Consider the following 55,878-nt stretch of genomic DNA (forward strand, 5'->3'; position numbering starts at 1 on the left):
GGTCGACAGTGACTAGGTCGACAGGGTGTCTAGGTCAACAGGGTCTTTAGGTCGACAGGTCAAAAGGTCGACATGAGTTTTTCACAATTTTTTTCTTTTTTTTAACCTTTTCATACTTAACGATCCTTGTGGACTACGATTGGAACGGTAATCTGTGCCGAGCGAAGCGGTAGCGGAGCGAAGGCACCATGCCCGAAGCATGGTGAGCGAAGAGAGCCATGCGAGGGGACGCGGTGCACTAATTGGGGTTCCCGGTCACTCTACGAACAAAACGACACCAAAATAACATTAAAAACTCATGTCGACCTTTTGGCCTGTCGACCTAGAACATGTCGACCTTCTGTCCCTGTCGACCAAGTGACTGTCAATCTATAGTGGTCGACCTAAACATTGTCGACCTAGACACTGTCGATCTTCAGACCGGATCCCAAATTTCTCACCCCTTTTAACCCCTATGTGGGTGGATTTTTGAAAAATCCCTTCTTAGTGGGCGCCTGCGTCACAAAGGCAAGCTACTGTCCAAATGTCCTTGCTTTAGTGATCTGAGCTGTGTCTTAGGACAAAACATCAGGATCATCTGCGACACAAGTGGCATGGGGGTCACATAAGTCATCCACCACAGATCCAGCAAAGACTCCTGGAAATCTCCATCTTCCTACGGAAATCCTGGCCTTGCCACTCCTCCACAACAGCGGCGACTCTCCTCCATTTAGGGGAACGGATGGTGTCACCAACCTCCCCACCCCCAAACAGTAGCAATTACTGTCAATCACTGAGCACATGAGCACAATTACATGTGAGCACATGAATAAACCCTGAATTTCAGAATTCACCTGCCGGAGAACAGAAGAATTAAATATATAGATGGTGATGAGTTTGCCAGTAAGATATTCAAAGGGAGACTGCTTTAGTATACATACTTTTGTAGAAATGTGGATGTGAAACATACCGTAGGGGGTTGATATATCAAGCGGTGGAAAGAGTGGAGAAATGGACCAGTGGAGAAGTTCCCCACCGCAACCAACCAGCTTTGAGGATTAATCATGTATTGGTCCACTTCTCTACTGTTTTCACTGCTTTAAACATCAACCCTGTTATGTTGGTTGGTAGGTGGCTTAGGTAGAGGCAACTACAAAAGGTGCTGTAGCCCAGAGCAACCAGATACTAGATACCTGCTGCCATCTTCTAAACCAATGGCACATATTTTGCTGCTTGCTATGCCACTTCTACTGTGTCAATAGGGCAGGACAGATACTGGGAGCCCAGGATGCTAGATGACCAGGATAAAGACGCCACAGTGGTTATGACTTATGGTATGCCCCTCTCACCTCTCTCTGCCACACGTTATACGCCTTAATCCTCCCTTTGCCAAACAATATACCCTCACAGGGGGTAATAGTGCTTCCAGAGCAGTCCAGGCCCATGAATTTTTAAATGCCCCACTCTGGACAACCCTGTTTGGGAGGAATCAATACCATACCTCCAACTTTGGTGTATGGTAATTCGGAACCTCTGCTCATTCCTGACAAGGGGGTGTAGCCTTGCAGCCCACCTCATTAGCCTCCCTGTGGGGGCGTGCCCAGCACTCTCCAAGATGCTGTGCCTCCCCATTACTGTCCCTGCTCTATGAATAGATGCTGGGCACTGCTCCCCTCAATTTCCCATAACTACAGCAAACTGCGGCTCACGGGTGATACAGCAGGACATTTGGGAGGTATGAAGTACGGGTTTTCCACATTTCTTATTATAGTATTGCAACATTCTCTAAGGGGTATATTCAATAAGAGTGGGGTCCATTCCGACATGCAGTTGTCGGAATGGACCCGACAACCCCTATTCAAAAGAGCGGCCAAATCCGACTGTCGGATTTGGCCGCTCCCGGTGTCTTGTCCTGATGCTGCTGTCAGCAGCTACCGAGTGCACTCACAGCAGCGGCGGGGGAGCTGTCTGCGGCACCGGTGGGGGTGGGGTGCTGTCAGCGGCTGCCGTGGGAGAGATGTCTGCGGCTGTGAGGGCAGCAGTGGGAGAGCAAGACGGCAGCTTCCGACAGTTATTAAATATACCCCTAAGACTCATTTATTTACTAGAACCTATCCTGCTCCCACATATACTAGCCACACTGTATAGATGGATACACACTTTAAGATTATCTGTAGAATATTTCTGGTTGAAGCAAATATCTGGTAATGGATGGGAGCAAATGACAATCAACCATTTGCTCTCAAAAGCCGGAAAATTGGCAAAAATAGTTGTTTGGATAAATTAAATAAATTTAACCAATTTGTATGAATGTCCATTTGTGTCTGTTTTCCAGTGTTTGAGAGCAAATGGTCAATTGCTGAATTTAATCAGCCTCAGAACCTGTGTAATCCATGAACATCCTAGTTTAAAGGGGATCCGGACTGAAAGTCGACAGTAACTAGGTCGACAATATCTAGGTCGACCACTATTGGTCGACAGTAACTAGGTCGACAGGGTGTCTAGGTCAACAGGGTCTTTAGGTCGACATGTTCTAGGTCGACAGGTCAAAAGGTCGACATGAGTTTTTCACAATTTTTTTCTTTTTTTTTAACCTTTTCATACTTAACGATCCTCGTGGACTACGATTGGAACGGTAATCTGTGCCGAGCGAAGCGGTAGCGGAGCGAAGGCACCATGCCCGAAGCATGGTGAGCGAAGCGAGCCATGCGAGGGGACGCGGTGCACTAATTGGGATTCCCAGTCACTCTACGAACAAAACAACACCAAAATAACATTAAAAACTCATGTCACCTTTTGGCCTGTCGACCTAGAACATGTCGACCTTCTGTCCCTGTCGACCAAGTGACTGTCAATCTATAGTGGTCGACCTAAACATTGTCGACCTAGACACTGTCGATCTTCAGACCGGATCCCAAATTTCTCACCCCTTTTAACCCCTATGTGGGTGGATTTTTGAAAAATCCCTTCTTAGTGGGCGCCTGCGTCACAAAGGCAAGCTACTGTCCAAATGTCCTTGCTTTAGTGATCTGAGCTGTGTCTTAGGACAAAACATCAGGATCATCTGCGACACAAGTGGCATGGGGGTCACATAAGTCATCCACCACAGATCCAGCAAAGACTCCAGAAAATCTCCATCTTCCGACGGAAATCCTGGCCTTGCCACTCCTCCACAACAGCGGCGACTCTCCTCCATTTAGGGGAATGGATGGTGTCACCAACCTCCCCACCCCCAAACAGTAGCAATTACTGTCAATCACTGAGCACATGAGCACAATTACATGTGAGCACATGAATAAACCCTGAATTTCAGAATTCACCTGCCGGAGAACAGGAGAATTAAATATATAGATGGTGATGAGTTTGCCAGTAAGATATTCAAAGGGAGACTGCTTTAGTATACATACTTTTGTAGAAATGTGGATGTGAAACATACCGTAGGGGGTTGATATATCAAGCGGTGGAAAGAGTGGAGAAATGGACCAGTGGAGAAGTTCCCCACCGCAACCAACCAGCTTTGAGGATTAATCATGTATTGGTCCACTTCTCTACTGTTTTCACTGCTTTAAACATCAACCCCATAACCTGTTATGTTGGTTGGTAGGTGGCTTAGGTAAAGGCAACTACAAAAGGTGCTGTAGCCCAGAGCAACCAGATACTAGATACCTGCTGCCATCTTCTAAACCAATGGCACATATTTTGCTGCTTGCTATGCCACTTCTACTGTGTCAATAGGGCAGGACAGATACTGGGAGCTCAGGATGCTAGATGACCAGGATAAAGACGCCACAGTGGTTATGACTTATGGTATGCCCCTCTCACCTCTCTCTGCCACACGTTATACGCCTTAATCCTCCCTTTGCCAAACAATATACCCTCACAGGGGGTAATAGTGCTTCCAGAGCAGTCCAGGCCCATGAATTTTTAAATGCCCCACTCTGGACAACCCTGTTTGGGAGGAATCAATACCATACCTCCAACTTTGGTGTATGGTAATTCGGAACCTCTGCTCATTCCTGACATGGGGGTGTAGCCTTGCAGCCCACCTCATTAGCCTCCCTGTGGGGGCGTGCCCAGCACTCTCCAAGATGCTGTGCCTCCCCATTAGTGTCCCTGCTCTATGAATAGATGCTGGGCACTGCTCCCCTCAATTTCCCATAACTACAGCAAACTGCGGCTCACGGGTGATACAGCAGGACATTTGGGAGGTATGAAGTACGGGTTTTCCACATTTCTTATTATAGTATTGCAACATTCTCTAAGGGGTATATTCAATAAGAGTGGGGTCCATTCCGAAATGCAGTTGTCGGAATGGACCCGACAACTCCTATTCAAAAGAGCGGCCAAATCCGACTGTCGGATTTGGCCGCTCCCGGTGTCTTGTCCTGATGCTGCTGTCAGCAGCTGCCGAGTGCACTCACAGCAGCGGCGGGGGAGCTGTCTGCGGCACCGGTGGGGGTGGGGTGCTGTCAGCGGCTGCCGTGGGAGAGATGTCTGCGGCTGTGGGGGCAGCAGCTGGAGAGCAAGACGGCAGCTTCCGACAGTTATTAAATATACCCCTAAGACTCATTTATTTACTAGAACCTATCCTGCTCCCACATATACTAGCCACACTGTATAGATGGATACACACTTTAAGATTATCTGTAGAATATTTCTGGTTGAAGCAAATATCTGGTAATGGATGGGAGCAAATGACAATCAACCATTTGCTCTCAAAAGCCGGAAAATTGGCAAAAATAGTTGTTTGGATAAATTAAATTAATTTAACCAATTTGTATGAATATCCATTTGTGTCTGTTTTCCAGTGTTTGAGAGCAAATGGTCAATTGCTGAATTTAATCAGCCTCAGAACCTGTGTAATCCATGAACATCCTAGTTTAAAGGGGATCCAGACTGAAAGTCGACAGTAACTAGGTCGACAATGTCTAGGTCGACCACTATTGGTCAACAGTGACTAGGTCGACAGGGTGTCTAGGTCAACAGGGTCTTTAGGTCGACATGTTCTAGGTCGACAGGTCAAAAGGTCGACATGAGAGTTTTTCACAATTTTTTTCTTTTTTTTAACCTTTTCATACTTAACGATCCTCGTGGACTACGATTGGAACGGTAATCTGTGCCGAGCGAAGCGGTAGCGGAGCGAAGGCACCATGCCCGAAGCATGGTGAGCGAAGCGAGCCATGCGAGGGGACGCGGTGCACTAATTGGGGTTCCCGGTCACTCTACGAACAAAACTACACCAAAATAACATTAAAAACTCATGTCAACCTTTTGACCTGTTGACCTAGAACATGTCGACCTAAATACCCTGTCGACCTAGTTACTGTCGACCAATAGTGGTCGACCTAGACATTGTTGACCTAGTTACTGTCGACTTTCAATACCACACCCGTTTAAAGAGCTGGTATGGTAAGCCTAGGTCTGAACGGGTCTCTCCATATATTAATATACCAATGATAATAATGACCAATTGCTGGCTGATATATTGTATGCTACAAGGGATATATTGCAGCAAAGATACACGTGAGGGGAGGAATGGGTCAGCTCAGCCCCCCTTGCTTTGACATGGCCCACGCATATTTAAAGTAAATATATCCAATTTGGTCAACTTTGTCCCTTTTCTCTTCCCAGCTCCCACGAGAATTTGTAACCTATTCTCTTTGACCCTGATGCAGCTTACTTGCAGTTATCTTTGTCTCTGGGTCCTTGGGATATTCTGTACTCATAGGGATCTATTTACTATTTAAGCCATAGGGACCCATTTATCATTGATCACATTTGAAATGCAATCTGGGCGTGATATTAGCGCCCAAGATCACATTGCAGAATGTGATCACATCAGTGGGATGTAACATCCTGCACCCGCAGGGACAGGGGCTCCGAAAAGGATCCCGTCCCTATGATATGCTGAGTGTGGTGCCGGGGCTTCTGCGCATGCACGGTCCCGCTGACCGCATATGCACAGTGGCCATTCCTGGGGAACCATCTGCTGGCTGTAAATACGAAGTTTAACCTGTAGGCTACTGTGACCGGACGGTCCCGTACGAAAGCCCTCACCGCTTTTGCGTCTCGTCCCCAGTACACAGAATAGATGTTTAGGTCTTACGAGACCTGGCCACATAGGGGATCCCCGCCTACCGTCAGTAACCGCCTCTTACTGACTACACCCACTGCACCGTCGGCGGGTTTATGCTGCCACCACTAAACTCCTAACCTGCCGTGGCGTTTGGAAGCATGGTTGTGCTCTGTATGTGCCGACACGCTGCCTTACCACGTCTGTGTGGGGTTGACGAATCCCCACTAGTCGCTTGACTAGGCCTCTACCGGTAGCTGGCGGAAGGCAGAACTCGGAGACGCTGGTTCACCCTGGACTGCCGGTGAACGGAGCTAGGTTTCGCATAGCCCTGCAGGTCACAAGATGAAGCAATCTTCTTGAGGCAGTTGATGTTTAATACCAAATACAGCCTTCAAAAGGGCTCAGCAATACAGCAAGATGTTACAGCAGAATGAAACTGGTATAATACACTCTGGATGCTCGCTGTCCTCCTTTTTATGCCAATTTTCCACACAGTACAACAGGGGGTCATGTCCCCCCTGAGTCCTTTCCATCCAATCAGGATATCTTACAAAATACAAATAAATAAATTACATTTCAAAAGGATATAGGTGCAAAAAAAAGCATTTTCCTTCTTCCTGTCACACACAAAGTTCTTGTAATTTAACCAAATCTGCATCCTAGATAATGCAGCCTAGGAAATGTTAGATCAAACTGTTGTTAACTGAAACCCACTAGTTTGCATTCATAAAACACAATATGATTGACATGTTCCTGTCCCATTCACATCTCCATGCAAACATAGCCAAATTAAGGGGGGGTCGCAGGGCATACAGTACCCCGGGCCCCCCTTTGTTAGGGGGCCCCCAATACAGAGCCCACCGACATCGCTAGCTTTCCCGCTCACGCAGTAGCAGAACCAGATAGCCAGAATGCGAGGAGGGCAGTATGCATTGCAGGCAGAGTATCAGGTCTTATGAGCTACCGATTGAGCTTTCCGACTAGAGGAGAGATAGGAGGGTGGAGAGAGCTGTAAGTGACATAGGAATACCATCTTCTCCTTCTCCCTGCCTGGGTGTCTGGGTCCTATGTAACCCGGCATTATTCAACTATTAGTTTATATCTAATATACCCCATTGGATTAAATTTAATATACACAATACATACATCCTAACATCACTCCGTCCTGGAGGGATAACATGCTACTGTATATTAAGTTATGATTGCAATCACGTGTGTTGAAACACCTTTCATATCTATGAAATAGTTCAACACAGGTGACATCAATCATATATTAAAAAGGAAGTCCAGGTAAACAGCATTTTATCCCTACTGGAATGGGTCATGTTGGGGGGTATGTACAATCTAAAATACACTCCCCTGCCTTCCACTGGGGGCCCCCTTGTCTTAAGTGCCCCGGGCACCCTCAAGGCTTAATCCGGCCCTGCATGCAAACCCAGTGTTTGGGATTACAACAGGAAAGACTGGAAACACATCCAGTCTTCTTTTCACACCCAGCCTTTACCTGCTGTGCACTGTCCAACATCAAAAGGTATTGTCATACACACCTCTCTGCTAGCAGAGGCGATTAGCATGCCACTTCCTATTCCCATAGGATAGGAGATGCTTATTCAAATACTGGTGACCACATCTTGAATATAAATACATTTAAACATGCAATCCTATAATTGTGCACAGAGCACTACATATGACGTTAAAACACATCATTAAACATATTTTTAAACAGTCCGCGCCCAGCGCCGTAAGTACGTTTAACAGTGACGCCAAGCGCCTATTGTCCAAATAGTGCCTGGCAGCTGAGGATTAACCCCTTCAGTGCAGCGGCCACCATTACACGTGTGGCTGGTGGGTCTCTCCGGCCACAGCTACAATGGGCTACTGCCATCTTCACATGGCGGTAGCTGCGGAGGCCATCTCCAGACATTGGTAAATCTGGTAGCATTGCATCCCCCATAGAAACCTATAGGGGATGCAGCTGTCTGCGGGAATGGAGGGATCACAGCAGGTATCAGAGATATCTGTGTGGTCCCTCCTACATACATTCAGGAGATACTTATTATTTGCAGCTAACCCCCGAAAACGGGTGTTTTCAGGGAAATAGCTGCATATGTTGTTTGATAAATGGGTCCCTTGAAGAGAGATAAAGTGGACAGAGATAAAGTACCAACCAAACAGCTCCTGTCATTTTTCAGACACAGCATTTAACATGGCAGTCAGGAGCTGATTGGCTGGTACATTCTCCACTTTATCACTATCCATTGGTTAGTAAATAGACCGCTTTGAAGTTACCAGATTGTAAAATTGTGATATAAATGGGGTTACATTATTATACAAACACATTTTTATGAAGTACTTTTTTATTATATATTTTTTTTTTTTTGCTATTTTCCCCTTTAATTATATGTCCTATGAGATAAGAAGCTACAACAGGCCCATACACATCACCCCTGGCTTCTATTGTTCTGTCCAGATAATCATAAAACAGAACCATAAAAGAGGGGGCGGGACTACTGACTGTATCCAGGAAGTGACGTCACACGCGTCCTTAGAGCACCAAGATGGCGTCCAGAGGTGAGTATATAATAGTATTATACCGCGCTCGGAAAGCGGCGGTGTAGTAATAATGACCCGGTGACCGCTATCAGCCTCATACAGCATCCCGACCCCTCTCTGTCCGTGTACTCCCTGTAACCTCCCCGTCTCACTGTGCTTTGTTTATCAGGGAGAAGACGCGGAGTTGTATCCTTCTCCATCTGCTGGGACGCGGAGTGCAGAGGGATTATCAGCTGAGCATCACTGATCTGCACCAGGCGTAGGCAGTCTGTGTCTCTCTACATGGTGTGCATACTGTCACTGTGAGCTGGGACTTGTGGTTACCCAGCAGATAGGGGGAGATGTATCCATCCTTCTAAAGAGGACAAGTGGAGGTGTTGCCTATAGCAACCAAGCAGTGTCTGGCTATCATTTATCAAGTGCATGCTATAAACTGGTAGCTAGAGGCTGATTGGCTGCTAGGAGTATCTTCTCCCCTTTCCCCTTTATAAGAATAGGTTCAGCTCCCCCATAAAGGCCTATTTATTAACAAGACCCCACCATCCCTCCTATTAATTTTGTATCTTGTACAACTTGTGGAGGTGGATACAAAAATTTGGTGAAAATTCAGCATTGCTCCGACCGCACCTGTCACGCATTACCTACCACTGCACCCTTCCACGCTAATAAGTAGCGGCACATGTTTACACAAACTGGCAGTGTAAGTGCACATGCGTGACCTGATTACACACACAGAGAGGGGCGGAGGGATCCCTCTCTGCACTCTGGAACTCCTTCCAATAGATAGGAGCTGGCTCTGAGATCTAACATCATCTGAAGATGGCCTCCCTTCCCGCAATCAGACTCAGAAAACTGATGAATGTGACCGTTACTTAATACATGTGGAAATTCTGTTTCAGCATGTATAATCAAACTGTTCATGTTAATGAATAGGCCCCCATAGAGAGACATGGGTTACTGACTACTTGCCATCATTGTGTTCTCATGGTGCTTATTGATTGTAGAAAAGAGGGCTCCTGAGTGGCTGTAGCAGTGTTAACTGTTTAGTGCCTTTTGAGTATGTGTCTGCTTGTCGTTTTTCCTTTGGCTATTCTACAAGCCATTATATTCTTTTTCAGTTCTCTGTAGTTAGCAACACACAAATGACTGCCAGACCGTGTGTCTACTAGCCATAGGCTTGCCATGATATCCTTTTAATTCGGGACACCTATGATTTACCCAGGGTGTGTGGCTAATTAAAACCAGATGAAATGTGGCATTGAATTTGTTTAAATCATGGGTATCCCAGATTTAAGGGATATTATGGCACGCCTAACTATACAGACACAGGCTCGCTAGTCACAGCATGTATTGCGATGGGAGAAAAAGGGGGATCCGTTCGATTTGCCGGCTGTTGGGATTCCGGCAGTCAGGATACCGACGCCGGGATCCTGACAGCCGACAATGACGCCAGCCGGAATCCCGGCTAAACAAGACTATTCCCACTTGTGGGTGTCCACGACACCCATAGAGTGGGAATAGATTCTGTGGCGAGCAACCAAGCCTGCAAGGACACTCTTTGCACTCACCCCGCTGCCGGTATTCTGGCAGGCGGGATGCCGCTGTCGTGATATGGACAGCCGGCCTCCCACCCACCAGTAAATACTGATTCTGAAAAAGGATGTTACAGTGCAGGCAGAGCTCAGTGGGGTATTCCGAAGCTTCACTGCTTGCTTACAGTATGTGTCATGGTACTGTGGTTACCATGGTAGCCCAGAATCATACATAATTAATGAGGGATTTTGTTTCATGGAATTATTGCTGTAACATATACTTATTGACCAGGAGGTGTTGACAGCTGGTATATCTCATAGCTATCCGTTTCACACTGCGATCCAGTATTGCAGGCCTGGCCAACCTGTGGCTCTCCAGCTGCTGTGAAACTACAAGTCCCAGCATGCCCTGCCACAGTTTTGCTCTTAATGTATGCTAGAACTGTTGCAGGGCATGTTGGGATGTGTAGTTTCACAACATCTGGAGAGCCACAGGTTAGCCAGGCTTGCAGTATTGGTTGTGGTCCCAACAAGCTGGTGCATGAGTATGTGGGAAGGCCCTTTAAAATACGTCAAGAACATGAAATTGAAATTATACAGTATGTGAACTTTACCTCAAAAGAAGATGGAACCTGTAACTTATAATTTGTTTGATTTTCAGTATTATTGTGGTATATGCAGTTTAAATTCTATTTCTTTTAATATTTCTCTGACGTCCTAGTGGATGCTGGGAACTCCGTAAGGACCATGGGGAATAGCGGCTCCGCAGGAGACTGGGCACAAAAAGTAAAAGCTTTAGACTAGCTGGTGTGCACTGGCTCCTCCCCCTATGACCCTCCTCCAAGCCTCGGTTAGATTTTTGTGCCCGAACGAGAAGGGTGCAAGCTAGGTGGCTCTCCTGAGCTGCTTAGAAGTAAAAGTTTAAATAGGTTTTTTATTTTCAGTGAGTCCTGCTGGCAACAGGCTCACTGCATCGTGGGACTAAGGGGAGAAGAAGCGAACTCACCTGACTGCAGAGTGGATTGGGCTTCTTGGCTACTGGACATTAGCTCCAGAGGGACGATCACAGGTTCAGCCTGGATGGGTCCCGGAGCCGCGCCGCCGGCCCCCTTACAGAGCCAGAAGAGCGAAGAGGTCCGGAGAAAGCGGCGGCAGAAGACGTTCCTGTCTTCAAATAAGGTAGCGCACAGCACTGCAGCTGTGCGCCATTGCTCTCAGCACACTTCACACTCCGGTCACTGAGGGTGCAGGGCGCTGGGGGGGAGCGCCCTGAGACGCAATAAAAATGAGATAAAAACCTTATATGGCTAAATAAAATGCATCACATATAGCTCCTGGGCTATATGGATGCATTTATCCCCTGCCAGTTTCCTGAAAAAAGCGGGAGAAAAGGCCGCCGTGAAGGGGGCGGAGCCTTTCTCCTCAGCACACAAGCGCCATTTTCTCTGACGTCCTAGTGGATGCTGGGGACTCCGTCAGGACCATGGGGATATAGCGGCTCCGCAGGAGACAGGGCACAATAATAAAAGCTTTAGGATCAGGTGGTGTGCACTGGCTCCTCCCCCTATGACCCTCCTCCAAGCCTCAGTTAGATTTTTGTGCCCGACGAGAAGGGTGCAATCTAGGTGGCTCTCCTGAGCTGCTTAGAATAAAAGTTTAAGTTAGGTTTTTTATTTTCAGTGAGTCCTGCTGGCAACAGGCTCACTGCTACGAGGGACTTAGGGGAGAGAAGAAAACTCACCTGCGTGCAGGATGGATTTGCTTCTTAGGCTACTGGACACCATTAGCTCCAGAGGGAGTCGGAACACAGGTCTCACCCTGGGGTTCGTCCCGGAGCCGTGCCGCCGACCCCCCTTACAGATGCCGAAGTTGAAGAGGTCCAGAAACAGGCGGCAGAAGACTTTCAGTCTTCATAAGGTAGCGCACAGCACTGCAGCTGTGCGCCATTGTTGTCAGCACACTTCACCAACAGTCACCAACTGTCACTGAGGGTGCAGGGCGCTGGGGGGGGCGCCCTGGGCAGCAATGTATAATACCTTTTTATGGCTAAAATACATCACATATAGCCCTTGAGGCTATATGGAGGTATTTAACCCCTGCCAGATCTCACAAACTCCGGGAGAAGAGCCCGCCGAAAAGGGGGCGGGGCCTATTCTCCTCAGCACACGGCGCCATTTTCCTGCTCAGCTCTGCTGTGAGGAAGGCTCCCAGGCTCTCCCCTGCACTGCACTACAGAAACAGGGTCAAAACAGAGAGGGGGGGCACTTATTTGGCGATATGATTACATATATAAAAATGCTATAAGGGAAAACACTTGTATAAGGGGTTGTCCCTGTATAATTATAGCGTTTTTGGTGTGTGCTGGCAAACTCTCCCTCTGTCTCCCCAAAGGGCTAGTGGGGTCCTGTCCTCTGTCAGAGCATTCCCTGTGTGTGTGCTGTGTGTCGGTACGTGTGTGTCGACATGTAGGAGGACGATGTTGGTGAGGAGGCGGAGCAAATTGCCTGTATTGGTGATGTCACTCTCTAGGGAGTCGACACTGGAATGGATGGCTTATTTAGGAATTACGTGATAATGTCAACACGCTGCAAGGTCGGTTGACGACATGAGACGGCCGGCAAACAAATTAGTACCTGTCCAGGCGTCTCAGACACCGTCAGGGGCTTGTAAAAACGCCCATTTACCTCAGTCGGTCGACACAGACACGGACACTGACTCCAGTGTCGACGGTGAAGAAACAAACGTATTTTCCTTTAGGGCCACACGTTTCATGTTAAGGGCAATGAAGGAGGTGTTACATATTTCTGATACTACAAGTACCACAAATAAGGGTATTATGTAGGGTGTGAATAAACTACTTGTAGTTTTTCCTGAATCAGATAAATTAAATGAAGTGTGTGATGATACGTGGGTTTCCTCCGATAGAAAATTATTGGCGGTATACCCTTTCCCGCCAGAAGTTAGGGCGAGTTGGGAAACACACCTTAGGGTGAATAAGGCGCTCACACGCTTATAAAAACAAGTGGCGTTACCGTCTCCAGATACGGCAGCCCTCAAGGAGCCAGCTGATAGGAAGCTGAAAAATATCCTAAAAGTATATACACATATACTGGTGTTATACTACGACCAGCAATCGCCTCAGCCTGGATGTGCAGCGCTGAGGGGGCTTGGTCGGATTTCCTGACTGAAAATATTGATACCCTTGACAGGGACAAGATTTTATTGACTATAGAGCATTTTAAGGATGCATTTCTATATATGCGAGATGCGCAGAGGGATATTTGCATTCTGGCATCAAGAGTAAATGTGATGTCCATATCTGCCAGACGACAGTGGTCAGGTGATGCAGATTCCAGACGGCACATGGAAGTATTGCCGTATAAAGGGGCGGTCCATCGGACCTGGTGGCCATGGCAACAGCTGAAAAATCCACCTTTTGTTACCCCAAGTCACATCTCAGCAGAAAAGGACACAGTCTTTTCAGTCTCAGTCCTTTCGTCCCCATAAGGGCAGGCGGGCAAAAGGGCCAGTCATATCTGCCCAGGGGTAGAGGAAAGGGAAGAAGACTGCAGCAGGCAGCCCATCACCAGGAACAGAAGCCCTCCACAGCTTCTGCCAAGTCCGCAGCATGACGCTGGGGCCGTACAAGCGGACTCAGGTGCGGTAGGGGGTCATCTCAAGAGTTTCAGCACGCAGTGGGCTCACTCACAAGTGGACTCCTGGATCCTACACGTAGTATCCCAGGTGTACATTGGAAATTCGAGACGTCTCCCCCTCACAAGTTCCTGAAGTCTGCTTTACCAACGTCTCCCTCCGACAGGGAGGCAGTATTGGGAACAATTCACAGGCTGTATTCCCAGCAGGTGATAATCAAAGTACCCCTTCTACAACAAGGGAAGGGGTATTATTCCACACTATATTGTGGTACTGAAGCCAGACGGCTAGGTGAGATCTGAAATATTTGAACACTTACATACAAGCGTTCAAATCAAGATGGAGTCACTCAGAGCAGTGATAGCGAACCAGGAAGAAGGGGACGATATGGTGTCACTGGATATCAGGGACGCTTACCTACATGTCCAAATTTGCCCTTCTCACCAAGGGTACCTCAGGTTCGTGGTACAGAACTGTCACTATCAGTTCAGACGCTGCCGTTTGGATTGTCCACGGCACCCCGGGTCTTTACCAAGGTAATGGCCGAAATGATGATTCTTCTTAAAAGAAATATGGACGCTTTCCTGATAAGGGCAAGGTCCAGAGAACAGTTGGAGGTCGGAGTAGCACTATCTTAAGTAGTTCTACGACAGCACGAGTGGATTCTAAATATTCCAAAATCGCATTTTTTTCTGACGACACGTCTACTGTTCCTAGGGATGATTCTGGTCACAGTCCAGAAAAGGATGTTTTCTCCCGGAGAAGAAAGCGAGGGAGTTATCTGAGCTAGTCAGGAACCTCCTAAAACCAGGAAAAGTATCAGTGCATCATTGCACAAGGATCCTGTGAAAAATGGTGGTTTCTTACAAAGCGATCCCATTCGGTAGATTTCACGCAAGAACCTTTACGTGGGATCTGCTGGAAAAATGGTCCGGATCGCATCTTCAGATGCATCAGCGGATAACCCTGTCTCCAAGGACAAGGGTGTTTCTTCTGCGGTGGCTGCAGAGTGCTCATCTATGAAAGGGCCGCAGATTCGGCATTCAGGACTGGGTCCTGGTGACCACGGATGCCAGCCTGAGTGGCTGGGGAGCAGTCACACAAGGAAAAAATTTCCAGAGAGTGTGATCGAGTCTGGAGACTTCTCTCCACATAAATATACTGGAGCTAAGGGCAATTTACAATGCTCTAAGCTTAGCAAGACCTCTGCTTCAAGGTCAGCCGGTATTGATCCAGTGGGACAACATCACGGCAGTCGCCCACGTAAACAGACAGGGCGGCACAAGAAGCAGGAGGGAAATGGCAGAAACTGCAAGGATTCTTCGCTGGGCGAAAAATCATGTGATAACACTCTCAGCAGTGTTCATTCCGGGAGTGGAAAACTGGGAAGCAGACTTCCTCAGCAGGCATGACCTCCACCCGGGAGAGTGGGGACTTCATCGGGAAGTCTTCCACATGATTGTAAACCGTTGTGAAAAACCAAAGGTGGACATGATGGCGTCCCGCCTGAACAAAAAACTAGATATTGCGCCAGGTCAAGGGACCCTCAGGCAATAGCGGTGGACGCTCTGGTAACACTGTGGATGTACCAGTCAGAGTATGTGTTCCCTCCTATGCCTCTCATACAAAAAGTACTGAGAATCATAAGAGGGAGATGAGTAAGAATGATACTCGTGGTTCCGGATTGGCCAAGAAGGACTTGGTACCCGAAACTTCAAGAGATGTTCACGGAAGACCCGTGGCCTCTACCTTTAAGAAAGGACCTGCTCCAGCAGGGGCCTTGTCTGTTCCAAGACTTACCGCGGCCGCGTTTGACGGCATGGCGGTTGAACGCCGGATCCTGAAAGGGCATTCCAGATGAAGTCATCCCTACCCTGGTCGAAGACAGGAAGGATGTAACCGCAAAACATTTTCACCGCATTTGGCGAAGATATGTTGCGTGGTGTGAGGCCAAGAAGGCCCCTACAGAGGAATTCCAACTGGGTCGTTTCCTACATTTCCTGAAAACAGGACTGTCTATGGGCCTAAAATTAGGGTCCATTAAGGTTCAAATTTCGGCCCTGTCGAATTTCTTCCAGAAAGAACTGGCTTTAGTGCCTGACGTTCAGATGTTTGTAAAAGGGGTACTGCATATACAGCCTCCTTTTGTGCCCCAGTGGCACCTTGGGATCTCAATGTTGTTTTGAGTTTCCTAAAGTCACATTGGTTTGAACCACTCACCACTGTGGACTTAAAATATCTCACATGGAAGGTGACGATGCTATTAGCCCTGGCTTCAGCCAGGCGTGTGTCAGAATTGGCGGCTTTATCATATATAAAGCCCTTACTTAATTTTTCATTCTGACAGGGCAGAATTGAGGACTCGTCCTCAATTTCTCCTTAAGGTGTTTTCTGTTTTTCACATGAACCAACCTATTGTGGTACCTGCGGGTACTAGGGACTTGGAGGACTCCAAGTTACTTGACGTTGTCAGGGCCCTGAAAAATATGTTTCCAGGAAGGCTGGAGTCAGAAAATCTGACTCGCTGTTTAGCCTGTATGCACCCAACAAGATGGGTGCTCCTGCTTCTAAGCAGACGATTGCTCGCTGGATTTGTAATACAATTCAGTTTACACATTCTGTGGCAGGCCTGCCACAGCCAAAATCGGTAAAAGCCCATTCCAAAAGGAAGGGGGCTCATCTTGGGCGACTGCCCGAGGGGTCTCGGCTTTACAACTTTGCCGAGCAGTTACTTGGTCAGGGGAAAACACGTTTGCTAAATTCTACAAATTTGATACCCTGGCTGAGGAGGACATGGAGTTCTCTCATTCGGTGCTGCAGGGTCATCCGCACTCTCCCGCCCGTTTGGGAGCTTTGGTATAATCCCCATGGTCCTGACGGAGTCCCCAGCATCCACTAGGACGTCAGAGAAAATAAGATTTTACTTACCGATAAATCTATTTCTCGTAGTCCGTAGTGGATGCTGGGCGCCCATCCCAAGTGCGGATTGTCTGCAATACTTGTACATAGTTATTGTTACAAAAATCGGGTTATTCTTGTTGTGAGCCATCTTTTCAGAGGCTCCTTCGTTGTTATCATACTGTTAACTGGGTTCAGATCACAGGTTGTACGGTGTGATTGGTGTGGCTGGTATGAGTCTTACCCGGGATTCAATATCCTTCCTTATTATGCACGCTCGTCCGGGCACAGTATCCTAACTGAGGCTTGGAGGAGGGTCATAGGGGGAGGAGCCAGTGCACACCACCTGATCCTAAAGCTTTTATTATTGTGCCCTGTCTCCTGCGGAGCCGCTATATCCCCATGGTCCTGACGGAGTCCCCAGCATCCACTACGGACTACGAGAAATAGATTTATCGGTAAGTAAAATCTTATTTTCTTTCACAGCTCCGCTGGAAGGACGGCTCCCTGACTCTCCCCTGCAGTCCTGCACTACAGAAACAGGGTAAAACAGAGAGGGGGGCACTATTGGCAGCTAATATATAAATACAGCAGCTATAACAGGGAGTAACACTTATATAAGGTTATCCCTGTATATATATATAGCGCTCTGGTGTGTGCTGGCAAACTCTCCCTCTGTCTCCCCAAAGGGCTAGTGGGGTCCTGTCCTCTATCAGAGCATTCCCTGTGTGTGTGCTGGGTGTCGGTACGATTGTGTCGACATGTATGAGGAGGAAAATGATGTGGAAGCAGAGCAATTGCCTGTGTTAGTGATGTCACCCCCTAGGGAGTCGACACCTGACTGGATGGTAGTAATTAAAGAATTACGTGACAATGTCAGCACTTTGCAAAAAACTGTTGACGACATGAGACAGCCGACAAATCAATTAGTGCCTGTTCAGGCGTCTCAGACACCGTCAGGGGCGCTAAAACGCCCGTTACCTCAGATGGTCGACACAGACCCTGACACGGATACTGAATCCAGTGTCGACGGTGACGAGACAAACGTAATGTCCAGTAGGGCCACACGTTACATGATCACGGCAATGAAGGAGGCATTGCACATTTCTGACACTACAAGTACCACAAAAAAGGGTATTATGTGGGGTGTGAAAAAACTACCAGTGGTTTTTCCTGAGTCAGATGAATTAAATGAGGTGTGTGATAAAGCGTGGGTTTCCCCCGATAAAAAACTGCTGATTTCTAATAAATTATTGGCACTATACCCTTTCCCGCCAGAGGTTAGGGCACGTTGGGAAACACCCCCTAGGGTAGATAAGGCGCTCACACGCTTATCAAAACAAGTGGCGTTACCGTCTCCTGATACGGCCGCTCTCAAGGAACCAGCTGATAGAAGGCTGGAAAATATCTTAAAAGGTATATACACACATACCGGTGTTATACTGCGACCAGCGATCGCCTCAGCCTGGATGTGCAGCGCTGGAGTGGCTTGGTCGGATTCCCTGACTGAAAATATTGATACCCTGGATAGGGACAGTATATTGTTAACTATAGAGCATTTAAAGGATGCATTACTATATATGCGAGATGCACAGAGGGATATTTGCACCCTGGCATCTAGAGTAAGTGCGATGTCCATTTCTGCCAGAAGAACGTTATGGACGCGACAGTGGTCAGGTGATGCGGATTCCAAACGACATATGGAAGTATTGCCGTATAAAGGGGAGGAGTTATTTGGGGTCGGTCTATCGGACCTGGTGGCCACAGCAACGGCTGGAAAATCCACCTTTTTACCCCAGGTCACCTCTCAGCAGAAAAAGACACCGTCTTTTCAAACCCAGTCCTTTCGTCCCTATAAGGGCAAGAGGGAAAAAGGCCGCTCGTTCCTGCCCCGGGGCAGAGGAAGGGGAAAAAGACTGCACCATGCAGCCTCTTCCCAGGAGCAGAAGCCCTCCCCCGCTTCTGCCAAGTCCTCAGCATGACGCTGGGGCTCTGCAAGCAGACTCGGGCACGGTGGGGGGCCGTCTCAAGAATTTCAGCGCGCAGTGGGCTCACTCGCAAGTGGACCCCTGGATCCTGCAGGTAGTATCACAGGGGTACAAATTGGAATTCGAGACGTCTCCCCCCTCGCCGGTTCCTGAAGTCTGCTCTACCAACGTCTCCCTCCGACAGGGAGGCAGTATTGGAAGCTATTCACAAGCTGTATTCCCAGCAGGTGATAATCAAGGTACCCCTCCTACAACAGGGAAAGGGGTATTATTCCACGCTGTTTGTGGTACCGAAGCCGGACGGCTCGGTGAGACCAATTTTAAATCTAAAATCTTTGAACACTTACATAAAAAGGTTCAAATTGAAGATGGAGTCACTCAGAGCAGTGATAGCGAACCTGGAAGAAGGGGACTATATGGTATCTCTAGACATCAAAGATGCTTATCTCCATGTCCCAATCTACCCTTCTCACCAAGGGTACCTCAGGTTTGTGATACAAAACTGTCATTATCAGTTTCAGACGCTGCCGTTTGGATTGTCCACGGCACCACAGGTCTTTACCAAGGTAATGGCCGTAATGATGATTCTTCTTCGAAGAAAAGGCGTATTAATTATCCCTTACTTGGACGATCTCCTGATAAGGGCAAGGTCCAGGGAACAGTTAGAGGTCGGAGTAGCACTATCTCAGGTAGTGCTACGTCAGCACGGGTGGATTCTAAATATCCCAAAATCACAGCTGATTCCAACAACACGTCTACTGTTCCTAGGGATGATTCTGGACACAGTCCAGAAAAAGGTGTTTCTCCCGGAGGAGAAGGCCAGGGAGTTATCCGAGCTAGTCAGGAACCTCCTAAAACCAGGACAAGTGTCAGTGCATCAGTGCACGAGAGTCCTGGGAAAAATGGTGGCTTCTTACGAAGCGATTCCATTCGGAAGATTCCATGCAAGAACTTTTCAGTGGGATCTGCTGGACAAATGGTCCGAATCGCATCTTCAGATGCATCAGCGGATAACCCTATCTCCAAGGACAAGGGTATCTCTCCTGTGGTGGTTACAGAAGGCTCATCTTCTAGAGGGCCGCAGATTCGGCATTCAGGATTGGATGCTGGTAACCACGGATGCCAGCCTGAGAGGCTGGGGAGCAGTCACACAGGGAAGAAATTTCCAGGGCTTGTGGTCAAGCATGGAAACGTCTCTTCACATAAATATCCTAGAGCTAAGGGCCATTTACAATGCCCTAAGTCAAGCAAGGCCTCTGCTTCAGGGTCAACCGGTATTGATCCAGTCGGACAACATCACGGCTGTCGCCCACGTAAACAGACAGGGCGGCACAAGAAGCAGGAGGGCAATGGCAGAAGCTGCAAGGATTCTCCGCTGGGCGGAAAATCATGTGATAGCACTGTCAGCAGTGTTCATTCCGGGAGTGGACAACTGGGAAGCAGACTTCCTCAGCAGACACGACCTCCACCCGGGGGAGTGGGGACTTCATCCAGAAGTCTTCCAAGTGATTGTAAACCGTTGGGAAAAACCAAAGGTGGACATGATGGCGTCCCGTCTCAACAAGAAACTGGACAGATATTGCGCCAGGTCAAGGGACCCTCAGGCAATAGCGGTGGACGCTCTGGTAACTCCGTGGGTGTTCCAGTCGGTATATGTGTTCCCTCCTCTTCCTCTCATACCAAAAGTACTGAGAATCATAAGAAGGAGAGGAGTAAGAACGATACTCGTGGCTCCGGATTGGCCAAGAAGAACTTGGTACCCGGAGCTGCAAGAGATGCTCACGGAAGACCCGTGGCCTCTACCTCTAAGGAAGGACCTGCTCCAGCAGGGACCTTGTCTGTTCCAAGACTTACCGCGGCTGCGTTTGACGGCATGGCGGTTGAACGCCGGATCCTGAAGGAAAAAGGCATTCCAGATGAAGTCATCCCTACCCTGATCAAGGCCAGGAAGGATGTAACTGCAAAACATTATCATCGCATTTGGCGAAAATATGTTGCGTGGTGTGAGGCCAAGAAGGCCCCTACGGAGGAATTTCAACTGGGTCGTTTCCTACATTTCCTGCAAGCAGGATTGTCTATGGGTCTAAAATTAGGATCCATTAAGGTTCAAATTTCGGCCCTGTCGATCTTCTTCCAGAAAGAACTGGCTTCAGTGCCTGAAGTTCAGACGTTTGTCAAAGGGGTACTGCATATACAGCCTCCTTTTGTGCCTCCAGTGGCACCTTGGGATCTCAATGTAGTTTTAGGGTTCCTAAAATCACATTGGTTTGAACCACTTGCCACAGTGGATTTGAAATATCTCACATGGAAAGTGGTAATGCTGTTGGCCCTGGCTTCAGCCAGGCGCGTATCAGAATTGGCGGCTTTATCCTATAAAAGCCCTTACCTGATATTTCATTCGGATAGGGCGGAATTGAGGACTCGTCCTCAATTTCTCCCTAAGGTGGTTTCAGCGTTTCACATGAATCAACCTATTGTGGTACCTGTGGCTACTAGGGACTTGGAGGACTCCAAGTTGCTGGACGTAGTCAGGGCCCTGAAAATATATGTTTCCAGGACGGCTGGAGTCAGAAAATCTGACTCGCTGTTTATACTGTATGCACCCAACAAGCTGGGTGCTCCTGCTTCTAAGCAGACGATTGCTCGTTGGATTTGTAGTACAATTCAACTTGCACATTCTGTGGCAGGCCTGCCACAGCCAAAATCTGTAAAAGCCCATTCCACACGGAAGGTGGGCTCATCTTGGGCGGCTGCCCGAGGGGTCTCGGCTTTACAACTTTGCCGAGCAGCTACTTGGTCAGGGGCAAACACGTTTGCTAAATTCTACAAATTTGATACCCTGGCTGAGGAGGACCTGGAGTTCTCTCATTCGGTGCTGCAGAGTCATCCGCACTCTCCCGCCCGTTTGGGAGCTTTGGTATAATCCCCATGGTCCTTACGGAGTTCCCAGCATCCACTAGGACGTCAGAGAAAATAAGAATTTACTTACCGATAATTCTATTTCTCATAGTCCGTAGTGGATGCTGGGCGCCCATCCCAAGTGCGGATTGTCTGCAATACTTGTATATAGTTATTGTTACAAACAAATCGGGTTGTTTATTGTTGGAAGCCATCTTTTCAGAGGCTCCTACGGTTATCATACTGTTAACTGGGTTCAGATCACGAGTTGTACGGTGTGATTGGTGTGGCTGGTATGAGTCTTACCCGGGATTCAAGATCCTTCCTTATTATGTACGCTCGTCCGGGCACAGTATCTTAACTGAGGCTTGGAGGAGGGTCATAGGGGGAGGAGCCAGTGCACACCAGCTAGTCTAAAGCTTTTACTTTTTGTGCCCAGTCTCCTGCGGAGCCGCTATTCCCCATGGTCCTTACGGAGTTCCCAGCATCCACTACGGACTATGAGAAATAGAATTATCGGTAAGTAAATTCTTATTTTTAACATTTGTGTGTCACAAATCAAAAAGTTTTGGGACCCCTGCTATAGAAAGACATATGTTTCATTAGAAGCCGTTTTAAGATTAGAGCTAATTACTAATTAGTCCTGTGAACGTTAGTCCAGCATGCTTTCCTGCTAGATGTGTGAAATACTATCTACAACTACATTTTAAAGATATTTCCTTAACAAAAATAGCTTTCCTCCACTCCTCTGGAAGTGCTTTTCTTCCTCAATGGATGGTACTGCGCTTCCTACTTCCTTATTGAGACTCTCATATTCATATATAAAGGTGAGCATCAGGTACCGCTTCCTTATATTCACATGTAATTCTGTAACATGGCTGACTATACTAGAAATCAGACAAAAGGCAGGAGCTTACAAGACGTATAATGGAAGCAGTGTTGCCCCGGATACTGTTATTATCAATTCTTTAGTAAGACTGTAAGTATATAACCGATATAGACGATAGCAGCGGCAATCGAAGACTTAGGTGAGTATTATATTGTTATAAAGATCATCCCAACATTTCAGGGTGCCGACGCCTCTTTATCAAGGTCAGCGCCCTGAAACGTTGGGATGGTTTTTGTAACAATACAATATTATATTTACCCAAGTCTCCGAGCGCCGCTGTTGTCTTCTGTATGGGTTATTCAGAATTTTTACGGAGTGCACCGGAGCCGCGTTGCTTTATCTGTGGAATGCCGGGCTACACTAGCAGTATAAATATATAAAATATAATACGGAATACATACACGTGTACACGTGGCAGTCCCGATGGTGAGACTCCAGACAGGTATTCAGTAAGTACACACACACTTCCCTAATCCTAACCCTCCCCCCTCCCCCACTGCTGAACCCTAACAGTCCCCGGCATATTTACGATTAGGATGCCAGCTGTTGGGATTCCAGCATTGCCATTTTGACTGATGTCCGGATTCTGGCACCCATCTTCTGGTCAGGTGTTGAGATTCCGGCACCGGGATTTCAACTGCCGGCATCCTGACCGAATCCTTAAAATGCTAATAAAGGGCCTAGGCATGTGCCACGTCATCTCAGTCTGCAATGTCAAATCATGTATACATGGTCATTATGCTGACATTGTGAATGTCAGCAGTAAATGTTAGGGTTAGGCTGCAGTTAAGGATTAAATACTGCAAAAACATCATGCCGACTGTCAACATGATGATCATGTGTCGACAGTCAGACCATGTTGCCATTTTGAATATTTACATTTTGTACCACACCCAGCCCAGTAATTCAGGGATCGGTATGTAAAACCAGCGTCCGGGATCTCGGCCGTCAGTATACCGACTGCGGGATCCCGACCACCAGGGCGAGCGTCGTGGACACCCATAGAGGGAGAAAAGCATGTGGCGACGGGATTCCGGCGTCGGCATTTCAGTTGGGATCCCGCTGTTGGTATACTGACAGCCGGGTTCCCGACTAGCGCTATTGTAACCGCTTCGCTTGTAGATAACTTGTTAAAAGTGTATTCTTCCAATTTAATGCATAGTGACAGCTGAAGGGATCTAATTATCCACTGTTACTATGGAAGAATAATCTTTTTGTCTACTATATAACTACAAGCCTGTCATCGCCTGTTCTGTGGATTATTTAGTAGAATCTTTCCTGCCTCCCGTGTGATTCTGCTTGTCCTCACCACAGACCATTAGATGTATAGGACAAAGGGGCTACTTCAGGCCTGATCGCTGCTGTGTGTTTTTGCACAGCGGGCAATCAGGTCTGAACTGCGCAGCCGGCGCATGCCAGAGATGCTATCGGCATCTCAGCTGTCAATCAGGCAGAGGCAGGAGGGAGCGGGCCGGCGGTGTTGGGTTGCGGTTTTGGGGGCACGGTCCAGGCAACGCAGGCGTGCCCGGACCATACGGTGGGGCGGGCCGCGGTAGCTGCATGACATCGCATGCAGCTGCTGTGACCCGGAGAGCGATGGGTTACTCTTCAGGTACAAATGCATCGCCACCGTGCAATGCTTTTGTACATGTGCTGAGGGGTGGGGGTGGGGGGGCAGAGCCAGACATGCGGGGTGGACTAACCCTGTGCTGGGTGTGGCGTCCCCCCGCATGTCTGTGAAAGTGATCGTAGATGTGCTAAATTTCGCACATCTACAATCAAGTCTGAATTCCCCCCAATGTTAGCCATAAATCACACACAGTTCAGTTACTGGTACAATCATATTACTGATTAACACTATACAATGTGTTTCCTTTCATGCTGAATAATTGGAAACATGTAAATGCAACAACCACACTGAGAATATGAATGAGACATAATGGGGCGTGTTGGGTTTGATCAATCATCTTTCGTTTCATGGCCATAGGTCTGATCCTACCTTACCCTACATCTAACATCATATTGGAAGCAGTGATGCTTTTCTTGTACCTCGGCATTGAAGTCACACGACTGTTTCTCGGTGAGTAGTTTGTGTATTTCATATCTATAGGGATCAGTGCCAGGAAGTCAGCAATGCATTACTTTTGTGTGTTAGGTCTTCAGACCGGATTAGCTTATACACAGTTTATATACAGTCAAAGCCTTTTCTGTTACAGGTTGAGTATCCCATATCCAAATATCCGAAATACGGAATATTCCGAAATACGGACTTTTTTGAGTGAGAGTGGGATAGTGAAACTTTTGTTTCTCTAACGTCCTAGTGGATGCTGGGGACTCCGTCAGGACCATGGGGAATAGCGGCTCCGCAGGAGACAGGGCACAAAAGCAAGCTTTTAGGATCACATGGTGTGTACTGGCTCCTCCCCCTATGACCCTCCTCCAAGCCTCAGTTAGGTTTTTGTGCCCGGCCGAGAAGGGTGCAATCTAGGTGGCTCTCTTAAAGAGTTACTTAGAAAAAGTTTTTAGGTTCTTTATTTTCAGTGAGTCCTGCTGGCAACAGGCTCACTGCATCGAGGGACTTAGGGGAGAGATTTTCAACTCACCTGCGTGCAGGATGGATTGGATTCTTAGGCTACTGGACATAGCTCCAGAGGGAGTCGGAACACAGGGCTCGCCCTGGGGTTCGTCCCGTAGCCGCGCCGCCGACCCCCCTTGCAGACGCTGAAGATGAAGAGGTCCGGAACCAGGCGGCAGAAGACTCTCAGTCTTCATCAGGTAGCGCACAGCACTGCAGCTGTGCGCCATTGTTGTCAGCACACTTCACACAGCGGTCACGGAGGGTGCAGGGCGCTGGGGGGGGGGCGCCCTGGGCAGCAATGTATAATACCTGTATGGCGAAAAATACATCACATATAGCCCTTGAGGCTATATGGATGTATTTAACCCCTGCCAGATATCTAAAACTCCGGAGAAGAAGCCCGCCGAAAAGGGGGCGGGGCCTATTCTCAGCACACAGTGCCATTTTCCCTCACAGAAAGGCTGGTGGGAAGGCTTCCATGCTCTCCCCTGCACTGCACTACAGAAACAGGGTTAAAACAGAGAGGGGGGGCACTGATTTGGCGATATGTATATATATTAAAATGCTATAAGGGAGGAACACTTATATAAAGGTTGTCCCTGGATAATTATAGCGTTTTGGTGTGTGCTGGCAAACTCTCCCTCTGTCTCCCCAAAGGGCTAGTGGGTCCTGTCCTCTATCAGAGCATTCCCTATGTGTGTGCTGTATGTCGGTACGTGTGTGTCGACATGTATGAGGAAAATATTGGTGAGGAGGCGGAGCAAATTGCCTGTAATGGTGATGTCACTCTCTAGGGAGTCGACACCGGAATGGATGGCTTATTTATGGAAATTACGTGACAATGTCAACACGCTGCAAGCCGGTTGACGACATGAGAGGGCCGGCGAACAAATTAGTATCTGTCCAGGCGTCTCAAACACCGTCAGGGGCTGTAAAATGCCCATTTACCTCAGTCGGTCGACACAGACCCAGACACGGACACTGATTTCAGTGTCGACGGTGAAGAAACAAACGTATTTTCTTTTAGGGCCACACGTTAAGGGCAATGAAGGAGGTGTTACATATTTCTGATACTCCAAGTACCACAAAAAAGGGTATTATATGTGAGGTGAAAAAACTACCTGTAGTTTTTCCTGAATCAGATAAATTAAATGAAGTGTGTGATGATGCGTGGGTTTCCCCCGATAGAAAATTATTGGCGGTATACCTTTTCCCGCCAGAAGTTAAGGCGCGGTGGGAAACACCCCTCAGGGTGGATAAGGCGCTCACACGCTTATCAGAACAAGTGGCGGTACCATCTACGGATAGGGCCGTACTTAAGGAGCCAGCTGATAGGAGGCTGAAAAATATCCTAAAAAGTATACACACACATGCTGGTGTTATACTGCGACCAGCGATCGCCTCAGCCTGGATGTGCAGAGCTGAGGTGGCTTGGTCGGATTCCCTGACTAAAAATATTGATACCTTTGACAGGGACAGTATTTTATTGACTATAGAGCATTTAAAGGATGCATTTCTATATATGCGAGATGCGCAGAGGGATATTTGCACTCTGGCATCAAGAGTAAATGCGATGTCCATATCTGCAAGAAGATGTTTATGGACACGACAGTGGTCAGGTGATGCAGATTCCAAACGGCACAAAGATGTATTGCCGTATAAAGGGGAGGAGTTATTTGGGGTCGGTCCATGGGACCTGGTGGCCAGGGCAACTGCTGGAAAATCCACCGTTTTTTACCCTAAGTCACATCTCTGCAGAAAAAGACACCGTCTTTTCAGCCTCAGTCCTTTCGTCCCTATAAGAGTCATATCTGCCCAGGGATAGAGGAAAGGGAAGAAGACTGCAGCAGGCAGCCCATTCCCAGGAACAGAAGCCCTCCACCGCTTCTACCAAGTTCTCAGCATGACGCTGGGACCGTACAGGACCCCTGGATCCTACAAGTAGTATCCAAGGGGTACAGATTGGAATGTCGAGAGGTTTCCCCCTCGCAGGTTCCTGTAGTCTGCTGTACCAATGTCTCCCTCCGACAGGGAGGCAGTATTGAGAACAATTCACAAGCTGTATTCCCAGCAGGTGATAATAAAATTACCCCTCCGACAACAAGGAAAGGGGTATTACTCCACACTATATGGTGGTACTGAAGGCTAGGTGAGACCTATTCTAAATCTGAAAAATTTGAACACTTACAAGGGTTCAAATCCAGATGGAGTCACTCAGAGCAGTGATAGCAAAGAACAAGGGGACTATATGGTGTCCCGGGACATCAGGGATGCTTACCTCCATGTCCCAAAATTTGCCTTTTCTCACCAAGGGTACCTCAGGTTCGTGGTACAGAACTGTCACTATCAGTTTCAAGACGATGCCGTTGGATTGTCCAAGGCACCCCGGGTCCTTACCAAGGTAATGACCGAAAGGAGGATTCGTCTTCAAAGAAAATGGACGACCTCCTGATAAGAACAAGGTCCAGAGAACAGTTGGAGGTCGGAGTAGCACTATCTCAAGTAGTTCTACGACAGCACGGGTGGATTCTAAATATTCCAAAACCGCAGTTGTTCCGACGACACGTCTGCTGGTCCTAGGGATGATTCTGGACACAGTCCAGGAAAAGGTGTTTCTCCCAGAGGAGAAAGCCAGGGAGTTATCCGAGCTAATCGGGATCCTCCTAAAACCAGGAAAAGTGTCAGTGCATCATTGCACAAGAGTCCTGGTAAAAATGGTGGCTTATTACGAAGCGCTTCCATTCGGCAGATTTCACGCAAGAACTCTTCAGTGGGATCTGCTGGACAAATGGTCCGGATCGCATCTTCAGATGCATCAGCGGATAACCCTATATCCAAGGACAAGGGTGTCTCTCCTGTGGTGATTACAGAGTGCTCATCTTCTAGAGGGCCGCAGATTCGGCATTCAGGATTGGATGCTCGTGACCACGGAGGCCAGCCTGAGAGGCTGGGGAGCAGTCACACAAGGAGTGTGATCAAGTCTGGAGAATTCTCTCCACATAAATATACTGGAGCTAAGAGCAAATTTATAATGCTCTAAGCTTAGCAAGACCTCTGCTTCAAGGTCAGCCGGTATTGATCCAGTGGGATAACATCACGGCAGTCGCCCACGTAAACAGAAAGGGCGGCACAAGAAGCAGGAGGGCAGAGGCAAAACTGCAAGGATTTTTCGCTAGGCGGAAAATCATGTGATAGCACTGTCAGCAGTGTTCATTCCGGGAGTGGACGACTGGGAAGCAGACTTCCTCAGCAGGCACGACCTCCACCCGGGAGAGTGGGAACTTCATCGGGAAGTTTTCCGCATGATTGTGAACCGTTGGGAAAGACCAAAGGTGGACATGATGGCGTCCCGCCCGAACAAAAAATGGGACAGGTATTGCGCCAGGTCACGAGACCTTCAGGCGATAGCTGTGGACGTCCTGGTAACACCGTGGGTGTAACAGTCGGTGTATGTGTTCCCTCCTCTGCTTCTCATAACCAAGGTATTGAGAATTATAAGACATAGAGGAGTAAGAACTATACTCGTGGCTCCGGATTGGCCAAGAGGGACTTGGTAACCGGAACTTCAAGAGATGCTCACAGAGGACTAATGGCCTCGGGAGCTAAGAAGGGATTTGCTTTCAGCAAGTACCATGTCTGTTCCAAGAGGAACCGTGGCATCGGCCTTTAAGAAAGGACCTGCTCCAGCAGGGACCTTGTCTGTTCCAAGACTTACCGCGACTGCGTTTGACGGCATGGCGGTTTGAACGCCGGATCCTAAGGGAAAAGGCATTCCGGAAGAGGTCATACCTACCCTGGTCAAAGCCAGGAAGGAGGTGACCGCACAACGTTATCACCACATGTGGTAAAAATATGTTGCGTGGGTGAGGCCAGGAAGGCCCCACGAAAAAATTTCAACTAGGTCGATTTCTGCACTTCCTGCAAACAGGAGTGTCTATGAGCCTCAAATTGGGGTCCATTAAGGTTCAAGTTTCGGCCCTATAGATTTTCTTCCAGAAAGAATTGGCTTCAGTTCCTGAAGTCCAGACGTTTGTCAAGGGAGTATTGCATATACAGCCCTTGTGTGCCTCCAGTGGCACCGTGGGATCTCAACGTAGTGTTGGGATTCCTCAAATCATATTGGTTTGAACCACTCAAATCTGTGGATTTGAAATATCTCACATGGAAAGTGACCATGCTGTTGGCCCTGGCCTCGGCCAGGCGATTGTCAAAATTGGCGGCTTTGTCTTACAAAAGCCCATATTTGATTTTCCATTCGGGACAGGGCAGAACTGCGGACTCGTCCCCAGTTTCTTCCTAAGGTGGTGTCAGCGTTTCACCTGAAACAACCTATTGTGGTGCCTGCGGCTACTTGGGACTTGGAGGACTCCAAGTTGCTAGACGTTGTCAGGGCCCTGAAAATATATATATATATATATATATATATATATATATATATATATATATATATATATATATAATTCCAGGACGGCTGGAGTCAGAAAGTCTGACTTGCTGTTTATATTGTAGGCACCCAAAAAGCTGGGTGCTCCTGCTTCTAAGCAGACTATTGCTCGTTGGATTTGTAGTACAATTCAGCTTGCACATTCTGTGGCAGGCCTGCCACAGCCAAAATCTGTAAATGCCCATTCCACAAATAAGGTGGGCTCATCTTGGGCGGCTGCCCGAGGGGTCTCGGCTTTACAACTTTGCCGAGCTGCAACTTGGTCAGGGGCAAACACGTTTGCTAAATTCTACAAATTTGATACCCTGGCTGAGGAGGACCTGGAGTTCTCTCATTCGGTGCTGCAGAGTCATCCGCACTCTCCCGCCCGTTTGGGAGCTTTGGTATAATCCCCATGGTCCTGACGGAGTCCCCAGCATCCACTAGGACGTTAGAGAAAATAAGATTTTACTTACCGATAAATCTATTTCTCATAGTCCGTAGTGGATGCTGGGCGCCCATCCCAAGTGCGGATTGTCTACATTACTTGTACATAGTTATTGTTACAAAAAAATCGGGTTATTATTGTTGTGAGCCATCTTTTTTAGAGGCTACTTCATTGTTATCATACTGTTAACTGGGTTCAAATCACAAGTTGTACGGTGTGATTGGTGTGGCTGGTATGAGTCTTACCCGGGATTCAGGATCCTTCCTTATTGTGTACGCTCGTCCGGGCACAGTACCTAACTGAGGCTTGGAGGAGGGTCATAGGGGGAGGAGCCAGTACACACCATGTGATCCTAAAAGCTTGCTTTTGTGCCCTGTCTCCTGCGGAGCCGCTATTCCCCATGGTCCTGACGGAGTCCCCAGCATCCACTACGGACTATGAGAAATAGATTTATCGGTAAGTAAAATCTTATTTTTTTGATGGTTCAATGTACACAAACTTTGTTTAATACACAGTTATTAAACATATTGTATTAAATGACCTTCAGGCTGTGTGTATAAGGTGTATATGAAACATAAATGAATTGTGTGAATGTAGACACACTTTGTTTAATGCACAAAGTTATAAAAAATATTGGCTAAAATGACCTTCAGGCTGTGTGTATAAGGTGTATATGAAACATAAATACATTCTGTGCTTAGATTTGGGTCCCATCACCATGATATCTCATTATGGTATGCAATTATTCCAAAATACGGAAAAATCCCATATCCAAAATACCTCTGGTCCCAAGCATTTTGGATAAGGGATACTCAACCTGTATCATTATATTGTGATATGGTCTGAGAACACACGCTTCTGGAGACTGACTGTTGGATCGTGTTAGACATATCAGGTCCTGGATGAGGTTGAGGCAGGGAAAGGTTGCAACGCAGTTTGCTGGGACACTGAGGAAGTGTTAAATGAACAACTTTCTGATGTGGGCATTAACATTTCATGTGTGCCTGTTGTCACCTGATTCCACTATCAGTCCTACTAGTTCTCATCGTGATGAAAGGTTTAGAACATCTCTAGCTAAGACATTATTCATTTATTACACTTTCCACACTGCCAGAAATACTGTATTATGGCGTTGTCTGAGGATCCTTACTGTGCTTATTATTTTCTTCAACTCTTCATTACTAGTAAATGGATTAGATCCTCTTAGCGATCATAACCAGTTTATTTTACTTTAAATGGAAAAATCCTAAAATGGATGGATAGTACCACTGTAACTTTCATTACAGATAAATATGCGGGTAGCAGTTGATTTACCGACAGATACAATACAGATGGTCATAATCCCAATAGTCAAAATACCGACATTCATTATGCCGACATAGTGAGAATGCCAACATTAAAAATGTCGACATGTCAAAATGCCGACGTGTTTAAAAAATAATTTTTGCCCCAAAACCGACTTGTTCATACTTTACCATCCCAGTGGACCCGGAGGAGGAATATAATAGTGTGCCGAGCGCAGCGAGGCACCGTGCCTGAAGCATGGTGACACGGTACACTTAGACGGCGTCCATGTTGACTTATGGCGTATAGTCAATACCTGTTGGATTCTTTCTGACGGAAAGGATCCGACAGGTCAGTATTCAGGTTTGGCCCGTTCCGACACTGCCAATCCGACTTTTTTAAAAGTCGGATTGACATTGTCGGAAACGGGTGTAAAACCTGTCGGGTTTGGCCGCGCTTCCGACAGTACACGCGGCTCGGCGGCTGAAGCCACTGATCCGCGTGTATTCCGACAGATTCCCGACTTGTCGGAAAAAACAGCCCCCTATTGAATAGGTCGGAACCCCTTCCTACCTAAATCTGTCGGAAGCTGCAGTCTTTCCAACAAGACAGCAGCTTCCGACAGTTATTGAATACATTGAAAAAAAAAACCCAGAAAAAAATCATGTCGGTATTTTGACATGTCGGCATTTCAAATGTCGGTATTGTGAGTGTCAACATTTTAAACATGTCGGCATAATGAATGTCTGTATTTTGACTGTGTCTATATTTTGACTGTAGGTCAATGGCTGTCGGGATTATGACCGTCGGTATTGTGTCAGTCGGTAAATCATACTGAACCCAAATATAAAATACAATTTAGTGAGTGCGCTGTCAGCGGCAGCCGGTATAGGGGTGGTTGGTCCCTAAATAGTAAATACAAGACAGAGAAAGATACTGGCGCCGGCTGAATCTCAAAAACAAAAGAACGGAAACAAATGTATCAATTAAAACATAAATTAAACATTTATTAAATAATATAAATTATTAAAAATAAATAAAATATATGGCTGATATGTTATCAAGAGGGTAATTAAAATATATATAATTGAGAGTCACTCAAATTATCCTATGACCACTTATATTTTCATTACGGCAGTAAGCACTGGTATTTTGGCTAGAACTCAGTCCTCCAAGGTATCCTCATATAAATTCAAGTATGGATATTACCATGGTCTCAGATGAAAGTCCCCTTGGTTCTCAATAGCAATAGAGGTCCAGTAGCAGCAGGGGAATGAATAGAGACGTCAAATGGAAAATGATGATATGGATCCTGGAGGATTTTGGAGTCCAAAAAGTTGCCAGATAATTCCAGATGATGGATAAAGTGCCAGTGGTCAGGAAGGAATGGAGCTCCATTCCTTCCTGACCACTGGCACTTTATCCATCATCTGGAATTATCTGGCAACTTTTTGGACTCCAAAATCCTCCAGGATCCATATCATCATTTTCCATTTGACGTCTCTATTCATTCCCCTGCTGCTACTGGACCTCTATAGCTATTGAGAACCAAGGGGACTTTCATCTGAGACCATGGTAATATCCATACTTGAATTTATATGAGGATACCTTGGAGGACTGAGTTCTAGCCAAAATACCAGTGCTTACTGCCGTAATGAAAATATAAGTGGTCATAGGATAATTTGAGTGACTCTCAATTATATATATTTTAATTACCCTCTTGATAACATATCAGCCATATATTTTATTTATTTTTAATAATTTATATTATTTAATAAATGTTTAATCTATGTTTTAATTGATACATTTGTTTCCGTTCTTTTGTTTTTGAGATTCAGCCGGCGCCAGTATCTTTCTCTGTCTTGAACCCAAATATACTAGTGCATTGGTTCTCAAACTCAGGCCTCAAGGCACCCTAACAGGTCAGGTGTTCAGGATATCCATGCTTAGGCACAGGTGGCTTAGTTAGTGCCTGAGTCAATTTGATTTAACCATTTGTGCGTATATGGATACACTTAAAACCTGGACTGTCAGGGTGCCTTAAAGCACACAGGGGAAGATGTATCAAGCCTTGGAGAGTGATAAAGGGGAGAGAGAGAAAGTATCAGCCAGTCAGCTCCTACCTGCCATATTATAGGCAGTGTTTGAAAAATGAAAGTTAGAAGCTGATTGGTTTAGTACTTTATCTCTCTCCAAGGATTGATACCTCTACCCCACTGACTGGGATGGGGTTTGGAATAAACCCCTCATCAAATGCTGATAATTACTTTGATGTTATTTCCTGTGGCTGATCAGCCAATGCAATACGCTATAGAAGAGTAATTCCCAAGTTGAGGACGCCCCACCACCACCACTAGCATTCAGCAGGCCCCTCCCATACCTGTCACTGGTGCCGCCATCTTCCTTATAGTACACAGAAAGGTGGACCATGTGCAGAAGAGAGCAAAGACTCTAGCACAGTACCGGAGTCATTGCTAGCTTGTGTGCAAAATCATTTTCCCAGATATATGACTAGTACAGCCGGGCAAATATATTGAGTTAGGGGGTTTGATGCAAAGGCAGCCACAGTCTTCGGTCCTGGTTTGAGAGTGTGTAGCGCAGTGCCCCACGGCCCTGTGTGCAGCGCACATTCTGCACACATGATAAATACACCCCTTTGACTAGTAATCATGGATGCTGCCTATAGGAGAACTGCTAAACTGCATTTTCATTAATATTGAATAGGGTGACTTGGTTCAGCAATTTTCCTGTTACCCACTAAATTGTGTTATTCAAACATTTTTGCAGTTGATCAACTCAGTTTTTGTTTATCTTTGTTTGCTAGGTTGCCGTGGTAACCAGTGTGAGCGCAAACTCCCTCTGGTGGTCAGTGTTGGTCTAACCATTCCAGCTGCATTGCTTGCGCTGTACTTCCTGTTTCTTCAAACGTATGCATTACGGCTTGAGACCGTGTTGAGCTGCATCCTCCTGCTGTTCTATGGCTTAGAGACCATTCTGAGTTGTGCTGCTCTCATCACATTTTGCAGGTAATGCCTAATTATGCATCTATCAGGGACATGGGGTTTCTATGCCATACCACCAGCCCGGGCGTGACCACCATACAGGGGGCTATCCTTTCAGTCATAGTTAGGATGCTGTACAACCCCTTCACATCCACTTCAAACACATGGGCAGTTCAGTGCGCTCTACAGTTAGGTCTCTCTTTATGAGCAAAGCAGTATGAAGTAGGGCATATATCTCAACTGTCCTGACGGAGTCGGACAATCACCCAAAGTCAGGGCTGCCCCACCAGAATCAAGGAAGTTGTATGGACCCTGAGATGTTGGGGCCCTGTTTGGAAAAAGAATAGGTATGTGAAATTTGGAAAGTATGGAAATGAATAAACCCTTCAGACTTCTGTAGCCCCACCAACCAGCATTGCTGTTAAATCAATAGCACCCACGTTTAATTATTGTGCATTTCCCTGCAACCAGTCCTAGTACGCACATTAAACAAATAGACTTGGTTCTCCTCAAACAGCCCTTTATTAAATAATCAGTATTCACATTCAATACACAGCCCTCCCATCACTCCACTTAAGCCAGGCATGTCCAAACTGCGGCCCTCCGGCTGTTGTGAAACTACATATCCCAGCATGCCCTGACACAGTTTTGCTGTCAGAGAATGCTAAAACTTTGTCAGGGCATGCTGGGATGTGTAGTTTCTCAACAGCTGGAGGGCCGCAGTTTGGACATGCCTGACTTAAGCTATTCATTGAATAGTCCTTACCCATACCTCCCAACTGTCCCGATTTTCTCGGGACAGTCCCATTTTTCTGGGACTGTCCCGCTGTCCCACCCGCAGGCCACAGTGTCCCGCGGTGGGGGGGGGGGGGCAGTTGGGAGTCTCCTGCACTCGCTGCTCTGCTTAGCGCACAGCGTCTATTAACTAGAGGCAGAGGGAGAGGGGGCATGCCAGCGGTTCACAGAGCACTGGGCATGCCCCCATAGTGACGAAAACCGGGGGCGTGGCTCGCGATTGCGGGCACTCCCGCGAAGCCATGCCCCCTTTTCCCGGCGGCCGCGGCTATGCCACGCCGATGTCCCTCCTTGACGCCCACCAAAGTTGGGAGGTATGCCTTACCATCAAATAAATAGCCCAACAAATACATTATTACCGTCCACTCACCATTTATTAAATAACCCCACCCTTACCGTAACATTAATTACCAGTCTATACACCCATGTCCATTAAGATCCCCTCCCTGTCCACCTAGCAGGTGTGAGGTTTCTGCTTATTACAAGTTTGTATCGCATCGCGTGTCCAGCCAGAGAAAAAGCACTTAACAAACCATTCCTCATATTGCTACATAGGTATTGATTTATACAGGGCAATGCAGCTAGCGGCACACCACTTATTATGACACATCGATATAGCAGAATTTCTGTACACCGCTGTAGGGTGGGTGGAAAAATATACTGTGTTGGTGAAAACTGTCAGAGCGCTAGTACCACGTGAACATCGCTGCTAATTGAATACCCCTATAGCAGAGTTTCCCAAATTCTGCCATTACAGGTCAGATTTTAAGGATATTGGGGCATATGTATTAGCCTGGAGAAGGCATAAGGAAGTGATAAACCAGTGATAAGTGCAGGGTGATAAACGCACAGCCAATCAGCTCCAAAATGTAAATGAACAGTTAGGAGCTGATTGGCTGGTGAGTTATCACCTTGCACTGATCACTGGTTTATCACTTCCTTATGCCGTCTCTAAGCTTAATACATCTGCCCCAATTCATCCTTGAGTACAGGTGATGAAATTTGATATAGAAATCTGGACTCGAGCATGGATAGCCTTAAAACATGGACTGTAATGCCAGAGTTTGGGAAACTCTACCATAGAGTGTTACCAGTGTCTAGAGTACTAGTCGCCTGGATCTGATTGGATGCAAAAGAGTGAGACTATAGTTTCATGAATATTCTAATTCTTCTGTATTATTGGTGAATTTTCATAGTCAACTGTTCTATAGCAAGTACTGTTCCATCTATGCTGAAATTGAGGCACAACGCATGGGTGGGGGCAGAGAGGCAATCAGATTTTGCGGTCAACACCAGTCCTATAATATAAAATATATTGTGAACATTTGTACTTTTTTGTTCCTTTCTGTAGAGACCCAAGTTACTGAGTACGACCAGGCCCATACCAGGATGACTCTTACTTCCTGAATGTTCCATCTCTGTTTGCTGTGCAAATCGCAGGAGCCCCGGGCTCCTATCCAGGCTACTATTCAGTGCTGTAAAGTGGCTCCCTACTGCTGGAAAATAACTTGATTGAATCACTGAATAGCAGCCTCAAGCCACGTGTGTTTGAGTGGGGTTGCGTGTGCGTGTGCGTGTGCATGTGTGTGTGTGAATATTCTTTTCTGTGACTTAGCAGAAATAAAAATAATTTTTTCATTTTATTTTGTGAGTGTCATTATTCATTATATTGGACACGTCACTGGTTTCTGTACACTCAGCCAATAACAAGACAAATCTTGGTTAAGGATTTAACAGTTTAAATTCCAGCTTCATGTACTTGCTGCGTTGCAAAGGCAGAGATTCTTTAAGTTGTCTTAATGTTCACAGGTGAATGGCGGCTTCCTGAGTTGTTCTGGAGTTTATCACTTTCAGTGGCTCATTCCAGTTTTATCCACGTCACATTTTATGTGTCTGCAAAACCGAATGAACTAGCGAAAAAAGACACAAGTGTTGGTCCCCGGGTCATCAGCGTAATTACCTTCAGATACTTAGCAGAATTTCACACTAGTCCTGGAGGGTGGTTCAAGGACTAAAGCATGTCATAGCACAGTAGTTGAATATTGAACTAAATAAAACCAAAAGTAAACAGAACACTTTTCTAATTATACCGAAACACCATACTTGTATATAACATGTATAATACTGTACAAACTGAATACTATTTAAAGTACAAATACAGACCTCTAACACTGGAAACACAGCAGCTAGCGTATGGAAGCTCGGAGAAAGCGACATGTGGCTCTCCAGCTGCAGGGGAACTACAATTCCCAGCAGGTGGCTGTTATAGGTTGCCTAAGTCTGACTTACAGTATACCAAAAAGTAAAATAAGAAGGATGCCCAAATACTTTTCAGGGCTAGTGTGGACAGGTAGCACTGATGTTGGTCTGAGCTGTAGAGTTTTACATTATTAATATCTGGGTAGGAAATGAGTCATCTACCTTGTAGTGTCCCAGTCTTTATGAGTTTCATGAGATGGTTCATTTGGATTTACCCGCTGTGTAAAAACAACAAAGTGTAATTAAACCCTCTGTGTCAGAATATACAACTTTTATGCATTAAAGATGCCTGATTGTAATTGTTGGTGGTATATAATATCTTATATACACTGTAGCCTTTGGATTCCGAGGCTAAGTACTGTATTAGACCTATAAAGGCCAAGGGGTCTAATGAGCGGATTGTCAAAGCTGCCAATCATTGATCTCATATCACTGATATAAAACTTTAGTTATAAAACAGCAATAGAAATAACCGTAGAGCTACTTACCGTTCATTTCTATTGACGTTTTAAACTGATGATCAACGACTTTGACAACACGCTCCTTAGAAAATCCACCGCCTGGCCAAGAGCTTCTATACAAGTCATTTTTTTATCCTTTCTGTATAACAATGGGGAGCGCATTGTTCCATATAATACATATGTTTTCATTTGCAGTAAACCAAACAGCAAATACATGCATATTCATAAGGCTGCCTTCACTGTTACTTAATGCTCTATTATACTTTAATGTTTAACAAATCTGCTAATGTTTAGTCCAATAATGGGAATCAGTCGTTAATACATAGTACTATATTGTCTTTAAAATTACAAAAAAACATTTCACCATTTTACTGTGTGGTAGAAATGCACTCTCTCAGATACTAGGATGCTTGCTGAGTCTGCCTATTCCCTCTCATTTGCATAAATTGCCACAGGCTTTATGGAGGGACCATCTGCAAAAATGATTGAGGCAGCAGATAGGAAAAAAAAAGTCAATGAGTAAGTATTTATATTGCAAAACTTTGATATACTGTTTAATAATAAATTAATGGTGTCTGGTCTTATTACGAGCAAGGTGACAAGGGGCTAACATATCTGCTCACCATTAGCCTAACAAAGAGCTTCTCCCAGTTCCTGTATTGTTGGGACTGAGCATCCCGCTGTACCTGAGGAGAGAAATATATGTTATGGTAAGAACTTACCGTTGATAACGGTATTTCTCCTAAGTCCACAGGTTCCACAGGATAACAATGGGATATGATGGAGCAACAGCGGATTGGCACCAATCGATCAAAGCTTTCTGGCCTCCCAGGATGCAACGGGCCCATCCATATATCCCCGCCCACTGGCTCAGGCAAATCAGTTGTATTCCAAAGCACAAGGCAGGAGCATCATGTAGAACCCTACTCAGACGATAAGAACACAGATGCACACCCTTCCGTACAAGAAGGAAGAGGTTAGTGAGTAGAAGAATCCTCAAATCAGGTGCGGCAGGGTGGGATTCCTGTGGAACCTATGGACTAAGGAGAAATACCATTATCGACGGTAAGTTCTTACCATAACTTATATTCCTCCGGCAGGGTCCATAGGTTATCCATAGGATAACAATGGGATTTCCCAAAGCAATTAAGTGGTGGGGACGCTCCTGATTGGACAGGAGAACCTTATGCCTGAAATCAGCGTCATGAGAGGCAAAAGTATCCAAGGCATAATATCTAAAGAATGTGTTAATGGAAGACTATGTGGCTGCCTTACATATCTGTTCTGCTGAAGCACCATGTTGTGCTGCCCATGAAGGACCTACCTTAAGAGTAGAGTGAGCAGAGACATTAGCCGGAACAGGGAGATCAGCTTGAGAATATGCTTCTGAAATCGTCATTCGAAGCCATCTTGCCAGTGTCTGTTTAGTAGCAGGCCATCCTATCTTGTGAAATCCGTAGAGAATGAAGAGAGAATCTTCCTGATGGCACTGGTACGATCCACGTAGATCCTTAATGCACGCATCTCCCGCAGAAAGTCCCGATACCTGAAAAGCTGGGACTACAATTTCTTCATTAAGGTGGAATTTACACACCACCGTAGGAAGATACCCAGACCTAATTCTGAGAACTGCTTTATCTGGATAAAAAATCAGAAATGGGGAACGACATGACAGCGCTCCTAAATTTGATACTCTTCTAGCTGATGCCATAGTCAGTAGAAAGAGCACTTTAGCTGTCAACCATTTAAGATCCACTCTATTAAGTGGTTCAAATGGGGCAACTTGAAGGGCTTGCAGGACTAAATATAAGTCCCACGGTACTGTAGGCGGGACAAAAGGAGGTTGAATGCGCAGCATTCCCTGGAAAAAAGTACGCACATCCTGTAAATTGGCAATTTTCTTTTGGAACCATACAGTCAATGCCGATACTTGCACTCTCAAGAAAGCCACCTTCAAACCTTTATCCATTCCTGCCTGAAGGAATGCTAAGACCCTGGAAACTGAAAGATTTCTGGTCCACACTTCTTTTACTGCACCAATGAATATAGGCTTGCCATATTCGGTGATAAATACGAACTGAGGAAGGTTTCCTTGCTCTGAGCATTGTTTGAATTACCTGTTGTGAGAATCTTCTTGACTTCAGGATAGCGGTTTCAAGAGCCACGCTGTCAAAGACGGCCAATTCAGATGCCTGCGATAACAAGGACCCTGCGTCAGTACAGTCTGGACGTTGAGGGAGCAGAAATGGAGCATCCATCTTTGTACCAATGTCTTCTGGGCCAAGCTGGAGCTATTAGAATCACGGCACCCTTTGCTTGCTTTATTTTCCTTACCACCCTGGGTAATAGGGTGATTGAAGGAAACAGATACGCCAGATGAAAGTCCCATCTCACAGCCAAGGCGTCCACAAAGATCGCCCTGGGATCCTTTGTTCTTGACCCGTGTGCGGGCACTTTGTTGTTCAGACTGGACGCCATGAGATCTATCTCTGGCAACCCCCATTTGTCTACTAGAGTCTGAAAGACCTCTGGGTGTAGAGCCCATTCGCTTGCTTGAATGGTGTGTCGACTGAGAAAATCCGCTTTCCAGTTTAGGACTCCCGGAACGAACACTGCGGACAAGGCTGGATGATGGAGTTCTGCCCACTTTAGTATGTGACTTACCTCCTCTTTTTAATTGCTTTTTGGCTGCGAGTTCCTCCCTCATGGTTGAGGTATGCTACTGCCGTCGCATTGTCCGAGCGGCTCTGGACTGATTTTCCTTGAAGAATGTCCTTTGCCTGAATCAGTGCCATGTATATGGCCCGAAGTTCCAACAGATTTATTGACAGGCAACTTTTCCGGACACTGCTCCCCAGCCTTGAAGACTGGCATCTGTTGTCAGGAGCTCCCAATCTGATATCCAAAATATCAGATATCCAAAAGGGTCTCCCCTTGTCTAGATGGGATATTTGTAGCTACCAGGCTACTGACTTTCTTACTTTTACCGAAAGTACCACAGTCTGTTTCTTTTTATTGTCTGATATACTCCATTCCATTTGGCAAGAATCAGACACTGCAGAAGTCTTGAGTGGAATTGTGCATACTCCACCATGTGGAATGTTGACACCATCAAACCCATCACTCGCATTGCTGCATGAATGGATACCGTTTGACTGTGTAACAAATCCTGAATCCTTGACTGTACCTTGGATATCTTGTTCCAAGGTAAAAATACTCTCTGCAGAACTGAATCCAATACAGCCCCCAAGTGAGTCCTCCGTTGTGACGGAACTAGCGATGATTTTGCCCAATTTATGAGCCACCCGTGCCTCTGCAGACATGTTATTGTCTGTTGGAGATGACACAGGAGCAATTCCTGTGACTGTACCAGGATTAAAAGATCGTCGAGGTATGGAAAAATTCTTATCCCCTGTTTGCGAAGATAAGCTGCCATAACCACCATAATCTTGGTAAATACTCTGGGGGCTGTGGCTAACACAAAAGGTAGGGCCTGGAACTGAAAATTCTGTTGGAGGATAGCGAACCGGAGATAACACCGATGGGACAGTGCTATAGGAACATGTAGGTAAGCATCCTGAATATCCAGGGATACCATATAATCTCCTGGCTCCATGCCCAAAACTATGGAACGTAACATCTCCATGTGAAACCGCGGTACCCAAATGTATTTGTTTAGCATTTTGAGATTGGGAATGGGCCAAAATGACCCATTTGGCTTCTGAACCAAAAACAGGTTGGAGAAAAAACCCTGTCCTCGTTGTGCACGGGGTACTGGAATGACTACTCCTGACTGAAGCAATTTCTGAACTGATTCTTGAAAAGCCCTGGCCTTTGTCTCTATCCGAGATGGGCTGGTGCAGAAAAACCTTTGAGGAGGATGCTTCTTGAAGGCAAAAACATAACCTAGAGATACCGCTTCCTGCACCCAGGCATCTGTTGTAGACTGCTGCCAGATCTGTGCAAACTGAAGAAGAAGTTGGCACCCAGGTGGAGGCCCGCACCATCAGGCCGATGGCTTGTCTTCTGGTTTGGAAGCCGGCCCTCTGTTAGCCCAATGCTTTTTTGACTTACCAAACTTATTGTATTGGGGCTGCTTGCGATCACTTTTTCCCTTTGCTTTTCCTTGAGACCGAAAGGGCCGGAAAATCGGTGCCTTAGGGTTGGAGTTATATGTGGAAGGAAACTTGACATTCTTGGAGTCTGCTTCTGACTCCAAAATATCTGTCAATTCTTTACCAAAAATAATATTTCCAGAAAAAGGCAAAGATTCCAAAACCTTCTTAGATTCTGAATCAGCTTTCCACGTACGTAACCAAGCTGCTCTGCGAGCAGCTATTATTGAGGATGATGCCCTATAAACAATAGTACCCATATCTAATGCTGCTTCTTCCAACAATACTGCAGCCTGTTTAATATGAGCTATATGGAATTTTTGCTCTCTAGAAGCTAATGAAAAATCCCCTCCAATGCATCAGCCCAGGCAGCCGCTGCCTTTGCCATCCAAGCTGAAGCCATGGCTGGCCTTATGACTGCTCCAGACAGAGAAAATATGTTTTTTAGAAAACCAGCCACTCTCTTATCCGTGACATCATTTAATGATGTTGACAGCAAAGGCAATATAGATTTTCGCACTAATCGAATCATATGCGTATCTACTTTAGGAGCCACCTCCCTTTTTAAAAAATCCCCACCTGGAAAAGGATAACTGAAATCCCATTTTTTATGAATTCTATATTTTTTATTGGGTGTAGCCCAAGCCTCTTCCATGATTTCCGTCAGCTGATCTGACCCTGGAAACTCAGTCTTAACTGTTTTGGGACATTTAAACACAGGTGCCTATGTTTTTAACACAGGCTCTGCTGATTCTTCTAAGGATAGAATGGCTTTCATTGCTCTAATTAACTCCGCTATATCCACTGAGCTGAGACCTTCTACCTCCTCTTCGTATGCCGAAGTAGAGTAAATTGAGCTTTCATCTTCCGATGAATCCTCATGTGTAGCCTGTGAAGGTGAAAATTTACTTACCACCGGTTTATCAGCTTGTTTCATTTGAGAAGCTACTGGGAAAATGATATACCGTAGGTAGGGAGCTGCATGTATGGGTTAATAGTGTACCCCATTCCAGGTACAGAAGCTGTAGGAATTATCCGTTCAGCTATACTGGACAAGGTCTGTGCAAACATAGCCCAAAGTGGATCCATCTATACCTGACGTTGTACAGGGATCTGCCTTGTATTCTGCTGAATAGCAAAACAATTTGCACATAAACCATCCTGAACCAGATCCTGAGAGAATAATATAGTTTTGCAAGACAAACATGATATGAGTGTTGGTATTACTGTAAGTGTACCTTCGTCACCTTTGCCGCTCTTAGACATGATAAATAATCAGCACTTTTACCATGTACTACACAATTTGTGACTATAATCACTTTAAACCTTCTAAAGTGATATACAATCTGACCCTACCCATGCACCAGCATTGAGGATCAGAAAAAACAACCGACAAACATATAGTAAAGTCAGCAATCACACTAGCAGTCAGTCACATGTTATATATTAGTCATATGAGCACATCATCAACTACAAACACATTTTTAAGTATGTAGGAGAACATATTACTGATTCATGTTTAAACAGATCTAACATATTCAGACGCAATGCGAAAGAAACCACAGTAAATGTATACAGACTCATATGCAATAGGCACTTTTCTAACTATTCGTACTCAAAAGGTAGATAGAGATTTAGTGATGTATAGCCCGTACTCAGTAGAGTGGGATACAGGGAGACTCCCCTCGCTTACAGGATCGATCAATACGTTAGCAAACGCTGAGTGGATCCAGACGCTACAAGTGTACGCTGCCGCTCCATGAACCTATAGTGAACACAGACGCTCAGTGCACACAGATGCACCGGTCACGCAGCCACCTATGTTGCGACCGGGTCCCCTCGTGGTAGCGTCTGGGACGGAAGCAAGGAAACAGTTCATGGCGGGAGACTCGGCGGAAACTGGTCATGAACCGGGGGGAAGGGGCGACCAGGAGAGCGTCTGACTCCCCCTGCTGACATCAACCCTAGGGATCGCAGCCTCATGCTATTCCTGGTGCCTAAGATCCCTAAGGCCTAGCGCTGGTGTACCCGTGGTGGCAGCCGCGTCATCTACTGTTTGGTAGTCTCCTCCCAATACAGTGCGGCTGTGTCCGTATTCCATCTACTTAGCGGAACCGATGCCTTACCTTCTCCCCGTGCTCCGACCACAGCCTGGTAATGTCTGCTGGACCTGCTAGTATATCCGACACAGACACCCGCCGAAACCGCACTGTACTCGTGGGTAAGCGTCGCGACCCAGCGGAGAGTTGTTGGAGCGACTCTTTCTAAGCGTATAAGATGCTGTTTGGAAAGATCACTCAAAAAAACTAGTAAGACTATAAAAATAACATAAGAAAGCTTAGGGCTGCTAAATAAAACAGCAGCCCTCTGACCATGGTCCGGCTCTGCCACGCCAAACAAAAAACTGATTTGCCTGAGCCAGAGGGTGGAGATATATGGACAGGCCCATTGCATCCTGGGAGGCCAGAAAGCTTTGATCGGTTGGTGCCAATCCGCTGTCGCTCCTGTGGATAACCTGTGGACCCTGCCGGTGAAAAACAAGATGCTGTCTCTGAGGTCATTGCCCCCCTGTTTTGTTGTCACAGAGAAGTTTGTTCATAGTTCAAAGTCATAGGTACCTGAGCCTCCAAATGTTGCACCCGTCGGAGAGACAAAGACAGGAGCCGTTGGAGTCTGTTGGGGAATAACATGCAAAAAAAATTTGGACAAAGAAGGACATGCACACTACAACATTTATCTCGCCCTGCTTGCTTGCATCTTGCACAATATTACTTCTAAATGACAATCTGCTGTTTAGGGGGGTGGTCTTCAGTATGCCGAATGTCGGGATCCCGGCGCACAGTATACAGGCGCCGGAATCCCGACACCCGGCATACCGACAGATATTCTCCCTCGTGGGGGTCCACGACCCCCCCTGGAGGGAGAATAAATAGCGTGGCGAGCGCAGCGAGCCCGCAATGGGCTCCTTTGCGCTCGCCATGCTGTCGGTATGCCGGCAGTCAGGCTCCCGATGCCGGTATGCTGGTCGCCGGGAGCGCGGCCGCCGGCATACCATACTACACCCGTTTAGGGCTACCCTGCGCCATGGATTTTTCTCCAGAGTGCCGCTTAGGCATCCCTACCATTTCCATTTGATATCTCTAGTCACATACACCATACTAAACCTCTGCACCCCATTGTCCTATCACCTTTCATGTTCTCCTTGAAGCTGTTCCAGGATTAGACGTTTCTGTTCCCACTGAGGTCCAAACACTCGGACCATGCGTACAAGTTCAGTGCTGGGGACGTACAGATCTGTCAAGCTGAAGGACAATGGAGATATGACAGAATTGCAAGAACGAATAAAATAATAAAATATTGTGCAACACAAACACACAAGAATACCGTCTAATTGATATTAATCACCTTCTAAAAAGCCTTGACGTGGAGAGAGAGAGCTGAGCCTGCACGGAGCTTGGCACATTCTGCAGTATCATCTCATCCTTCACATCCAGAACCTAAAGATAAAAAAAAAACACAGCATGGCCTCTAACCCGCAGCGCCTGCCTCCTGGACAGTAACTTCACAGATGCCACTAATACTAACCTTCTGAACCTGTTTTTCCATGAAGTGTTCTTACCTCAGATACGCTGGTCTGCAGAAGACATAGAGCCGACAGCATTCGTTCACAGAGACCCTCAAACACTGCTGGGTCCTGATGGACAGTGGAACACCATTAGAATATGCAGTGTTTGCTGAGAGCTGTATTCTGTGTCTAGAGCAAGGCAACTTACTTCATTTACTGCTTCCGCAGGACTCGCTAGTTCTAAGAGAGAACACAAATGAAGTACAATATGGGCTGACACAAAACTGACCAAACTAATCTATTGCACATGGACCATCAACCATAACACAACCTGTCATAACAGCTATTTTTTTTTTTTTTTTTAATAGAGTATTTTTATTCAACGAAATGGAAGAATTACAGACATTTCAGTGTATACCGGGAAATCCGGGTGATGTTATATAACATTTATAGTTTACATAGCCCCGCCACACCATATACACACAGGTTTAAGCATGACCGGCAGACAGAAGGCTATCTAATAACAACCCACAAAAATAGTTTTTCTGAAGTCTGAAAGTAAATGTCAACACATTCGTAAAACATTTTCAAATTTCTCCCCAAACTAGCTCAATGAACCCCCCAACAATAAGGCCAAATATGGCCTAGTGCACCAAACAAAAGTGCCTAAAATAACAATAATTATCAAAAAATAGATAAAATAAAATAAACAATAATAAACAAAAAACATAAGTAGAATAAAACAAATCAATATCATCAAGCCTATAGTCTCGTAGTCGTGTGAGGTGAGGTACAAAATCCGCAAAATATAAATACCAATACGGGGGGAGGGGCCCAGGTCGTTTACACAAGTCCCAGACAACCAGGCCATCATTAAGGCACAATACGTCTCAAAGCTTGAGGGCAGGGGAGGAGAATATAGAATTGATCCAGAAGGACCATATTTTCCCGTATTTAGAGAGAGCATTGTTTTTCATATAAACATACCGATCTTTCAATACGGTGTCATTCACCAGGGCTTTAAATGCAGACATCGTCGGAGAATGTGGGGCCATCCATGTCCGCGCTATGCATACCTTAGCAAGGGCGCAAATGCTACGAGCATACAAGCCCTCCCACCGAGGCCCAGAGTCAGGCCCTCCCACCCCCAAAATGCAGAATCCCGGAGTCAGCATGCCTCTCGGTATCCCCGTATGTTCCAGAATCGACCCAACCCCAGCCCAAAACACCTGCAAGGACGGACACTCCCACACTAGATGCCAGAATGATCCGCCAGCAGTCCCGCAATTAGGACAAGTGGCAGCACTACCAGCCCCGAATCTGGCCAACCTGCTCGGCGTCATATACGATCTAGGTAGTATAAAGAGCTGAATTTGTTGGAACCGCAGTGATTTGGTGACCTGGCTCGAGTTCCCCAGTGCGACCCCCCACTTCTCCTCATCTATAGGGCCAAAATCATGCTCCCAATGTATCTGAAGGGTCGAGAGCGGGTCTGCATGAATTGTTGCAAGAAGGTACGAGTAGGTGAAGGAAATCACCTTGACCCGACCCAATGCACATAAAAAAAGGTCTTAATGGGGAAGGGGAGGAGCGCCGGGGGGGAATCCCCGAACTGTGATTGTAAGGCGTGCCGGAGCTGCAAATATCTGTAAAAGTAAGAGTTCGGGAGACCAAACTCCTCTTTTAGGTGCTGAAAGGATTTCAGAGCACCGTCGCTATACAGCTGGGATATGGAAGTCACCGAGTATGGGGCCCATACCCCCGCTCCCTCCAAAGACCCCATCTCACGAAGCGATGCGGAGTGCCAAAGAGGAGTATCCGGGTCCACACCATCATACCCAAACATGCCTGTCAAGGCCAGCCAAATCTTCATGGCCTGAAAAACAATAGGAGGAGACAGCCGGGAAGCGCTCCCTCCCACCAATATCTGCGCCGGGGAAAGGTCCGGGTAATAGCATCTGAGAAACGCCCAACATAAATCAGCCTCCTCTCCTCCCCTCCTCCCCGTATCCAAATGCCAATGTGAGCTAGCTGGGCCGCATAGTAGTACAATTGGAAGTGAGGCAAGGTCAAGCCCCTGTCAGCTCTTTGTCTAGTAAGGGTAGTCAACTTTATTCTAGGCCTTTTATTGGCCCATATCAGTGATGTTAATATACTGTTTCATTTCTTAAAGAAGGCCGGAAAGACGTACACAGGGGATTGCGAAAAAACATACAGTAGCTTGGGCAAAACTATCATTTTAATAAGACTAACCCTACCCGTCATTGTCAGCGGGAGTTTACACCAGGCCCTTGACTTACATACAATCATGTGTACAAGAGGGTCAAGGTTCAAGGGTATAAAGTCCGAGGGGTCATTAGTAACCTGGATCCCCAGGTATTTAAACTGGCTTGTCCAGCACAACGGCAGGGGTATCTTCGGGACCTGGGGAGGAGAACCCATGATGGGCATTATAAATGATTTGGACCAATTTATACGGAGACCTGAGAAGCTGCCAAAGGTCTCTATGACCTGCAGCACTACAGGCATATCCACGGCATATTCATGTAAAAACAGCAACAGGTCATCCGCATAAAGGGCTATTTTATCAATGCAGGGACCCGTAACAACTCCCCCAATGTCCGAGTGCGATCTAACCAGAAAAGCCAAGGGCTCGATGGCTATGGCAAATAAGGCGGGGGAAAGGGGGCATCCCTGTCTGGTGCCCCGAGTCAAGGTGAAGGAGGAGGATATATAGCCGTTGACCAAGATCCTGGCACGTGGATTTTGATAGAGTAGTTTGATCCATTGTATGAAATTAGGACCAAAGGCCATATATTTCATGACTCCCCACAGATAGGACCATTCAATGCTGTTGAAGGCCTTAGCCGCATCCAGCGAGACTACAACCGCGTCCGGGGGGAAATCATGTGGAGCCTGTAATATAGTATAGAGCCTGCGCAAATTAATGGACGTGGATTTCCCCGGCATGAAGCCAGATTGATCCCGATGTATTACAGTTTGGATAACCAGGTTGAGCCGAACCGCGAGGATTTTTGCCAGGATCTTGGCATCGGTAGGGATAAGGGAGATGGGTCTATAGGACTCCATCAACTTGGGGTCCTTGCCGGGCTTTGGCAGTACTATAATAATGGCCTCGGACATTGAGGGAGGAAGTTGATTGGAGCAAAATATATCCGTGTACATCTCAAGCAGTTTTGGGCCAAAGAACTGCACATACAGTTTGTACAGCTCGGTGGGAATACCATCACTTCCTGGAGACTTACCACCGGGACACATTCCTATCGCCGCAGTCACTTCTTCTAAAGTCAAGGGCGCATCTAGAGAATCCCTAGCCTCAGGGGGAAGCCTTGGAAGGGGTATATTGGACAAGTATAAATCTAAGTCCCCTTTGGAGCACGTCATCTGAGAGTCATAGATCTCCCTAAAGTACGAAAGGAACAGCTGTACCATGTCAGGGGTATTGCTCACTATGGAGCCGTCAGGGCCAGACATCTGCACTATCACATTCCCAGAACGGTCATAGTGCACCAAATGAGCTAATAAACTACCTGGCCTGTCTGCCTGCATATATATATTAGTTGCCCTGAACAAGAGGGAGCGTGCATTTTGGTCTGAGAGGTGAGCCAGCCAAGCCTCCTTAGCTAACAACCACCGTACCTTTAGAGCGGAGGTGCCTACCGCCAAGTATCTGGTCTCTAGATCCCTATAATCATACTCAAGCTGTCGCTCCGTCGCTCTGTACTCTAACTTGCGGGTAGCAATTTTACCAATCAGTGTACCACGCAGATATGCTTTGAATGTGTCCCAGACAATATGTACCGGGGCCGAGCCCACATTATCCGCAAAAAAGCCCTCCCACCTGGACTTTAAATCCGGGCATTCTCCTAACTGAATCAACCAGGATGGATGCAACCTCCAGTAAGACTGTCCCCTCCGGCACTCCACATCGAGAGACAACAACATGGGCGAGTGGTCAGATACCCCTCGCGCTTCATAATGAACATCCGTGACACTAGGTAGAAGCTCGGGCGAGAACAGGGCCAGGTCGATTCTGGGGAATGTGCCATGCGTACCAGAGAAGCAATGAGTACTGCCTAAGTGTAGGGTGCCGAACCCTCCAAACATCCACCCACTGCATACTATCTATAACATCCGCAAACTTAGAGTGAGAAGTTGACTGGCCACCTCCCGCCCCCGGACCTCGAGAGGACCTCCATCTATCCAGGGAGACATCCAGCACATTATTAGAATCCCCCAGACATATAACAGGAATATGGGGGGATTAAGCAATAAACGGGGCAGCTTTCTGCAGGACATCATACGAAAACGGGGGGGGGGGGGGCTGTAGACAGACAAAATGAGCAAAGCTCGGGAGTTCAGCTTAAAATTCCATAAACACAAACCTGCCATATGGATCAGTATTTATCGTGATTAATTCAAACTGTACGGTTCTCCGTATCATAACCGACACTCGCCTGGAAGAGGAGGAATGAGAGGAATGATACGCCCAGCCCACCCAAGGCCTACGGAGCGACAACAGCCTATTTCCCTCCAAATGAGTTTTGCTCAAACAGATGACGTCCGGGCCATATTTCTTAATCATTTTGAATACCAGGGACCGCTTTACTTTATTATTAATCCCCCGGACTTTCCATGCCAAAATCTTTAAAGCAGACATGTCGTACCATACATATTCTGAGACGCAGCGCCCTGTGAAAACCCAAGCAGCAGCACTGTCTGGGCTCCAATCCGCCCCTGCAGAGCGCTCCCCCGGAACTCATGACCCCTTAAATAGCACAACCTCACCTCAAATAAGAATAGGCCATCATATGAAAAACAAAAAAAACAATACAAAACAGAAATAAAAACATATCAGAGAAATAAACAGCATCCCCACAACATCCCCCCTCCCCGTATACCTCCCCGAACTGTGGCATACACATATCCCTAACAAACCACCAACCCTGGTAGTCCAAGAAAGCCTACGACAACGCTATACGCAGCAAACAGACCCAAAGGGAAAGAAAACCCTTAATACTGTATGTAACGTCCCTGCTCAACAATGTCCAGAACAACCATGACCAGCGGAAGCTCCCCGGACGTATACTTGCGAATTGTAGGCCCATGGAGAAAGGTAGCTGGGCGTCAGTCCGGAGCCAGCTGTCGGGCACCCGGAGCATATCTGTCCAGCCAGGCTGCCGCCTCCCTCGGAGAGTTGAAGAACTTAGTTTCCCCGTCCGCCACCACACGCAGCCGAGAGGGGAACAGCATTGAATAGGGGAGATTTAGGTCGCGAAGTCGTCGCTTGACAGGCAGAAACTGGGCCCGGTCTTTTTGGACATCCGCAGCAAAATCCGGAAATCCCTCCATATCCAGGAGTTTAGTTTGCAGTGTAGAGACTTGCTGTATAACCGCCGAAACAGACCGTTGAAGGGGGCCGCTGAGGTCTTCCAAATTAGAGACCCGCGTCTCGGTTTCTCCCACTCTCTCCCGGACCCGCTGAACATCCTGGCGTAATAAGGTCACACTGCACCCTCTCCATTTTGTCCGACAGGCGCTGTTCACTGGCCGCTATGGCCTCCAGGACCTGCTGAATGGAAGGAGGAGGTGGCTGCACGTCCGCGCCCGAGTCGGCCCCAGCCGGGGGAGTCGGCTGAGCAGCCGGTTGACGGGCAAACTTCTCCAATTTAGCCGCCGCCGCACTCTGGCCACCCTTCACCATGGTGGCAAGGCTCAGGCAGCACTCAGGGTCCCTATATTCAGTGTCAGAAAGCACAGCAGAGGGGAGGAGGTATAATGGCAGCAGCACTCCAGGGCATCCAATAGGAAAGTACAGCAAAGGGGGGGGGGCAGAGGGGGCCTGGGGTGATATGATAATATATAATATGTAGTGTTCAACCAGAGACAGGACAGTCCGTGCCCAGAGCAAATCCCTCAGCCCTGTAGTCCCCACGAGTGCATAGAGACACACAGGCAGGATATGTGGAGAAAGCTGCAGCAAAGATGGCCGCCGGATTTTGCAGTCTCTCCCTTCCCTGTGCAAGGAGCACGATTCCTGGCTCCAGGGGGGCAGAAGTGGCCGGGAGAATCAACCAGGGGGCACAGGTGAGGGGCGCCGCTCACCCCAGTCGCAGGGGAAGCCAAATTCCGGCGATCGCCGCGGGTCCGTCCGTGCGCGCGCGCCCGCGGCAGTGCAGTGTAAATTGAGCCTGGGGATCCTCTGGCGGCCTAGGCCCAAGAGTCGGGCGGCCGCTGGCGCAGGCTGGGAGCTCCGGCAAAGGTCCGTAGAGAATGCCCGCTGCCTCCCCACAGACAGTACACTATTCCAGGCCGGGTTTGAGCCTCAGAAGGGGCCCCAGGATGGGTTCAGGATCTATCCGTCCAGGGAGCTCCACCAACCTGCTTCCTACCCGCTCACCGCCGTGGCCACGCCCCTCCATAACAGCTATTTAATAACTCTTTTACACCAAAGTCCCGGGATTTGGAACATGGGTGCAAAAGCAAAATCTTTCACTAATGGGCAAAACCATGTGCATTGCAGGTGGGGTGCAAATGCAACATGTGTAGAGAGAGTTAGATTTGGGTGGGTTATTTTGTTGGGAGGCAATTAAGCTGCTGAGATCCCAGCGGTCAGGATACCGACGCCTAGAATCCCCATTCGGGTGGTGGTCCACGCCCGGAAACTCCCCTGATCTTGGCAAGTGGCTCAAATTATGATAACAATAGCAATGGTGTATAATACGATTACTAGAACTGCCAGCAAATCATGCAGTTTAAAGGACAGAGCAGAGCTGCTGCACATGCCCAGTGGTAGCAGCTTCCTCTACCAAGTTTGCTGAGTGTGTGAACCTGAGTCCTCAAACAGTGCACTGGACTAGAGAGTGGCTACCAGAAAGAAGAGAGAGGAGCCTTACCATGAGGTGGGAGAATGTGTGATTAGAAAGTGCAGTACTGGTTCTATTATGTTGGTGTATTTATTTATTATATGTTTCATCTCTTCCGGACCACTTATCTTATTTACTGTATATGATTTAAATATGTTTGATACAGCCTATACTATAGACAATCTATAGTGTTAATTATTAATACTGTATTCAATACAGTTTCCAGTGGATAAAAATACCATTGTTTACATTAATGTGTAGGGTTATTTCTGGGTTCTTCTACCGCTCCACCAGACTCCAGCACTTGCTCCAATGTTCCGCAGAGTGGGAGATTGTGGATTGCATTTGAAAACCCCCCTCTAGAAATCCTGCGTTTGCCACTGGTATGCCTTACTGAACCCCACTAAGTAAATAAAATAATAATAATAATAATTATTATTATTATTATTAGTATCCTGCACTGGCTAAAAAGAAACACTATAACATATCAACATTAATCGTGACAGCCCGCCCCTGACAACCAGCGTCACTTACTGGAGCATTTCTTTGATAGATGTTACAATATGCACAGTAATGGACAATAATGTCCACTGGGCTGTATTCAGAGATGTACGCAGATCACGCGTCTTTGTATGCAGCGGCTGTGATAATATATGTTAATGCGCATGAGGCGTCTTGTATAAATAGCATTATCTCATAACAGATTACTGTGTGCTCAGAATTCTGGGAATTGAAGTTCTATAGAAAGCTAACAGAAAAACCCCTTGCGCTATTTAGACTCAATTAGAGGCAACAAGGCATGAATGAACTCAAGAAGATTATAATTACAAGATAATTTTATTATCTATAAAATTGATCAAATGTTCACATTTGATCAATTTTATAGATAATAAAATTATCTTGTAATTATAATCTTCTTGAGTTCATTCATGCCTTGTTGCCTCTAATTGAGTCTAAATAGCGCAAGGGGTTTTTCTGTTTGTTTTAGTATACACCCGGTTTTTTAAAATTGGGTGGATTGTGTTGGCCATATCCACAGGCCATTTCACCTTTGTTGCTGCTGGATAGATTTTACGAGGTATAAGAGATAAGAATATTGGATTATATCCTTGATACCTGTGCGGAGTGGGTGTGATTGTGCATACAGGCACCCATTCGCAAATACATATATATATATATATACAATAGCGCCAGACATTATTAGTGGTTTTCTATAGAAAGCTGCCCTGCTAATAAGTGTGCCCGTATAAGGCCCGCAGAGCCACTTGATCCGGCCCGGCCAGGCTTACCTAGCCGGGCGCCCGCTGAGATTTTGTTACTAGTGGGTGCCTGGCTTCTTACCCTCAGTAGCAGCAGGAGGTAGGAGCTCACTGTTCATTTTTGTATGGCCCACGAAGGATTTTATAAATATCCAAATGGCCCTGGGTAGAAAAAAGGTTCCCCACCCCTGTATATCAGGACCCTACACAGGGCATGTTTCCAGGCCTCCCCACAGAATCAGAAGTGATATAATTAGCTCTATCTGTGTCAGGGAGTAAGGCATACACCAGTGCCCCTGCTAGGTGACTTGGAAACATAGGCATTTCTATAATGAGTGCAGTGTGCGCGGTGCAGAGAGGCCCACACCGCACCTATATATTATACGTACCCCTCTGGAGTCCCGCAATGGTGGCCCTGCACTGCGGACAGAAATCAATCGGAAAATGGCTGCCGCGGCCATATCCGTGTGATTTGCGCATGCGCGCTGGATATGTTCCCGGGAACAAGGCTCGGGCGCCATGTTCCCGGAGACCTGCACATGTGCAGTAGACTCTGTCATTATGCCAGAGTCTACTGCTGCCGGAGAGGAGGTGGCCCGCGACGCCCCTGCCTGGAGACCATGAACGAGTTTGAGAACCTAGTCTATGAAATTATTCAGCTAATATTGTAGTTATTTTGCACAAAGGCAACATTAAAGTTTTCAATACAATGGCGCAACGTGCAGCAGTGTTCTGTAACCCATTGCCACGCATTTGTTTCTGTCGTCACCTAAGTATCCCTTACATTTGGAAAATGAAAGAAACAAAGTAGTTGAAATGTGTTTATGGGCACATTGTACCATCTACCATTTAAATATACGTATGTATGCCCATGTATTTCCCCCCTCTTTGTACTTTGTGAGATTTATCAAACCTGGGGAGAAAATAATGTGGAGAGAGCTAAAGTACCAACCAACCAACCAACCAACCAACCAACCAACCAACTTCTGCCATTTTACAGGCTGTTCTAGAAAAACAACAGAAGCAAATTGGTTGGTACTTTATCTCTCTCCGATGTTTGATACCTCATAGCCTCTACAACAGTTTACAATGTGTGTGTGAAGGACCTGATAGCCACAACCACAACAACAGGTAATTATCATCAGCTTTGTTGCTCTCACCTGTTTGCTCTGTTTGGCTCTCAGTGTCCTCAGTGTTCTTAAGGTCTTTTTTTATGGTCTTTTGCACTTTTACTTTTTTGCCAGCACTCTTCATATCTCTGGTGCACTTGTCCCTGAGTTACTGTGCTGACAGTACTCCATCAACAAATCAGTTTCCAAGTAACAGAAAAAAATACCTGTTACTGCCACCTGCTGTTCTTCATAGGCACTGCAATGTACTCATGGAACAGACAATTGAAACAAGCAGAATTTAGTAATTTTCAGGTTCTCAAGAAACATTACTGAGGAAACCACTCAGCCTACCAGATACTCTGTAAATGGGGAGGGGCATGACTGAAGCCACCATGCACTTTACTGTGTACCGTACAAACCATTAAATAATAATTATTTTAAGCGGCCCTCCAACTGCTGTGGGACTACACTTCACAGCATGCCCTGCCATAGTTTTGCTGTCAGGGCATGCAAAAACTGTGGCAAGTCATGCTGGAATGTGTAGTTCATCAGCAGCTGAAGAGCCATTTATTGCCCACCACTAGAGGATGAAGGTGCATACATGATTGGTTGCTATGGGCAATAGCATCCTTACTGCACAGTTACATGTGCACAAGAAAGATCTATTATACGTAGAGACAGTCTGTATAATGCTTTCCACAGATGATGATGATGATTATTATTACTCATTCATCATAGTGACAACATATTACACAGTGTGTATAGATAATATCCATCGGTCCCCGATCATACACTCTAGTCAGAATCCAATTAACCTACCAGTATGGTTTCGTAGTGCTGGGCAGATAAATAAACCAGATATAAGTTATTGCTCAGCTATAGGTTATTAATACCAGGGCTCTTATTTATTGCAGCCTTGTCAAGTGCCAATTAAGGACGTTTCACTAAATATACACAGAAATCAGTGTTTCACAAATAGAAAACATTTCCCACCATATCATTACCTATAGTGACGCCACGATTCATGTTCAGGTGTTACATATTCGGTAAACTCGCCTCTTTCTGCAGTAGTGATTGATGATGTTGCACCTTGCTTATCATGTTGTTCATTTTCTATTAACTTGATTGTAAACAATTGGTGGTATTTGCTTTGCTGATGTAATTTGCTTTAATAACAAAAAAAATCGCCAGTTGGGTCAGGCAATCGGGGTTTAGATGTGAAG

The 55,878-nt window shown here is 46.6% G+C and overlaps 2 protein-coding genes across 3 annotated transcripts; one reads left to right on the forward strand and one right to left on the reverse strand.

Moving 5' to 3' along the window:
- The first annotated feature begins 8,571 nt into the window (after positions 1–8,571).
- TMEM216 (transmembrane protein 216) lies at positions 8,572–36,640 on the forward strand. The gene is made up of 6 exons (XM_063944387.1): positions 8,572–8,626; positions 8,778–8,794; positions 22,312–22,405; positions 24,455–24,547; positions 34,025–34,226; positions 36,349–36,640. The coding sequence occupies exons 1-6, from the start codon at positions 8,614–8,616 to the stop codon at positions 36,362–36,364; spliced, it is 435 nt and encodes a 144-aa protein (XP_063800457.1). The 5' UTR covers positions 8,572–8,613; the 3' UTR covers positions 36,365–36,640.
- Positions 36,609–54,864, reverse strand: LOC134968855 (uncharacterized). 2 transcript variants are annotated; one of them, XM_063944385.1, is made up of 9 exons: positions 54,704–54,863; positions 45,606–45,637; positions 45,452–45,526; positions 45,238–45,329; positions 45,021–45,134; positions 44,447–44,505; positions 38,341–38,399; positions 37,419–37,474; positions 36,609–36,907 (listed from the first exon to the last, which is right to left on the reverse strand). In XM_063944385.1, exons 1-9 carry the CDS (start codon positions 54,795–54,797, stop codon positions 36,883–36,885), a joined length of 606 nt encoding a protein of 201 aa, XP_063800455.1. In that variant the 5' UTR covers positions 54,798–54,863; the 3' UTR covers positions 36,609–36,882. The 2 variants fall into 2 exon arrangements, with proteins under 2 accessions (XP_063800455.1, XP_063800456.1); XM_063944386.1 differs by lacking the exon at positions 38,341–38,399 and having other exon boundaries at positions 44,451–44,505; positions 54,704–54,864.
- Positions 54,865–55,878: the final 1,014 nt, after the last annotated feature.

Source organism: Pseudophryne corroboree, chromosome 11 (assembly GCF_028390025.1).
Source record: "Pseudophryne corroboree isolate aPseCor3 chromosome 11, aPseCor3.hap2, whole genome shotgun sequence".
NCBI lineage: Eukaryota > Metazoa > Chordata > Amphibia > Anura > Myobatrachidae > Pseudophryne > Pseudophryne corroboree.

Coding starts and splice junctions, on each gene's coding strand:
- LOC134968855 (XM_063944385.1), bottom strand. CDS start 54,797: ATGAAGAGTGCTGGCAAAAAAGTAAAAGTGCAAAAGACCATAAAAAAA. Junction 45,330..45,451: donor TGCAGACCAGCGTATCTGAG/GTAAGAACACTT, acceptor TTTTATCTTTAG/GTTCTGGATGTGAAGGATGA. Junction 37,475..38,340: donor AGCTCTTTGTTAGGCTAATG/GTGAGCAGATAT, acceptor GTTTTTACACAG/CGGGTAAATCCAAATGAACC.
- TMEM216 (XM_063944387.1), top strand. Junction 22,406..24,454: donor TCTCATATTCATATATAAAG/GTGAGCATCAGG, acceptor TCATGGCCATAG/GTCTGATCCTACCTTACCCT. Junction 24,548..34,024: donor AGTCACACGACTGTTTCTCG/GTGAGTAGTTTG, acceptor TTTGTTTGCTAG/GTTGCCGTGGTAACCAGTGT.